We start from the raw sequence: 72,089 nt of genomic DNA, 5'->3' as shown, positions 1-72,089 counted from the left end.
TATTATTATTATTATTATTATTATTATTATTATTATTATTAGAAGTATGGGATTTTATAATATTTTCCAAAATATCTAAACAATTCATTATTTTGGAATATGTATATATCAATTGGTATCTCTGATTGCCACACTAATTTAATTAGGTGACTAGATTGGCTATGATTCCTGTGAACAAAGGATAGATGGATAGCCATTTGACACGTGCATGGTTGATAGGAAGTTGACCAACGTTTTAATCTGCATAAAGGAAAGAAACTTTTTAACCAAAGGAAAAAAAAATTTAAACAACTGAAAATTAAATCTAACATTTGAGTATTTGACAAATTCAAATGATCATGAGATCCTACGCTCTGTAAACCCTCAAAATGGCAAGTAGGGTAATGTTAGTCTCGGAAGGCCCTCCTTATCGTTATCCTACGGCTCGTAGAGACTGGACTTGTAGGAGTAGGTGGTCTTGGCAGAGTTGTGGTCAATAATGAAAATTTCAACAATGCTGGAACCAATTCTATATAAATCAAGAATCAGGCAACTGATAAACCAGATATATCAGTGACTGATAAACCAGATATATCGGTGACTTTAACCGGATATTGTTACTGATAGTCACACAAATGTTTCTTTTTTTTTGTAAATTGGATGGTTTTGGATATGATTTCTATGTTTCATGTGTTATGCATTAATAAAACATAATTAATTATATGGAACCAACTAATGAATGATCAAAGCATCTGTTCCGTGATTCTCTTCTATCACTAGCGTATCTTCCCTCATGTTTTGAACGTGATCAACAATAATTTAAAAAATAAATTAAATTATAAATTAATAAAACTAATTATAATTAATTATGTTGTTCCATTCTTGGCTGATTATTAGTTGGTTCCATATACTTTTCCTAAAAATTGACGTGCAGTTAACTTTATCTAAAGTTGATAAATGAGAGTCGTTATAAATAATTTGACTAATTTGACTAAATTTTCATCTAACGATTTTTAATTATTAATTTTATAAAAAGTTAACTGCACTTTAGATTTTACTTTTGTTTTTCAATACAGAGTTGATATTTGCTATGATATATATAGGGAAGATCCTACGCAGGTCAATGGTATCTATCTAGTTGGGATAATATTTTCGATTGCTGATGTATGGTTGATTGTTAAAGCTCGAATCTTGATTTGTTTCGATTCCTTGTAAATTTGGCTCAGAGAAGTGGAATGCGAATGGGGCAATAGACCAAGTGACCAACTGATGGAGTAGTGATTCCAGGGATGAGAAGGATACAACCGGGTCGGATATCTAATACAAATGAAGAGCATATTAAGCTTTTAAGAAATAATAGAGTTAACAAATTAAAATTTATTATTTTTAGTTTATAATTAATCAACGATATTTAAAAATATAGATTAAAAATATATGTATTATGGGTTCTAAAAATATATGTTAAATATATTATAAAAAATATCTTAATGTTATTTATTATTTTTATGCATTAAAAATGTAAAAAACATTATTTTTACAATAAATAATATTAAAATATTTTTTATGTTGTATTTAACCTAAATTTTAGAATACATAATAACAAAATTCAAAATATATTATTAAAAATAAAACTTTTTACCATTACACATAAGAAATTAGAAAATTGTAATTGCACCCTTTATCATAAATTTTTACATAATTCTACACAATAAAAAAATAAGTGTTTGTTTCGGTAGGCTAATAAATTTATATGTATCAATATTATAAAAATATGGATAAATAAAAATAGAACATGTAAATTATATTATTCATGTTAATATTTATTTTTTTAAATAAATATATTATATCATTATTTTTATTAAAATATCTTTATAATTTATTAATAAATAACAAAAACATCCTTTTATTTATTTTTATAAAATAATTTAAACATTCTTATTTTTATCACTCACAACATAACATTTTAAATTTAATAAACAATAAAATTCAATTCATTTTCATATTTGAATTTCAAATTTCAAATAATTTAAAAAAATAGAAACCAAATTTAACAAAAAAAAAAGTGAATTCTATCTAATTCTTTCTAAATTAAAGGGTAAATTATTCTTTGTGACATATTTTTTTTACTATTAAATGAAATGAATTGAAGTGACTTATTATGGTTAACTTTAACTTTTAATCTAATTTAAGTTTTATTAATAGAATTAATTAACATGATATAACTTTTTTGCAAATTACAAAAATGATTAAAAAGGTTAATTTTTTTTCAAATTATGATTTATTAATCGATTTCAATCACAAAATAAAAATATCTCAAAAGACAAATAAATAAATGAAAATATTCAAAAGCCACCAAAAATTAAAATTTTCAAATTTTCTCTCTTGCTTTTTTTTTGAAAAAAATATAAAAAAAATATAAAATAAAAATTCTCTAGTGATTTTTATAATTTATAAAAAAAAGTTATAACCTAATTAGTTGATTAAGTTAATAAAATTTAAGTTAGATTAAGAGTTTAACTATAATAAATTAATGTATTCCATCCAATAATAATAAAACATATAATAAAAAAATAATTTATCCTTTATTCTAAAAAAGATTGGATAGAATTTATAAAAATAAAATAAAATAAAAAATTGTTCTTCAATCTTCATCTTCTTCCCCTTTTCAATCTTTATGCACTGAGACTTCAGTCTTCAGCATCTCGATCACGAACACATACGGCTGAGGATACTCCTTCACGTCAGCCGGAGTAGCCGCCATCGCTTTTGCGTGACAGACGTAGGTTGTTGTAAAAGCGTTAAAGTTCTTGGTGTCGGTAGTGTTGTTACTGAGGTCCATCATATGGTGAATGATGCTTAACAATGGAGAATTGAGTCATATCAACTTAAAATACATCGCGATTTTTTTTGTTTGTTCTTTAAAGATTTTTTGTTTATTTTTATTTGGTGATTGTTTCTCTCTCTTATATATATATATATATATATATCAATCAGAGAAACAATGCAGTGTTGCTTACCTAAAGAAAGGGAAGAAGATGAACAGTTTTCTTCTCTCTCATATCTGATTTTTCTATTTTTTAATTATTTAAAATTTAGAATTTCTTTTTTAAAGATATATAATTGTATTGCTTTGTAAAAAAAAAAATACACTATCTATTTTAGGGACAAAGACAAAAAACAAAGGGTCTTCCACTTTGGTAAACATTAAATACTAGCAAAAGAAAAACTAATAGAAGAGTTGGAAATTCACAAAGAACGGTGCTCTATAATTTGAGTCATTTCTTGCTAGAGCTTCCTTGCAGTTTTCATAATTACTGTTACTATAAGCTTCTCACCTTCAAAGACCTCCAAATTTTTCGCCTTTCACAACGCCCAACACAGAGATACAAGAAGGACCATAGAAGATTGTTCTCTTTCAATACCTCTACTTGCTGTTTGCCACCACTGCAAACTCCATGGTATTATTTTGCACTATAGCATTCACAAAAGAAGAGGACGACCAAATCTCAGGAGCGAAACTGCATTGCACCAAGGCATGAAGGATTGTTTCGTTGCGATTTCTACATCTTGGGCATATTGCTGAAGTATATGAGAATCTCTAGTTGATCAAATTGAGTACAGGTAGTTTTTCATGGGCTGCTTTCCACAAAAAAATGTTTACTTGGATGATAATTCTAACCCCCAAATTAATTTCCAGAGCATTAAATTTGTCATTACCGTTGGAAGGTGCTCAACTGGCGCATAAAAAAATTCATAAGCCACCCAGTATCCTAAGGCCACATCGTACTGCTTCCTCTTGTTCCAGGCCCATTCAAGCTTGTCCTCACCATCGTTATTCAGTAGCAGAGAGAGAATTCACGAACTGAGCTCAGAAAAAAACTGCTTCAACTAGCTCTTTATTCCATCTTTCATCCACTGTAAGTAAATCATGTACCCAATTGATGTTTGTTATTGGATTGTTATTATTACTGAGTCTAAAAAGGAAGGGTGGGGGTAACCATGGATCCTCCCAGATATGAACGTTTGTACCAGATCCTATACTCTATCTCAAACCCTTTTCTACCACTTTTCTTCCCTCCAGTAGACTTTGCCAACTCCAAGAAGGTTGGTTTTCTATATCTTCTAATAGGGAGTTAGTGTATCTATAGTATTTTTCTTTGAGCATACGCACAAGTAACGGATTAGGCTTAGTAGTAATTTGCTAAAACTGTTTACCCATCAAGGCTAGGTTATGGGATCTGAGATCTTTGAATATCAATCCACCTTTTTTTGGGTCTGGTCATACAATCCCAACTAACTCAAGCCATCTTTCTCTTCATTACCTTCTAACCCCACCAAAATTGTCTTAGAATCCTGTGTCTGTCTTCCATTAGAGAATTTGAAAGCTTGAAACATAAAAGCATATATATTGGAATAACTTTTTTGACAGTTCTGATTAAAACATGTCTGTCACCTTCTGATAACAGATTCCTCTTCCAAGCCTGAACTCTTTTCTGAATTTTAACCTTTATTACCGAATGTAACCCTTTTAGATCTCTGAATAATGGATAGAAGGCCTGGATATTTATCTTGGGTTTTCACATACTCTATGTTAAGTAACTCTGCTAGTTATTGCCTTCTGGCGAGTGGGGTGTTTTGACTGAAAAAAATTGTTGATTTGTGGAGGTTAAATTTCTGCCCGCTAAGCATCTCATACTCATTTAGTAGAGATATGATATTGTTATATGATTCCTCATTAGCCTTTTCAAATAAGATAGAGTCGTCAGCAAAGAGAAGATGATTGACTATTGGAGACCTTCTGTGAATCTGAATCCCCTAAATAGACATGTTTTGCTTTACCTTGTGTAACAGATGGGATAATCCTTCCGCACAGAAAAGAAATAGATAAGGTGACAAGGAATCTCCTTACCAGATACCCCTTGTTGGCTTAAAAAAGCTATAAGGTTGACCTTCCACAAAAAAAAGAATAAGAAACAGTAGTGACTAGTTCTCTAATCCAAGAAATCCATCTGGTTCCAAAACCTATTTTCTCCATGATGAACCATAAAAAATTCCACTCAACTCTATCATATGCTTTAGTCATATCCAATTTAATAGTCATTTCACATTTCAATTCGCACCTCTTAGTTTGGAGGTAGTGCATACATTCATGAGCTATTAGAATATTGTCAGAATTAATCTACCCTTGAAAAATACACTCTGGTTTGGACTTATTAAATCATTCATAAACTCCTGATGTCTATGTACTAAAATTTTGAAAATAATCTTATAAAAGACAAGGATAAGCTAATAGGTCTGACTTGTGGTACGTCTCTAGCATCTGGGACTTTAGGGATCAAGCAAATTTGTGTACGGTTAAACGCCTTGAGAATTTTATCTCCACCAAAGAAGCTACGAATGACCTTAAAAACATCACCACCCATAATATCCCAATAAAACTAGAAAAATCGTGCTGTGAAGTCATCCTCACTTGGAGCACTTTGAGGACAAACATTAAAAGTGGATCTCTTGGTTTTCTCCATAGAGATTAGTTTCATTAACTTCCGGTTCATGAAAGCTATAACCGGAGTTTTGAAATCGCTGAATATGTCACCAGGTTCTAATGGGTTAGCGGATGAAAATATTTTCTGAAATAATTTTCAACCACCAAAGCAATATTTTGTGGATCTAAAGGCATCTCACCATTGTTTTGAACTAGTCCCCAAATTTAATTTTTCCAGTTTCTAACTTGAAACTTCTGATGAAAAAACTTTGTGTTGCTATCCTCGTTTTTTAGCCACTTGCATCTTGATTTTTCTTTCCAAAAACTTTCTTCTTTTGATAGCTCCTCTTCTAATTTTTTCTCCAACTCTAACACCTCTGACCCACCAAAATAACTCGCTATCCTCAACTGTTCTAACCTAAGATTTAGTTCTTCAATTACATTCTTAGAGTTGGATTTGTTATACTGCTGCCACTACACTAGACGATACTTACAACACTTTAATTTATGTGCCAAAATATACATAGGAGAGCAATTAACTTTCATACTCCAAACTTCCGCTATCAGTGTCCTTATATTCTCTATCTCACACCACTGCTCCTGAAATTTAAATTTTTTTTCAGTAGACCATCTTGGAAGAACCGAACCAAGTAAGAGAGGAGCGTGATCCAAACCATTCTCCAATAATCTTCTTACCACTGCATCTACATAAGTCTTCTTCCAAGCCATTCTAGTCATAAAATGATCAAGTCTCTCTCTAATTAACACCTCTCCAGTCCTCCTATTTGACCATGTGAACCGCTGTCTTATCATTATTCCAAGATCAAACAATTGATTATCGTCAATGAAATTATTAAAATTTTCAATGGAGGCATCAAACATCATATTTTCTCCCTCCTTTTCTCCATAATTTGTAATTGCATTGAAGTCACCCAAAGCAACTTACCTTCAAATAGCTGAAGTCAAGAAGAGAGTTCTTTAAATTGATTGATTCGAGTCAACTCATTAGTATTCAAATAAACTACAACCAACTCCCAATTCACATTCTTATTCTTATCTTTAGCTGAAGCAATTTTAGAAAAAAAAAAATTGAAATAGAATGTGTACCTCCACATGATCTTTCCATGCTAGAGCCACTCCTTTGATCCTGATGTTTCATTGGGTCCACTAATATGAAACTTTGATATTTGCATGATCTGACTATACGTTTTATCATTCGAGACTGATTTTTACTTTCATAGAGAAAAATTACCTCAGGAGAATGAAACTAATACATCCCTTTAGGATTGTGGATCTGTTAGTGTCTCCTCAAACTCCGACAATTTTACGTTAGGACTCTTATATATAGTGTAATAACTCTGAGTTAGGAATAAAATTGTGGTATATGTAGCAAAACATTAACTTTGACGGAACAAAAACTCTATTAAATTAAAAAATTCTAGCAGAACAATTTAAAAGAATACGTATTTTTTGTATTCCACAAATTTAAAATTTGAAATTTAAACATATTATTGAATTTTAATGTTTGTTAAATCTAAAAGGGTAAAAACAAAAATAAAGATATTTTAATCGTTTTGTAAAAGTAAATAGAATGATATTTTTATTGTTTACTAATTGATTAGAAAATTATTTTAATAAAAACAATGATATCATATATTTAAAAAGTAAATAAATGATAACGTGAATTTTTATTATACCAATACATATAAATTTATCTACGTATCAAACAAACACTTCAAAAATAGGCATCGTTTTCGGACTAATTTCTAACTTAACAACATTTTCAGCCATGACATATGTTAACTCTTTATTGTATGGTCAATCCTTGACCACCATAGACAACCAAATTTGAACTAAACAACGGTATGCATTAAAATGAAAAATACTGCTCCATGTTGGAAAAGGTTGCGATGCTTATTAAGCCATCATATGCGTCTAGCCTAGGGAAATTTATAGTGTGGTTAAAACATAAGCAAGTACAGATTGATCGAAACAAAGAGTGTGTTTGGCAACCACGTTCAAAGAGAAGAAGTATGTTTAGATATTTTGAAAGTTATAATTTTTGGTTTGGCAAATTTTTTATTCATGAATACAGAAATGATTTTGCATTCAAAACCACATTTTCAAGAAGCAACAATTTTAAGTTTCTGCGTTTCACAACCGGCTTTTAGCTATCAATACTCAATCTTTATTTATCTTTTACCAATTTTATCCTCTATGCATACTATTGTATTATTTATATTATTTTTGTTTATATGAACTATCTTTTTCTATTATTTACTATTTTTTATTAATTATTTATTTGATATTATACACTTTTATAATTATAATTTTTTTGTATTATTTTTATTTTTTAATATAATATATTGATCCTATTAAGAAAGTAAATTAAACAAAAAATTAATTGTAAATAATAATAATAAAAAATTATAACATACTAAAGAAGAGTACTAAGAGTACTAAAAATATACTATATAAAAAATATCATAATTTTTTTTGATTTTTTTCAATTACTACTAAAATAAATATTTAATTTTTTTATTATTTTTAGTACTCTCTAAAATTTATATTTTGTTAGTTTTAATTAAAAGTATATTTTGCTAATTTTTATATATTATTTTTATTTTAGTGTATAAATATTAATTTTATTATAGAATTAATTAATAAGATCTATTCAAATATCTAAATTAAAATAATATATAAAAATTATTTAAGTTGATGTCTATTTTAATAATTTTGTATCTAAAAATAATTTTAAATAGTGTAATCTAAACAACATTTATTTTACTATAATCCATTTCGTTTCTCCAGAATAATGAACTGTTTTGATATATTTTCACGTTTCACTTGAAGCTAAGCTTAGCAAGCATTTGTGAGAGATGGATTGAGATAGAAAAGAAAGGCAGAAAGCACATGGAAATGAGACTGTTCAGCGTGCATCTCGGAGCACATGATGATGACCTTTGATGTTGGATCCAATTAACAGCAAGGATTCTTCTGCTAATATACAATATTAATACTCACATCGATCCCTTAGCTAGCTAGCTTATTTCTTTAATTAATATATTATATCAATATATATCTCTGACCTCGTTTCAAAATTAATAAGCCAATCATATCTTCGCATATGACCTCTCAACTATTTTTAATTTTCGCGTTTTGTGTATTCAGATCTTAATTAAACATTTTTTATTGCTTCTGCAACAGTCACTCTGCTGCCAATCTATTTTGTGGAATCTGTAATATGAATACCATAAACTACTTCCATTAGAATGACTCTTAATTATTCGAGTTAATGTTTATTTTGGTTCTTAAAAAATTATGTATAGATCAACTTGTCTCTTAACAATTTAACAATTTAATTTTGTTCCCAAAACATAACAGTTTGAGTTATGTTAATTTTTCTGTTAATTTGTTATTGGTAAATTAATAATACTGGTTATGTTCCTGTTAAAAGTTATAACCATTTATATATTTGTTTTATGAGTTTAAGTGTGAGAAAAATATTTTTGTAAAATAGTTTTAAAATTTTTAAATTATAAAATAATTTAAAAACAATAAAAAAGTAAAACTCATGAAAAAAATTTATCCATATCTAAAAAAACTTTAATTTTTATGTAAAGAGATATATTAAAGATATAATTATTTATGTGTCTTTTCATATTAGTTTAAACTTTCATGATAATTGCAAACCACTTAATAACAACGTATTAACATAAACTTATTATTAAGAGACTAGTCAAATTTATATCTTTTAATGATTAAATTAAACATAACAATATTATTGTTAGTCAAAATTTAAACAAATTTAAAAAATTGAGTTTGAGACTCGTTTGGTACCTTCGAAGATTGTGAAGCTCATCGAAAAAGATTTATCGATAAGAAAGATGGATTCGATCGGATTAACTCATCAAAGAAAAATGAAGTAATCGAAATGGCAAAGAGGCTAACAAGTGAAGATAACCGGTAGTAGTTACAGTATCATCCAAAAATACGAGAACCGTTTTCAAAGAATTTTCATACATGAAAAATATGTTGAAGTTTGATTGGTCAAAAACTCTTGTAAATAGTTGAAGAATGGAAGGGATAGAGGTTGGAATTCGTTTTTAGAAAATACTCTCGCATACTCACATATCCAACAATTTTCTGAGTCTGCAAAGAGCACTCTTTTCTATAGGGTTCTTTCCATGTCTTTTAAATTTGTTTAAGTTTCTTGTAATCTTTTCTTTTCTGTAAATTTACTTTTTCTTGCAAAGTCTTTGTTTTCTTCTTTAATATTTCTGCATTGTCTTTCGATTTTCAAAGTCCTTTGACCTTTTGTTGAAAGTATTTTATTGCTTTATCTTAACTTCAAGTCATTTACATTGCTTTCTGTAATTTTGATTTCAAGTTATTTAAATTCTTTTTACATTTGAAATTATTTCTTTTCTTCCCTATTCATTCAAAATTGGGATCTTTTGGTGCACAATTCAAAAATTGGTACTCATAAGACGAGTAGGTTTCACTACCAGATTATTAGATATCGAACCAACCCAGATTTGTTAAAAATCTGCATAACAAATTGGCATGCCCGGTGGAATAGTTTTGAAAAAGTGTGTCAAGAGATTTTTGTAATGATTTAGTTTATGCAACTTAGAAATGGAAGAATTATACATATAGCGGATGAAATTTCTATTACCAATGGTGGATTATCTATAAATGATAATGTTCCTATAGTTGCACAAACTTCTGCAATATTAACATCACATATAGAAGGTAGTATGTTGGAGAAAATGCGATCATTAGTATTCCCTCTGCTGGAAATAGTGGGCGTAATCCACGCCTGCGAATTGCTCCAACATAAACGCAACCAATAGTAATTGCAGGTTGGCCTCCTTTCGGCCTCCCTCCAGGTTATATTCCACCCATGAGTGGTTACAGGCCTCCAATTCAATTTGGAAGTATATCAAGAGCAGTTAATAATCAACTACCTTTACAACATCATGAGTTTGCCCGTGATTATCAGGTAGGTTCAACATCGAATAGCATGGGTTTGATGGCGGCATTTCAGCAGCATGTCGACGAAAGTCATCATGATTTGGTCAATTTATTGACTCAACAGATGACTACTATCTTTAATCCTATGATAGCTGATCACAAGACAAAGTTTGAACGTCTTGCTAGACAAGTCAAGCGGATTACTCGAATTATTGACTATGATGAAGGGGATCGACGAAATGTTGAAGTAAATCCAGGGGATTTGGAGAACATGCCTAGAAATAGGGATGATGATATATATTTGGGTGAAGAGATCCCTTGAGTAGTTCGACGCGATCAAAATCCAGATGAAGTATTGGCTCGAATGTGAGTTAATCAACGTGTTTGACTTTATCAAGTTACAAGAATTGTTGAGACATTCTTAACAAGGTCGGATTCAATATGGGTTTTATGAATCGACCATACTTTGTTTCTGCATTTCCTGCCGTCGCACAAACGGCAGAAGTACCATGGGTATGAATGTAAACCCCGTGAAACTGATGAATAATTAGGTAATAAATTAAATATTATTTAAAAAATTAGAAAATTAAATTTTTATAATCTAGAGAAGTAGAAATATTAAAAATATGAATTTTGACACTAATTTTAAAAATTCTTGCTCAAAACCGGGACAACGGACCGATCCGGGTGGACCGAATCTAAACCGGACCCAAGACTCACTATATAACGCCATGAACCAGCCTTCTCTCCCCAAATTATAAGGGATTCACACTGGAAATTAGGGAAGGAGGAACCAAAGCACAAACTCTAACCCCAAAATCTTCTCTTGATCACATTTCTCAATCCACAATTCCGATTGATGAGCTGTCAGCGGCCACGCGTTCGTCTTAAAATTCTCTTCAAAACCATCTAAACAATGAGGTAAGAAAATTGTATTTTCTCACCCAGCCTTCTCCTCTTCAGTTTCAAAAATGTTAAGTTTTGGTATTAAAGAATTGAATAATTTTGATGCTTTAGGTAAACTCTAGTAGCGGATAATCATTGGATTTTATTGACCCATGGATAAGGTAAAAAACTGTTGAACCCTTGAAAATTGTTAAAATTGGGAACCCTATGTTGATTATTGTGATATTGTGTGAATTAGATTGTGTTTCTTGTTGATTTGGAGTCCAAATGGTGGTTTAGAACAAAATTTTAGCCGTTAAACTTGCGAAATTGACAATTGGAGATTTAGAATTTGTGAAGGAGAGGTATTTTGAGGTGTTTTTGGCATAGGGAGGAATTAGCAAGATATGGTTTTGGTTTCTCATTGTTAATATTTAATGTCACGTGAAAACTTAGGCTAAAAGACCTTAAGATAGGAATGAACTGAATGAGTTGTTGATTTAAATTGTGTATGTGGTATATAAAATGTGAATGAAGATTGAGTGAGTTGTATCTGTTATAGTATGATTTGGTGATTTCAAAATGATGGTAATTGTTGATGTGATGAGGTTTAATGAAGTTTGTAAATAATGGATTGCAAAATTGAACTAAACAATAAGATGTGAATAATTAAGAAAATGATGTAGGGCAATTGGCATGTTGAGGTATGAATAAGTAGTGTAAGAACATGATTAGGAGCATTTGGTATTGTGTTCATTGTGAAATTGTTGGTTTGGAATTGAGAATTTAGAAAACTCGAGGTTTTTTATAAACTTTAGTAAAAATTGATTTTTGAGCAATTTCAGTAAGCTATAATTTAGCTTCTAGACCCTCAAATTTTGTAAAACTTATTTTAAATAAAAATTGAGTCCATGAAGTTTACAACATTTGAAAAATGGATTAAAAATAATTTTTAACGAAAAAGTTATTTGCGTTCAAAGTTAGGGTGTGAAAAACTAATTTTTCTGACTTAACAGCTTTTTATGAAAAACCTAAGGCATGTGTATTCGAGAATACTCTCAGTTCAACACACTTGCGTACGCATGAGGTGGATGCGTACCCGAATATGTCAAATTTCCAATTATGCATACAGGGAACACGCATGCATACGGGAAAATGCTTTATTTACACTCACGCGTATGCAATTGAGGGCCTGCGTACGCGGGGACCCCCTTTGTTTCATGAGCTCGCGTACGTGGATGGTGCTCGCGTAAGCAATTTTGGCATTTCAACACTCATGCGTACGCGAGAATGGTCATGCATACCTGTTTTTCTAAAAAGTGTATTTTTTATTTTAAACTATTCCTCTAGTTTTCCGAACCTCTTTAATACCTATTTAAGGTCCGTTAGCAAGTTTTTTTAAGCTTTAGAACAAGGGCGAATGTGTTGAATAAATTAGGTAGAAAATTGAGAAAGAGATTGGGAAGTGAAGAGTTGAATTGTTAAGGCAATGAAGTGATGAATGATACATGATATGTAATTGATAATAATGATGATTTAGAGATGGAATGAGACATGAATTGATGATGATAATGACAATGATAAATGATGAATTAAAAGTCTAATTTGACTTGTATGATTTGAGACAAATTGTTGACCCTCTATTGTAAGATGTGACTAGGCACTTTAACTCTCTGGGTTCTCCCATGGGCATGCACATAATATAAATTTGAGCTTGGGGTGTCTCCCCCATGTATAAAGTTGAGTTTGGGATTTTGTCTCCCTCATGGATGAGCTTGGGATTATTCCCATGGATATTGTTGAGTTTGGAGATGCACGTACAGAGGGATTATCCACAGTTAGCTACCAGGATATGTCGAGTTGGCTATATAACCATAAGATAGGCATACATCATATGTATTTGTATACTTTGCTTGAGGGTACATTGTTTTGGTTTGCTTAACTGCTTAACTCTGCTTATCTGCTACTTGTTCTACTTGCTGTAATTGTACCTCTATATATGTTTTCTTTGTTTGATTTGTATGTGTATGGTTCTGAGAGACTCTCTCGTGGCAGAAGAGTAATAAGTGTTGTTCCACCAGTGTTTAGGAGGTTGAAGGAGGTAAAGGTGAAGAGATAGGTTAAAGCTAGGAATCCCGTAGTTAGAGTACCAATCCTTCTAGTTTAGAATTAATTTTAAGTTTAATTTCTGAGTGTTGGAGTTCTAAGAATACCTCTGGCTTTTTCGGGACCATTTATATTAATTATGCGGACACCGTTACCATGCTGAGAACTCCCAGTTCTCATTCTATACATATTCCTGCTATTTTTCAGATGCAGGTTGAGAGGCATCTCATTGAGAATTTTGGTGGCCTTTTTGGAAGCGAAGAACTAAACTTTTGGTGTTTTGTATTTTGATTATGTATATATATGTATATAGATTCTCTGCCTTGTATATTTTACATTTTGTCCCTCTTAAAGGTTGATATGGAGAAGCTTAGTCAATTTATGTGAAACATAGTTTTAGAGTTAGAACATACAAATTTGTGAGTTTTTGAACTTTTGATGTATGGTTGTATCATTTCAACCACTATTTTCATTCTTGTGTGCGTTATTCTCTTTCTATAATTGTAATCTTTGACTTGTTTAATTCTTTAGGTCCATTATCTGTGTATGAATGCATTTATATGATTGGGGCCTTATTTGTTTTATTTAGGTCATTTACCCATATAGCCTTACCTTTTTATCTACATTTATTAATCAATTTTGAGCCATTTAATTCTATTTTATTCTTAATTCCAGCACATTACCAGCTTTAAGTAAAAAATAATAAATATCCCTTATTTTGATCTTTGATTAGGTTAGGCTAGAGAGGGTGTGTATAATTTAAGTGTGAAAATTTTAGGAACATTGGTTGAGATAAAAATGTGTTTTGGATTTTCATTAAAAATTTTAGAAATTGGATACATACTCATGCATTGAATAATTGGTACTATATGCATTGATACTTTTATATGTATATATAAATAAAAAAAAGAGAAAAAGAGAAAAAAAGAAAAGAAAATAAAAAGGGGACAAGTAATGTGAAGTTTAATAATATTAATGCATATGAGGTAAGTATTAAAAGAAATGCATGAGTGTGTGGAAAAATGAAATAATGGGTAGTTAGGTTTTGTATTAGAATTGTATAGATTGTTATATGTTAGGTGAGACTTTAAGTTGATCAAAGATTCAAATTCTAGCTCACTTAATCATATGCATTCTCACCCTTACCCTAGCCCCATTACAACTTTTGGAAAAGTCCTCATGATACTTGTATGCATACATTGAATAATTGTTTATTGTTAGATGAAAAACAAGTCTTAGAAAGCAAGATTAAAAGAAAATTGAGTGAATCAACCTTATACACTTGAATTACTAGAGCATATACATGCTTTCTTGAAAAATGAATTATTTTGACCAAGTAGATAGAAGTAAATAAAGTAGACAGAGGTAGGTAGTATTAGGTGGGTTCATTACATGCATTTAGATAAATTGCATTTAGATATCTTGCATTGAATAAATATTGATACCCCTTTCTTGTATCTTTCTTTATGTTTATCATGAGGACATGCTATGTTTAAGTGTAGGGAGGTTGATAAACCACAATTTTATAGTTTATCTTGTATTGAAAAGAGTGAAATTTATCAACTTATCTTGAATTTATTCATGAAAAATGCATGCTTTTGTGAATTTCTCTTAATTGTGCTTGATTATGAAAAATATGCTTTTTATGCCTTTAAATTGTCAAATTTAATCCATCTTTATTCTATTCGATACTTTGATGTGTTTGTTTAAGTGATTTAAGTTTTAGAAGGCAAGAATAGCTTGGAAAGATGAAGGAAAAGCATGCGAAACTGGAGAATTCATAAAGAAGTGAAGGATTTATAGAGTTGCCAATCTTGATCTCTTCGTAGTAAAGTGATCATAACTTGAGCTATAGAGTTTCGAATGAGGCAGTTCTAGTGGCATTAGAAAGCTAACATCCATCGCTTCAAAAATGATATACATATGTCTATAGTGAACGTTGAGTTAAGCCGTCCACATACGTAGCCATATCTCGCGTGCATGGGACACCAAAAACGTGCCTCATTAAAGAAGCACGTGACTCCCAATTTAGAGCCCATTTTAGGCCTAATCCAACTCATTTATGATGCTATTAAACCAAGGATTTAAGGAGGAATGAAAGAAAGTAGTGTTAGTTTAGTTTTACATTATGCTTTAGGATAATTCTAGAGAGAGAAGCTCTAACTTCTCTCTATGAATTGGGGTTCTTAGCTTTCTCTTTAATTTTAGATTTTGATATTGTTTTAGTGTAGTTTTCTTTATATTTTCTTACTCTAGTGTCTTAATTTCCGTACTCTTGTTAATTTATCATTTTTGTCACTTTTAGTTTATAAACTCTCTTCTTAATTTTAATTTCGTTTAATACAATTTGATGTTTTATGTTTTCTTGATGCTTAATTGAGTTGTTGTTATTAATTTCTTGCATTTAGTAGCTATAGATTTTACTAATTCTTGCAATTTATGATACTTTATGTTTATGCACTCTAGGTGTTGATAAAATACTTGAATTAGTTTTAGAGTAGATTTTTGCATTCTTGGCTTGTGATTGAGGAATTAGGTGATCTTGAGTCATTAGTGACCAATTTGGATTGATAATCTAGAGTTGTTAGTTGATCTTGTATTCACTAACGTTAACCTCTTATTAAGCTCAATTAGTAAAGTGGTTATGATTTGTAAATTGAAATCAATTATGCCTACTTGACCTTCTCCTGATGTTGGAGATAACGTAGTAGGATTACTCTTGATAATTGTTGTGTTTAGATTAATGGCAAGGATAGAATTTTTTTATTCTCAATCCTAGCCAAGAAGCATTTTTAACATTTGTTAGTTTTTCTTTTTTGTAATTTAATTTCTTGTTTGTTATCATCCAAAACTCTAAAAACATCTCATGACCGATAACACGCGCACCTCACTGCAATTCCTTTGAGAGATGACCCAGAACATAAAACATCCAGTTATTTTGATTTGAATTGTGGTAACCATTTTCTAAACTTTGATACGTGTCAATTGTTGGTTTAGATCTATACTATCAACGAAGATTCTTTATTTAGAAAAAATTCTGAGCTCACGATTGACACGCGTCAAAAGACAAAAAAAGAGAGCACAATGAGAAATTCAAATCCTACAACAATAGAGAGCACAATACAAAGGCAAAAAAAGCAAGCCATAAAACAAGTTTGGGAAAAAACTAATCCATAGTAGGTACATACAAATACTCAAACATGCTAGATTTTGAATTGAAGTATAAAATATACATTTATAATGGATAAGTTAAAAAAAAAGCTTTCGTTACAAAGCATACATCTGTCAACAGATAACATAAAAGGCTCCCACAAATAGATTATTTTTACTCTACACAAACTTATTACTTATTATTATTAATACTAGTTTCACATTGTGTCTACCTTTAGTGGTATATGATTCCATTTTATGATATTAATTATTCGTTTAATTGCAGGCCATGTATATAAAGAAGCTTTCATATAAGATGATTCCACAAATGAACTACTTAATAACAAGGCTAGCATAAGTTCTTATAAATTGACCAACAAAACGATTGATTAGCCACTGTAATAGGGTATATCAGCTTGCTAAAAGTCTAAAATACAAACCTGAAATTTGCTGAGTAGGATGATCTTTTGATGAGCTAAAACCAGATATATTTGATGATCCTAATTCTTCTTTGACAATATTATTCTACAGTAAAAATAAAATAAATAAAGAATAGTACAGTGTTTCTAGCTATCTAAGCTATGAATGAAAGAGAGTCAACCACGCTAGGGGACAAGGAAATAAACATTTTGATTTTATCAACTAGGCAAACATCAATCTTAATTTCACCTATTTAATGTTAATTGATGAGCTTGTTAAAGACAATCAATCAAGAATCTTCCTAATAATAGTATCAAAAATTTAAGATAGAGCCTTTCAGTGTCAATAAATCAACACAGTCAAGAATAATCGAATTTGATAACTACAATAAACATCAATATTTTATCATCAATCCACAAATCCAGAATCATAATACAATCTGAAGAAACCAAGCAACTAATTAGCATGACAAAAAAGGGGCAAAGAAGTGAAGGGTTAGGATTTAGTAAATACTAATAATGTCGCACAAAAAAAAGAAGAAAGGGAAGAAGACATAGCTGGATGAAGGAGGAAGGGTAGCATCGCAGTTAACGGAGGCAAACAGCGGTGGCGGCAAACAACAGAGGCAGCAACTCGCAAGGAGAAACAAGCTCCTCCATGGCAGAAACAAGCTCCACGTGGATGCTCCTCAACGGTGACGACGGATGGAGTCATGGAAAGCGGTCAACGATGGCGAAACGGCAGCGAATGGTGGCGATGGGGCTGACAGCGAGAGAGAAAGAGAAAGGAGAGAGAAGTGAGGTTAATGATATTGCGGAAATGGAAGGGAAGAGTCCACAAATTTAAGTATAGGGTCAATTTTATCGGCGAATTTACCATCGGAAAAATCTGCTGATAACGCACAGTCTGTGACCAAAATGGATAAATTTGCCGGTAATGATCGCGCCAATTTTTTTCTCTAATTATTACCGATGAATTTACTGTCAGAAATCTGAATTTGACAGTAACTTTTTTACCCGGCAAATTTATTGCCAAATTTGTCGATAAATCCACCAGTAAAACCCGCCTGCAATCTCCAACACTATATCCAACAGTATCTAGTATTTTTCTTGTAGTGTGGAAAAAATTGTAATTAGTGATATATGTTGTTTCTAATTTTTGTTTCAATTTTTCACAACATTTATAGTAGTGCCAAAATGATGACAATACGTTAGCTACAGAACTCAAGAATATTTTGATTAATAGATGACACTAATCTATGTAAAACTTTTAATTTATGATTGAACTTGTAATTTTGATGTTATTTTGCTTTAAAACAATCTTAGTTAAATGAAAGATGTTTGAACTATATATGTTATTATATAGTATATAAATATTGACTTGTTCAGTAAATTAGCTAATATATTAATTAATTAAAAAAATAATTTAATTTGATAAATTATGTGTGTAATTTGTATTAAAAAGATATTACAAAATAAATGTGTTTTTGTAACTAAAGGAATAAAAATGTTACAAAATTAAGTTATATTTTGTAAAAAAATTTTATGATAGAAAAAAATTATATTATTACAAAAAATATTTCAAATGCCAACAATTGTTTTCACTTTTGTAACAAATTTTAGTTTTTATATTAAAAAAATTGTTACAAAATATTACTTTGTATTGTAACAATTTTATTTTTTGTTATAAAATTTTTTGTAACATATAGCAACAATCCTGTAACAACTTTTTTTTAAAAAATTTCTTTCGTTTCAAAATTTAGATTCTTTGTAACAATTTTTTTTGTTATAAATACTGTTGTTTTTATAGTGTATCACTTGAATGATCTTCGGCACTTCTTTTAAAATGGTGGATACTTTGACCTTGATTAGAATGGTTTTCCTATCTAAACCATCCACATCGTCTCATAGGACATGCTAATATTTTCTACATAGATTGACAACATTTTTTGAGATTTGTAATAGAACTCTCAAATTACAATTACAAAAACGTTCACCCATTACATTAGAGTTGCCGTTATCATAGGAGTTATTTGTAGATCTTCTGATTCTAAATGTCATTGTTAAATAAACCAAGGTACCTGTCAGAGTTAAAAAAAATGCAAAAGAACATTTAGAGATGAAAAAAGAAAGAAAGACAATGAATAAATATAATACAACTAAATTGTGTGGGAAGAATGAAATGAAATAAAATCGCATTAAAGGAACATAGATACCAAAGGAGTGTTGTGGGGATAGTGAATGGAACTGAAAAGAGAATTTTCCTATGGCCATCAATGATAAGAGATCTTTCATTATATGTCACCTCTTCATCTTCTTCATTACCTCTTATGACTCCTATTATTACCATTAATAATGTCAAACACACATGAACCTAATAGCTTCCCATCTATATATACAATCACTTTATCTAATCTTTCCCTAACTATTTCTCTTTGAAATTTTCAGTGCACATGTACATATATATGACATGAATAGCAAGTATAGCAAACTAATGGTAGTACACGAGAATTTCTTATTTAAATTTGTTCTGTATACTAGCATTTCATTCTTAAATTGGTTCTAATTTAAATCTATTCTTAAATTGGTTCCATTCAAACCAAACATATGAACTTTAAAAATATTACTTGAATTATCACATTCTACTGGCTTTGAAGTCATTCTCTCTATGAAAGATAAATAGAAACAGAAAAAATACACTTGATTAATTATATTCAGGACTTTTATATCTTTTAATTTATTAAAAATTTAAAACATGAGAAAATGAATTAACACACACTTGTGACACTTGTTCCTCAAAAAAGCAAGACAAATACTTAGACACCACAATGACTCATTAAATCTCTAAAATAAAAGTACTCACTGTGTAAAATATAGGGACAGATACTATTCGCAAGATTCTACCTCTACTTAAACTAATATTCAACAACAACATCATATATAAAACAAATTAAAAGCCCATATGGTGGAAAATAAAGAGGACAGATACTATTTCTAAGATTCTACCTCTACTCAATTTCAATATTCAACAAAAGCATCAACAGATTCTCTTGTAAACTCTGGAACTAACAAAAGAAACAAACCAAAACAGGGACCATGTAAAACCCGCGAAATTAATAAATAATTAACCAATAAATTAATTATTATTTAAAGAAATATAAAATTAAATTTTATAGTTTACTAAAGTAGAAATAATTAAAATATGAGTTTTGACACTAATTTTAAAGATTTTGGTCTAAAGACTAGCCAATAGACCGAACCAGACCCAAACCGAACCTAAGACCCACTTATATAAACAACTCTAAACCCTTTCTTCCCCATTTTCTCGTGGAAGCACGCAGAAGTGAGGGATTCAACACCAAAAAAAAACCAAACCCTTGTCAAAAAATTTCAATTCCACGTAACTTTCAATTCAGAACTCTGATTGATGAGCTGTCAGTAGCCACATGTTCATCTCGGAATTCTCTTCAATTCTATATGAAAAAGTGGTAAGAAATTAGCATTTCTCTCCCAATTCTACCTCTCATCAATTTCGTAATTTTAGGATTTGAGTATTGAGGAATTGAATGATTTTGATGGTTTAGGTGAACTCTAGTAGCAGAAAATCACTGGATTTTGTCCAATAGATTTGTGGGTAAGGTAAAGAAAATGTTAAACCCTTGTGAATCATTAAATTAATGAACTCTATGATGATTATAGTGATATTGTATGAAATAGATTGTGTTCAATTGGGCGGTTTGGGACGAAATTCGGGTAATTAGACTTGAGAAATTGATGTTTGGAGGCTTAGAACTTGTGAAAGGAGAGATTTTTGAGGAGTTCTAAGCTTAGGGAGGAATTAGCCACGGTATGATTTTGGTTTTTCGTAGTTAATATTTAATGTCACGTGAAAACTTAGGCTAGAAGACCTTAAGATTGGAACGAATTGGATAAATTATTGATGGATTGTGTATATGGTATATGATGTGTATATAAAGGATGAATAAATTTGTATGTGCTGGATTATGATATTGATGAGTATAAAATAATGATGATTGTTGATGTGTTGAGGGTTGATGGAGGGTTTGTGAAATTGAATTGAACGGATTAGTTGAGAAATGTATGGTTTGATTTTGAAATAATTTGATATTGAAAATGATTTGAATCACCGAAAGGTGTTTAATTTCGTGGTTGGGACCCTTGAGGGATGGCAAAAGTCCAGGTTTTAGAGGAGATGTTGCCAAAATTTTTATGAAAATAGGAGGTTTCATTTGAAGTGGTTATTTAGAAAGATTTGGATTTTTAAGGATTTTATAATTTGATTTTAAATTATTAAGAAAAGGATGAATTGTGTTTTAAGTATGAGTTGTTGATGAACGAAATAGAAGGTGTGATAATAAGGTTTGAAGTAATGAATTGTGGTTGACGAAGTACGGAAATGGTTTGTAAATGATGAGATATGTGACCTCGGGTAAGAGGTAGTGGCGCTGTCCACTTGCTCTGGGAAGAGATGAGGAAGAAAAATGATGAAAACTGAGTTTGAATATGAAATTGAATGAATATGATAAATGAGACATAGTTGAGGTTGATTGATGGCAAGTATGTCTGTGTTTTCTCTCTGGTTTTAAAGGTGACATGGCACCTATTCCCTCTAATAGTGACAGAGCACATAATCTCTCTAATGGTGACAGGGCACATAATCCCTCTAATGGTGACATGGCACATATTCCCTCTTATGGTATTAATGCGCAACAGAGAGACAATGTTTGGGTTAGCTACCAGACATATCGGGTTTGGCTATATAACCGACAAATGAGCTCATTAGCCATAGGACAAGCATACATCATGTGCATTTGTATGTTTTGCTTGAGTGTGTATTATTTTGGTTTGCTTAATTAATTTCTTAACTCTGCTTATCTGCTACTTGTTCTACTTACTGTAATTGCTCCTCTACCTGTGATTTCCTTACTTGAATTGCATGTGTATGTTTTTTGAGAAATCCCTCTTTGCGGAGCTGTGGGGGGGGGGGGAGAGTTGTTCCACCGGTGATTTGGAGAATTGGAGGAGACAGAAAGTGAAGTGTTAAGTTAAAGTTATATTTAGAACTTGAATACCTTAGATAACTTACTTAATTTCTGGTTTAGTTGGATCTTTAAGCTGAAATCTGAGTGTCGGAGTTCTAGGAATGCCGCTGACTTTTTCAAGACCTTTTATATTAACTATGCGGGCACCTTTACCATGTTGAGAACTTCTGGTTCTCATTCCATACATATTGTTGCTTTTCATATGCAGGTCAGGAGGTACCTCACTGAGCGTTTTGGAGACTCTGTGGAAGCAAAAATCTCTGGGGACTTAGGGTTGTATTTTATTTATGCTTATATATGTATATAGATTCTCCATCTTATATTTTATGCTTGTCCCTCTTAGAGGTTGACTTGAAGAAACAGGTGTTTATTCTATAGTTTGAGTCTAGAGCTTGATATCTGTGTTTTGGAACTCTAATCTGTATATTATATTTTTTTTCCTTCTTTTGATCTAACCTATCCATTTTACGATTATCCATGCAAGTGTGACACGATTTTCTGTTTTTGCTTTTGCTTAACTTCTTCTTCAAGGCTCCTAGATATGATTTCTTTCAACTATATTTATGTACGTATTTTACTTTTAGAGGCCGTAATACCTCGCCACCTCTGCTTTACGACTTAAGCGTAAGGCTCTATGTGGTAGGGTGTTACAGACCATATGAAAATAGGACAAATAAAAAGGAAAAAGAGGAGGTATGAAAAAGACATCAATGACAATGACAATAGTGCGTGTGTGTGTGTGAGAGAGAGAGAGAGAGAGAACCGTATTTGAAGTAATGGAGAAATAATGGACTTCTTCATCGGAGGCAAACTCGACGCCAAGGAGGGGAGTGGTACCGACGAAATGGGGAGATCCGATGGGAGAGCACTGAAATTGAGAAATAAGAAAGGAGAAAGTGATGGCAGTAATGTTGGGTTAGAGTTCCTTATTTTTTCCTTTTTTTTATTTTAAATAATAAAGGTAATTTAGTCATTTCATGTATTTCAGTTTATACTTTTGTTTGAACTAATTAAAATACTGAGGCATAACCCAGTTCTATATACTTTACACTAAATACAATACAGAAATTTAATTAAGCCCTTATCTAGATCTTTCAATCTCTATCTCTCAGTCTTGATTTCTCTTCTAAATGCTACTCTGTAGACTATAATCAAGCAAAAATGTATTGAAAAGTTTAGAAATCGAATATAATAATAAGAAACTACTACAACAAATTCAGGCTGAGGCAACCCTTTAAAAACGTTGCCTATAATAAGGAAAAGTGTTGTTTTTGATCAAAGACAACACTTTCCGACAAAACGCAACGCTTTTTGGGGGGTTGGCTATACGACCGTTAGCTTTGATCTAAGGCAACACTTTTGTGTATCAAAAAGAACCCCTTTTTATGGCAACCTTTAAAAAGCATTGCTTTTTCTACAAAAAAGCAACTCCTCATAAGGGTTGCCTTAGAGGACCCAAGCACAACGCTTTAGATAAAACTTTATGGCAACACTTTTTACGAGTTGTATTTTCTATTACATAAAGCAACACTTGTCCATATTTTGTGTTTGTGAGTTGTTGCAGTGGCTATGTTAGGGCTTGTGGAGAGCACCGCGTCGTCGCTTGTCGAGGATAGCACTGCGCTGTTGCCGTACGTGGAGGAGTTCACCGGCAATTGAACGCTGCTGACCTGCTGTCGCCGTTAAAAAGGGGAAAAAGGGTACGTGGATACGTTGTTGCAGGGGAGAAAAGCTTAGGGCTCGTGTGTGTGCGTGAAATGGAACCTCTGAAGCACATTTGTATTTTTGTGTTTAAGTTATTTTTTTATTGAAAAAATAATTGGTGGGAATATGATTAAAAGTTTTCCTTTAAAATTTTTAACTATAAACAATTTTAGGCAATTTTTTATAAATGTTATTTGTTCAATTTTTTTGACAACTTTTATAAAATGTTGTATTTTTATTTAAAAATGTTGTCTTAAAGTTTTTATTTTGTAACATTTTGTAAATGTTGCTTTAGATATTAAAGACAACTCTTTTTATGGATAGTTAAAAATTTTATTATCTTTACCTTACTCAAAGGCAATTCGTCAAAAATGTTATCTTTACCTATTTAAGACAATTTTTGTTAAATATTGCTTGAAATAAATATTACTTTAGGCAAAAAATATTGTAGTAAACAAAGAATACTGTGTAAGCAAGACTTAATTCAATATTTGATTTCTTAACCATTTTTAGACTATATCTAAAAGCTTATAAATATTACTAGACTATAGGATTTTAAAGATTAAAAATTTTAATTTATTCTTTTAATTATTTTTTAATTTGTAAATAAATAAATTTAATATGTATATTATTTTTTTAAAACATCAAGAGAAAAAAATTTGAAATTTTAAAATAATTAAGAAAATGATGAAATATAAAACTGATCTTTTTTCTTAGTCGAGATACCCGGCATAAGCGCAAATCACAAGCCCAAGTGGGTGGATTGAGTCAAGCCTAGAAACTCGTCAAAGACAAAACTGTGGACTAAGTTTTTGTTTGTTTCTATGGAGCCTTATTAGTTTTGTTTTGATAAGAACAGGAGGAGTCACCGATGATTCATGATTGATACAATAGTAACTTTTTAGATAATCTTAATTAAAAGGGTTTTGATTTCAATCTTTGTTTTTATTGTTTGTTCCTATCAGCGAATTCTGCTCCCTCGATGCATGGAGGCTCAAGATAAAGACTTACAGGCTCCTCTTCTTCTATGCCCCATCACGTGCATCTTCAAGTAAAGTAACTACTCCGAATCATGCACTCGCGCCGTTAAATTGAGCCTTAAAGCGATCCACTTATACTTCGGTTGAACACTTGAACACGCGAGATGGACGTCAATATAATACTTAGATATCTAAATATGTTCAGCATCAGTGATGTTTAGTATATTTATTTGGTTCTTTAAATAATTTTAAAATTAATAATCATAATAGAGATATGTATTTAGTGCTTATAAAAAATTGATTATAATATTATGAAAAAATTAATTATTTAACTATGATAATATTAATTATTCTATTATATCAATTTAATTATTTGATTGCTAATTACTTTATTTAAAAATATATACACACTCAAATTACCGCTTTTTTGTGTTATGGTTTAATTATATTTATTTTTTTAGATGTCACGAAGTTAAAATAAAAAATCATTATTTTTATTAATATATTATTATATAATTAAATATATGTATAAAAATATTCTATATTAATAATACATTAAAATTAAATTTTTACTAAAATACTTGTTAATGAATTTTTTTATGTTTGTTATAATGTCTAAAAGAGATTGTCTAATTGTTAAATAAGTTAAATAATAAATTTTAAATTTAAAAGTATAAAAATTAAAAAATTTTAAATATTTTAAAATTATTATAAAATATAATTTAGACAAAAATTAGATATTAAACAAAAAAAATACCATAAAATTGACAAACTCTTTTTGCTAACAGCTATATTTCTTAGCATTGTTATCATGAGCTTTTCTTTTAAGACAACATGGACCCTATAATAGTATCCTAACGAGTAATTTTAGCAGGTTAAAGACATCACGGTGCATGGTGCATGGTGCATGTTTCGCTCTAATTAATTAAATGGAATCCTAGAACCCTAAGCTACATACGTTGTCGGATCTTTTTGCTTTCTTAACTATTATCCTTACTCGATGATCATGGGGAAGATTGGAGATAGATAGATTTAAAAACTTTCGATACTTGTGTATGTTGGGTTAATAATATCTACATCATTTGACATCGTGAATTTTATGATAACAGAGATGAGAGGCGGTGTTCTTGTCGTTTGATTACTCATGACATTGAGATCTGCTGTAGCAGTATTATAAACTTAATCATCATATATAATTAAATAATATAGCTAGCTAGGTAGGTCCGCATTTCTAAATCACACGTACCTAAGTGTAAAAATTATAATGAAATGAAATGACGCATAATAAGGATTAAGACTACGTGCTAGTCAATTGGATCTTTAAAGAAGAGAAATATTTGAATTGAAATAAAAATTATGATTTTTAATTAATAATTAATTAATAATATTTAAAAATATAAATTAAAAATATATTATTAAATTATTATCAGATTAAAAAAATTAAATTAATCATTAAAAATACTAACGAAAAATAATAGATAATGCTTATTTTTAAATTTTTTTCTTAAAAGTATTTTAAAATTTTATTATAAGAAAATAAATATTTTAATTTTAATTTTAAAAATATTATATTTTTTTACAAATTTATGCTCACATCAATACAAGAAAAAAGGTCTATGGTTACATTGTTTTTGCTACGATTTAAAAGTGTGGCCAAAAGTAGTTAATGGCCACACTTTTATGAGGGTAGCGACTGAATAGAGATTTGGCCACGTTTTTTCTTTATACGCTTTAAAAGCGTGGCAAAAAAGGTCAATGGTCACGTTTTTATGAGGGTAGCAATTGATTTGAGATTTGGCCACGCTTTTTTTTTGCTACGTTCGAAAAACGTAACCATAAAAAAAACAGGCGTGCTTTTAAAACGTGGTGACAAAATTTTGTTATAGTCATTTTAAAAGCGTAGCCGTTTTCTCCAACTCTTTTGGCACGCTTTTGAAGCGTGCCCAAAAGGTTCCCCAAAGAAAAAAAAATTGAGAGAGCTCCCTTCGAAATGTCTAAGTTTCAATTGCAATACACCATCTACTCTTCCAAACTTTAGCTTTCCCCTTCTTTGAATTGCCCTAGCTCATTCAGATCAGAGAACCCTAAGCCCTCCACGCACGAAGAGACGATTGCTCCTAACCCTAACCTTGTCTTCATTGTGCCTCACCCCAACCCACTCTTCATTGTGCCTCACGAAGAACCCCCTAATCGCGATGAAGAATATCATATCGAAGAACCCTAACCTCTCTTCATTCTGCACTCCGCGAAGAACGTCGCCGGCGCGCATGATGCTTCCGTTGGCAATCCCTCTTCTGGCACCCGTAACCCTCCTTTGAGCTTCGCGTGATGGCCCCCTGAACAACCACCCCAGCTTTGTCTCTATCACCTCCAATCACCGCTACGGTGCCACTGCACCTTCACCTCCGTCGCCGCGCCTCTCGCCGGATCCACCAGCTCTCCTCCGCTCGCGTCTCACGTCTCCGCCTCCGGCCGCCTGTGTCTTGCTCGCATCTCTGTCTCTGCTTCGCTCACGATTCTATCACGAGCTTGCCTCCACTGTTCAAGCGCTTACTCCCTCTCATCGCACAAGGCTTCGACGTCTCAAACTTTTTCCCTCAAGTTTCACATCCATCTCTTTCTTTGTTGACCTTTATTTAGGAGCGGAAATTTAGAATTAAGATACAGGGGTTTTAGAAGATGAAATCTGTTCCTTTCTTTGTTTAATTGTGTTCCATTTTTTCTTGTTTTTTAGTTGTATTTTGGTTCAGTATTGTTATGCTTGCCATTTGTTTGATGAATTTCCTGAGAGAGATGGAAAAAAGTGGAACTTGATCTCTGTGTTTCCTATTTCTAATTCACAAGATTTACGTAATTTTCCTCTTGGATTGCTTATGAAATTGGGTGTAAGCAGTTAGTTTTCTCAGATTGTTAATGCTGTACAATTTCTAAACTCTACCATTTTTCACAGTGGAGGAAAAAAAACATATGGACGAGGTGGTTATAATCCTATCCTAGGCTTTGAAAATGATGTCTACTTCATTGCCAGCATACCATATACTTCATTGCGAAGTCATCTTCCGGTAGGTTAGTATTTTCAATCCAGTCTTTCCACCTGTCTAAAGGAGAACTTGGGGGAACACATTCCCTTAATGCTTTGAGATCACTCAATGTATATCTTATTTCGGCAAACTGTTGCTCAACTTTAGTTTTTCAAATTGCAATTCACCAACTTTGAGCTACTTTGCATGCTTATTGTGATCATTAATTATTATAGACTACAGAGAGGGTAATATTTGCATTGTAGAGTTTATACTTTATACCATGTTTACTGTGCTAAGATCTTATTCAGAGTGAGGTTAGTATTTGTTATGCTGTTCAAACATTTTCGATTATGCCAAGCTTATTCCTTGTTGTGCATATTAATTACCTTGACTTTTATTCCATTGCTTTACTTTCAGTTTTCTCCTTCTAATATATACCATATTTCCTCCTATTTTTGTATGAACGGCATGCATATACTATGTAGTGTACTGTTCTCATAATAAATTATATTTAGGTTGATTGTAGATAATTCAGGTTATAATTAGTTGGATAGTTGTTCTTTGTCTCGGACAATATTATTGAATTAAATTACTCTCTTTTTTCTTTTGGTGTCCAATTAAGTTAATCTAATTCAATATTGAGCATTTAAATTTGCTTTTTTGGTCATCGAAAAAAATTGTCTACATTTCTAAAAATTAGCATAGTATTCTATTATGGAACATGTGGCCCAATTTAACACTACAAGCCCGATTATGTTTGTGGACCATAAGTTTTTTTTCTTATAATCACAAAATTTTTTTTGCTTTTATGTTAGAAGAATTTCATAGTGTGTTTTAGTAGAAAGTTTTTTAAAATTCCTAAAAATTATTCTAAAAAATATTACATTTAATTAAATCCTCTTCCCCCCAATTTCAAACTCGTGTGAAAGGTGGGTTTGCCCATTATTTTTCTATGGGCTTATAGGAATGTTTTTAATAAAATATTATGGGAATGTTTTCAGTAAAATAAAATTATTTTACTATTTTATTTTTCAAAGTTGCTATAATTGTAAACACACCGCATCACATTTACTGTGAATAATTATCCCTAACTACCGCTGCGCCATTAGAGGCGGATACGTCCGAAGAGGACACTCAAGATAGAGACAACACGAATAAAAAGAGACAAAAAGCGGAGTAGTAGATAATAAAGAAAAGTCAGATTTGGTGGAAAAGAAAGAATTTACAGTTTTGCCTACATCGACTTCAAGGATTCTTCTAGCATGAAGAAAGCTCTAGAACTTAAATGAAACTGAACTTGCTGGTGGTTATTACCTCTCAGTTGAAGACAATGTTTATTATTAATTTTGATAGTGTTTATTATTAATTTGACAGAGTTTGGCGTTGGCTTTGATATGATAATTAACTAAGTTTGATTTCTTTATCCATTTATTTATTATTAATTTTTATTATTTATAGCTTGAGAATGAGGACATGCTCTATCTACTTTCTATTGATGATGATGAAGTGTAGTGCATTCAAATACCATGTTGATTTTTGGTTATCACTGCTAGTATTTAACGGGTTATGGTGGTTGATGCTGAGGCATACACCTATGATGATGAGGTCATCAAGAAAGCTGAAGCAATGGAGAAGCCCGAAAATCCTGAAGAAGAAGCTACTGTGGAAACTACTAGTGCCATAAAACATCATCAAGAAAGCTGAAACAATGGGGAAGCCCGAAAATCCTGAAGAAGCTACTGTGGAAACTACCAAAGCCATAAAAGCTTCTCAGTTGTTGCTAAATGCCATTGAAATCCTGAAGAATCTGGATGCTGTACGTCTGATGATTAGTTTGGTGAATTGGGTGCACATATGTGAGGAGGTTGATCAAAATTATTGTTAGATAGGATGGCAAAGTTATTGGAATTGTAACTCATGTATTAGGAATACATTGCTTAGTTGTTATCACTTTGGTTTTTGATATTTTGTTATACTGTCATGTGATTAAACATTTGTTTTGGTGACGAGTTTATGTATGTAGGATTAGTGGATTTAAAATTATTGGTCATTGTCTAAATTTTAAAATCATCTATTAATTTTGTAAGGTTGTATTACAAAGATTAAAAAAGATCAAAAAAACTATAGGCTACTGAACAAATTTTTTGCCACGCTTTAAAAGCGTAACCATATTGTACAACAGTCATTAATTGCCACGCTTTAAAAGCGTTGCTGTATGTCTTGTGGCGCGCTTAAAAAACGTAGCTATATCTCTTTCTATTGGCACGCTTTAAAAGCGTAGCCATATGTCTCTATTGGTACGCTTTAAAAGCGTTGCTATATCTGGCACATATGACCACGCTTTTAAAGCATGGCGATCTTTAAAAGCATAGCAAAAAATAAAGCGTCGCGATAGGTCACCAAAAGCGTGGCGATAGAGCAACCGGCACCCTTGCAGTTGTGACCCTTTCAAAAGCGTACCGGTAGCTCAAAAAGCGTGACAAAAAACTATCACTACGTTTTTTTAACTTTCGCCATGCTTTAAAAGCGTAGCAAAAGGCATGTTTTCTTGTAGTGCATAAATGCATAATATAAAAAATATGTGTAAAATAATATCATAAAAAATAATAATAACAATTGTTATACAGAGTTTTAGCAAATCTAGGTTGGTTTAATATCTAATAATGTAGGAGCAAAATCTATTCCCGTTATGAATACTAATTTTTCAATTATGCACCAAAAGATTCTAATTTTCAACAAATAGGAAAGAAAGAAAAAATTTAAAATGCAAATAGAATTTAAATGACTTGAAATCAAAATTACAAAAAAGCAATGTAAATAACTTAAAGTTATTAAGATAAAGCAATAAAATGCCTTTAACAGAAGGTCAAAAGACTTTGAAATCGAAAGACAATGCAGAAATGTTAAAGAAGAAAACAAAGACTTTGCAAGAAAAAGTAAATTTGCAGAAAAAGACAAGATTACAAGAAACTTAAAGAAATTTAAAAGATATGGAAGGAAACTTACAGAAAATAAAACTATTTGCAGACTCAGAAAAAATCATTGGGGATGTGAGTGTACGAAAGTGTTTACTTAAAACGAATTCCAACATCTATTCCTTTCATTCGTCAACTATTTATAAGAGTCATTGACCAATCAAACTTCAACATATTTTTCATGTGTGAAAATTCTTTGATAATTGTTCTCACGTTTCGGAATGATCCTATAATTGATATCAGTTATCTTCACTTATTAGCCTCCTTGCCATTTTGATTATTTCACTTTTCTTTGATGAGTTAATCCGATCGAATCCATCTTTCTTGTCGATAAACCCTTCTCGATGAGTTTCACAATCTTCGAAGGTACCAAATGAGTCTCAAACTCGATTTTTAAAACTTGTTTGAATTTTGACTAACAAATTGTCCCCTTAGGATTGATGCGTTCATCGCAATCAAACTGGAAATAAAACGCTCAATCCTATCTGAACAAGACTCTTTAAATGCCATAATCAATGAATTAATTTAAACAAAGTCCATAAATTATCCACATCTCCATAAACCCAATAATTACACCTACTACAACACATTTTCTCATTAATTACCGTTTCTCTCTCCTTTAGTTTTATCTTCCCAAGGAAGGCTTTTGTTTATTTTAAATTTGAAAAAACAAACCACAAAAATTCTTCACTTCCAACCAAGAAAAATTCCATTTTCTCTCACAAGTTCTTTGGCAACATCTTCTCAACAACGACAACAGTGACTTCCTCAACTTTCTGGTTATTTCACCTACTTTTCTCCTCATTCTATCCAGTGATCGTTCCATCTCCAACTTTATCTTTCTTTTTCCTTGATTTTATTAGCTTTTCTGTAACAATGGCTTCATCCAAAGTTTCAGAAACTTCATCGTCAAAAAAGCAAAGGAAAACAAATTGCCACTGACACTTTCGAATAACCTGATTTAAAAATCCTTTCCTGAATTACGGATATTGTTGTTGAGGATCCAACCAATACAACAAATGACAACAAAATTCTTTTTTCCTTCTCTATTCAAGACGACGTGCACTGTTTCATCAGTTGATGAATGAGCTTTTGTGTGGTCTAGAATTTCACAATTGAAATCGCGTTGCTAGTATAGTTTCTAAACCAACAAAGAATCCATTCATACAAAAATTTGGTTGTCACAAGTAATAAACCCCTAAAAATAATAACTGAAGTATTCAAACCTCGGGTCGTTTCTCAAAGGAATTGCAGGGAAGTGTTCTTATAATTGGTTATGTAAAGGTATATTTTGGGGTTTTTGAAATAAGAAACAAGAAATGTAAATGGTAATGAAAATCAAATGATAAAGAGGTCTTGGCAAGGTTTGGTGGTCAAGAATCTCTATCCTTGTCATTAACCACAACATGATAATTGCAAGGAACAATCCCATTAAATCATCCTCTAACTTAGTAAAGGAAAGTCAAATGAGCTATATCAATCCAAGTCCATAAGTCCTAGCTCTCCACTGATTCAATTAGTGAGAACTATAGTTAATGGCTCCAATCATCAATTACTTGGACATTAGTAACTCAAGAGTTCCAAAGTTACCATCTCAAGCCAAGAACATAAAAGTCTAAATTAAAATCCTCCCGAGCATTTCATCAAACACTTGGAAGGAACAAAATAAAAACATAGAAAATTAATAAGATAATATTAAATTCTAAACAACCAATAACAAGGATTAAATAACACAAATTAAAGAAAGCAACAATAACCATGGAAAACATGAATTGCATTAATATGAAAATTGAATCTAACATGAAGAGTTCATAAACCAAATTATCAAAATAAGAAAATCACAAACGGAAATAGATGACTAAAGTATAGAACCAATAAGAGTAGAAGAAACCTAAATTGAAACAAAGTATAAATCTGAAATTGAGAAAAACTAAACCTAAAAACCTAGAACCTAGAGAGAGGAGAGAGCATTTCTCTATAGAAAACTACATCTAAAACCTCAAATTATGTGAATAATTGTGTGATTGAATGAATCCCCCCTTTTCTCAATCCTTGGTCTCTTTTAGCCTTTTCCTTCTCAAGATTGGCTTCAAAACTGGGCCCGAAGCCCCTCTGAAATTGCCAAGTTCGATTTCATTAAAAGTGCCAGCGTGGGCATCGACGCGTATGCATACAGCACGCGTACGCGTCCCTGGAGTATTGCACGATCCATGCGCATGCGTCATATGCGCGCGCGCGTCCATGGGCGCATTCCAAATCCTTGGCTTTTCATGATTTCTCCACTTTGCATGCTTTCTGTTTACTCCTTTGATCTGCTCCTAGCCCTTTTCAACCTGAAATCACTAACAAACACATCAAGGCATCTAGTGGAATCAAAGGTGGATTAAAATTATCAAATTAAGGGTCTAAAAGTATGTTTTCACACTTAAGCACAAATTAGGAGATAATCACAAAACTATGTTATTTCATTGAGTAAATGTGAGAAAAGGTTGACAAAATACTCTAGATTCAATACAAGATAAACGCTACGAATGGGGTTTATCAACCTCCCCACACTTAAACCTTAGCATGTCCTCATGCTAAACCAAGAAGGAAACAATGGGTATGACATTTATCCAATGCAACTAGACTATATGCAAATTGTCTAAAAGCAATTACTTTTCATGAATGTAAATGCTTAGGCCAAAACAAATCAACCCTTCAAGAGAACATATATAAGCACAAGGGCTAAAGCAATAGGAATTAAATCCAACCCAAAATTGTATTAAATTTTCAAAAGGTTTTACAAACTTGCAAGAATATAGAAGATAGTGATGAATACATGTGATTGAACAATCGAACCCTCGCTGGATGTGTATCCGCTCTAGTCTTCTCTAGTCATGCTTTCTGAGGCTTTGCTCTTCATCTAACTAATCAACCAATAGCTAGTGTACAAATGCAAATATCATGAGGTCTTTTCAATGTTGTAATGGGGCTAAGGTAAGGGTGAGGATATATGTATGGCCAAGTGAGCTATAATTGAATCTTTGACTAACCTAAGTTCTCACCTAACACACACACACACTCTAGACAATTCTAAATTCATGCCTAGCTACCCATAATCTCACTTTTGCATTTTTAATATACGCATGCATCTAGATGTTCTTCCATTTCCTCTCATATGCATTGATCTTGTTATTGAACTTAATATTGGGGTGATTTTATTCCTGTATATATATGTTTTTTTTAGGCATAGTAAACTAATGCACTTGATTCTAAAAGGATCAACTCCTGTTAAAGGTGACAATAAGGCTAATGTTAAGAGTATTTATTAGGAGTAATTTGATCGTTTGAAAGTTAAAGGTGAATAGAAGGTGAAATGCAAATTTTGCAAGAATGTGTTTAATGAAAATCCGAAGAATGGTACAAATTCATCAAAGAACCATATGGATCAATATTGTAAGAGAATAAAAGTGGCCAACTCAAGGCAATCATCAATTGTTTAAGAGGGGTATTGGAGGTCGGGACGCACCTAGGACCGAGGGAACCACCTAGGACCGTGCTCCTAGGTGGTTTCCACATATGTCAGTATGTAAGTCCTCCAAGACTTCCTTTGTGCTGGAGATCGGGATGCATTTTGAGAAGGGTGTTGAGATCCCTCTTTTGTATAGGATATTGTGGACTAGTGTGTTGTTTTGTGCCTCTTTTACTAGCATTTTGGCCTCCTTTTCATTCTTGGGGAGTATGTCAAATTTGAGGTAGTTGACTGTAGGGTCATCCACCCTAAATGTTGATTGTGTATAGTCAGTACTTCCACTTCCTTTGGTATGGATGGCGTTTGCAGAGTCTCTTGAATGAGACTTCTATTGTTGCCTCATGGCTTGGTGCTGGCTAACTTTGATAGAGCATCAGCTTGGGCATTGGACTCCCTAGTTATATGTTGGACCTCACTTTCTGAAAAGTGTGTCAATTGTTCTCATGTCTCATCCAAGTACTTCTTCATAGTGGGGTCTTTAGCTTGGTAGGTGCCATTAATTTGAGAAGTTATTACTTGCGAATCACTGAACACCACCACCTTTTCTACCTCCACTTCTTTAGCCAGCTTCAATCCAGCAAGTAGGGCCTCATATTCTGCCTGATTATTAGAAGTAGGGAACTCGAACCTTAAGGATAGTTCTATCCGAGTCCCTTGATCGCTTTCTAGAATAACACCAGCTCCACTTCCAGATTTGTTTGATAACCCGACTACGTACAGACTCCATGTGGTAGGGCTTCCGGGACTTTCAGTGATGAAGTCGGCGAGGTATTGTGATTTAATGGCTGTCTGAGTTTAATATCTTAAATTAAACTCGGACAGCTCTACTGCCCATTGTAGAATCCTCCCAGCCAAGTCCGTTTTTTGTAGAATATTTTTCATTAGTTGATTAGTGCAAACTTTAATGGTATAGGCCTGAAAGTAAGGTCGGAGCCTTCGGGATGTAAGAACAAGGACATAAGCAAACTTTTCTATCTTTTGATAATTCAGCTTTGCCCCTTGTAAGGCTTTGCTGATGAAGTAGATAGGTTGCTGCCCTTTTTCGTCTTCTCAGACTAGGGCCGAGGCTATGGTCCGACTTCCAACTGATAGGTATAGCACGAGTTCTTTCCCTTTTTCAAGTCAGGTAAGTATGGGTGGTTATCGCAAGAATGTCTTGAAATCTTGGAAGGTCTATTCGCATTCTGGGGTCCATTCAAATTGCTTTCCTTTCCTTAAAATTGAGTAGAGGGGAAGTGATTTCAAAGCCGACCCTGCTAAAAATCTAGATAGAGCGGCCAACCTTCTATTTAGTTATTTAACCTCTTTAACACAAGTCGGGCTCTTTATATTGAGTATAGCCTGGCATTTGTCAGGGTTTGTTTCTATGCCTCTTTGAGAAGAATTTGTGAGCTTCTACTGCAAAGGTGCATTTTGAGGGATTTAATCTCATTTCATGCTTTCTTATAGTGGAGAATACATCCGAGAGGTCGGACAAAAGTGTTCCATCCTCTTTGGTCTTAACGAGCATGTCATCCACATATACTTCCATGAGTTTTCCTATGTGAGAGGAAAACACCTTATTCATCAATCGTTGGTAGGTAACTCCTACAATCTTTAATCCAAAAGGCATTACTATGTAGCATTAGTTTGCTTTTAGAGTTATGAATGAGGTCTTTTCTTGATCTGGTTTGTACATTGGAGTTTGATTGTATCCTGAGTAGGCATCCATAAAAGACAAGTATCTGTAGCCTGAGGCGGAGTCGACCTGAGCATTAATGCTGAGGAGTGGATAAGGATCTTTACGGCAGGCTTTGTTGAGGTCGGTGTAATCAATGCACATTCTCCATTTTCCGTTTTGCTTTTTCACCAATACAACATTGGCTAGCCAAAGTGGATATTTCACCTCCATTATAAATCCTGTTTCTAGCAGGGCCTGCACTTGCTTTTCTACGACCTGTGTTCGTTCTGGTCTGCGCTTTCTGCGCTTCTGCTGAACAGGTTGGGAACCTCGGTACACAGCAAGCCTATGGCACATCAAGTCGGGATCAATACCGGGCATGTCAGAGGCTTTTCAGGAAAAGAGATCAGAGTTTTTCCTCAGCAATTCAACGAGTTATTTCTTTAGGCTTTCCTCCAGGTTTGCCTCTATGCTCGTTTTCTTGTCGGGGTGGTCTCTGATTTGTATCTCTTCCGTTTTTTCTTCTGGTTGAAGTCATAGTTCTTCTCGAACTTGGACTCCACCTAACTCGAATGTATTGACTTCTTTGCCTTCCGAGTTCTCTTTCAAACTAAGGCTCTCGTTATAGCATTTTCTTGATAACTTTTGATCTTCTTTGATGGTGGCAATCCCTTTAGCTGTCAAAAATTTTATGCAAGGATGTGGGGTAGAGATGATAGCTGCTAGTCGATTTAAAGTTGTTTGACCTATTAGGGCATTGTAGGCTGAACTTACATTGACTACAATGTAGTCAACACTTAGTGTCCTTGACTTGGCACATTTTTCGAAGGTGGTGTACAATGAGATGTAACCCAGAGGTCAGATTGGGGTGTCTCCAAGTTCAAAAAGGCTATCTGGGTATGCCCTTAGATCCATTTTCTCTAACCCGAGCTTGTCAAAGGAGTTTTGAACAGAATATCCGCCGAGATGCCTTGATCTACCAAAGTTCGATGGAGGTTAGCATTTACTAGGATTATAGTTATCACCACTGGGTCGTCATGCCATGGTACTACTCCTTGAGCATCCTTTTTAGTGAAGGAGATAGTGGGTAAGTTGGACGATTAACTGTCCTCCCCGACTTGATATACTTGCTTGAGGTGCCTTTTTCGTGAGGATTTTGATATTCCTCCTCTTGCAAATCTACCATTAATCATTTGTATATATCACTCGGGGGGGGGGTGAAGAGGGCGTTCTGGTCATCTTACTTCTTCATCCTTTCTTCTCTTCCTCAGGTCGTCTAACCTGTCTACTAGGTATCTATAAGGCCAACTTTTCGATGACATTTTATAGGTTGTAGCATTTATTAGTGGAATACCCGTACAGCTTATGGTACTCACAATATTCAGTCCGACTTCCAGCTTTCTTATGCTTAATCAGACGAGGAGGCGGGAGTTTCTCTGTATGGCATATTTAGCGATAAACATCGACCAGGAAAACCTTTAGAGGGGTGTAATTGTGATACTTTCGAGGCTTTTCTACATTTTTCTCCTCTTTCTTCTTAGGTTCCCTTTCTTTGTCCCGAGTTTGATAGTAGGGCAAGTTAGATCGTGAAGGAGGTTTTTTGAGTCGGGAATTTTCCTCCATGTTGATGTATTTTTCTGCCCTTTGTTGAATTTCGTTCAGAGAAGTTGGGTATCTCTTGGATATTGACTGAGAAAATGGCCCCTCTCTAAGGTCATTGACCAGACCCATAATTATAGCTTCAGTTGGTAGAATCTGAATTCCCAAGTAAGTTTTGTTGAACCTTTCCATATAGTCACGAAGGGTTTTCCCGACCTCTTGCTTTACTCCCAGCAGGCTCGGAATGTGCTTCATTTTGTCTATCTGGATAAAGAATCTGGTCAAATTTTTTTTGGCCAGGTCGTCAAAGCTAGTGACTGACCTAGGGGACAGACTATCAAACCATTTCATTGTAGCCTTAGTTAAAGTAGTCGGGAAGGCTTTGCAACGAGTGGCGTCAAAGGCGTCGGACAAGTACATTCTACTTCTGAAGTTATTGAGATGATGGCTCAGATCGGACGTTCCGTCATAGAGATCCATGTCATGCAATTTAAAGTTCCTAGGAACTTTAGCCTTCATCATATCTTCTTAGAACGGATCTTGCCCTCTCGAGGGACTTTTCACACGCTCAACCCAATTATTCCTCCTTTGTATATCAGCTTTCAGTTTTCGTAACTTGTCTTCTAACTCCTTTCGTTGCCTTACTTCGTTTTGCAACTCCTGTTCTGGTTCCCGTTGTCGTTCAGCCTTGTGTTCAAGCTGTTATAGTCGATCCCCTTGGCCATGAATGAGATCCACGATCTCGGTCCGTGAGGTTAATCTTCAGCCTTGAGATAGTGGACCTCGGACTAGATCCTCCTTGTTTGAGGATTTCCTTAGGTTCCTTTCCCGTGGGGGCAATGGTGTAGTAGTCGAGGCAGGAGCAAGAAGGCTTGGTCTTCTGGTTGATCTACTGGCTCAGAATCAGATGCTGTGTAGACATTTCTATGCTCGTGGTCTGCCATTTGTCAGAGGATGGATCCCAGGTCCCCAGCAATGGCGCCAATATTCTGAGGGTTACTTGAAACATTGATTTAAGCCAGAACGGTAGGGGACACGGCATCAGAGAGGAGAATGGATACAATGATAGAATTGTGGAAAGGAACGCCACGAATATAGAGAACGAGGTGGGTGATGGAACGGTGAAGGGTGACAATGCAGTGAGACGGGATAGTGGCGAGGGGGTGGCTGCAGAGAGGTTGGATGGAGTATGGATGACGTTAGAGATCTATGAACTAAAGAAGGGTTATGCAAATAAGGATTAGGAATAAACTATTAAGGACAATTAATTAAATTTAGAATAAACTATTAGGGTTATATGGCATGTGAAATAACTAAAAAACATATATGAGAAATAAACTATTAAGGACAATTAAGCAACTTTAGAATTTCGGGGATTAGCGGGGATGGGGCGGGGATCCCTGCTCGGTCCCCACTCCTACCTCGGGGGAATTTCGTCCCCCATCCCCATCCCCGCGGGGAAAATTCTCCACAGTCGGATCTCCATTCGGGGTAGTCCCTGCAGGGATCCCCGCATCTCGGGGAGTTTTGCCATCCCTACTTTGTATGGTGGCGTCCAACTTGTTGATGCCGAGGTGCCACCTGTCTGAGCCTCGTGAGGAGGTTAGGTGTGGTACCTGCAATAGACTTTGATGCTTAAGTTAACAAGGGCTTTTAACAGGTTTTTAGTATAGTAGAACGTGAATTATACCTGGGGGTGCCAGTGTATTTATAGTAGAGTAGATAACCACCTTTGTTGGAGTAGTTTTATCTTTTCTGATAGATAAACGTTTCCCTTATCTTGAGAGTTTGTTGGGATCTACTTTCTAGATGAGATAGAGATAGTAGGAGAGACTTAAGGAGGCAGTTACTTGTTAGGTCAAGTAGCGCTAGACCTCTATGTCATTGTCCGACCTCTTTAAAGAAGTCGAGCTTATCGGGAGGTCCACCTTTATTGGTGGGCCTAGCCTTTATCTGTTGGGTCAGAATATAAACAATTTCTTTCTATTTTAATTCTCATTAATTGCAATCAAACTTCCAATTTTTCCAAAGCCAATGATCATACACTGCATTGTGATTCAAATATAGAACGACCAGGGATTAAACTCCCAGTTATTATTTTGAATTGTAACATCTTTTAAACTAAACTTTGATAGTATTAAATTCTCGTTTAGAACTATCTACAACAAACTTAATCTTTTTATTCTGAATATTTCTAAACCGGTTCTTAATACTCATCAATGAGTTAGTGTGGTCAAGTCAAAAGAATTGGAGAAAATAGAAATGTTGAACGACTTTTCTTTTATTAATGAAGCCAATTGCAAAGTACATACTAGAAGAAAAAATCCTTATCGTTCTTTTTGTTTCTGCTCTTTATCTCTAGAATGATGAAAATGCTCTCTTGAATACATATCAAAACATCAACGTAGATAAATAATAATTTATTTATTTTGGAAAAGGTTTATCTCCATTATTGCATTTTTCATACCATAACAACATAAGTTTTGCTTAGTTTGAAATAAAATAATAAAAAATTAGTAGCCATAGAAGAAGTTCAGGAAAAAAAGCGCAAAATTTAAATTAGGTTAAATAGAGCAGAAAAAGGATGCAAGTTGAGAAAAGCTAAATGAAAACACAAAAAGGAAAGAAGAAAGAACCTTTGTTGAGCATCAGCTTCCTAAATGCGAACTTAATAGTCATACAAGACGGTTACCTGCGTTGCCAACTCCTCTTAACTACAAAAAGAAAAGAACAAATAGGTCAAAAAAAGAACAATCCAGAAGTAAAAGAGCGGAGTAAAGCAGAAGAATTGAAGCACGAGTAGCGAGAAGATCTGGGGGAGAAGCGTCATTTAGAATGCGTAAGGGACGCTTCTCCTCTTCTAAAAATATGAAAAACAATCCAAAATAAAAACGAAATTCAAAATAAATAAATAAAAGAAAGGAGAAGACCTTGCGATGGGTGGTCGTAGAGTCGATGGAGGTTGGAGGCAATGCTAGCAGGATGGTTGTGCACAACATAGAGAAAATGGCAAGTAGATTTGGCAAAGCAGAGGAAGCATAGGAACATGGCGTAAAGAAAACGACGTTGAGAGGTCTTGGAGGCACAACAGAGATGATGATGGGAGTTGGAGAGAGAACTTCTTTCTTAAAGAGAGTAAAAACAAAGTCAAATTGGGATTTGAAGGAGGGAGAGGGAGGTGAAGCTATGCGAAAACTAAAACATATTGCAGCTTTTTCGAAAGTTGTTGCGTGAACCACCACTAAACTGGCAGCTAGTGGTTAATCAACCGCATCTAAAAGGGTGTCGCCATTTGTTGATGTTTTTGTAGTAATAGGAATAGTACCTTCTAGGTCGGGCATAACTATCTCTTTCTTTCTTTTTTTGATCTTTGTCTTTATCTTTGGACTGGTAATTGCTATCCCGTCCTAGATAGTTTTTCTTATTTATATGGTTGATGAGCGGATATTTTATATGCTTTTTGGCATCATTTTCATATAGTTTTTGTTATATTTTCTGTAAGTTTTATTATATTTTCATAGGTTTTAGTGAAAAATTCATATTTTTGGATTCTACTTTGAGTTGTTGTGTTTTATGATGATTTTAGGTGTTTTCTGGCTGAAATTGAGGAGTTTTGGCAAAGTCTGATTCAGAGACAGAGAAAGGACTGCAGATGCTGTTAGATTCTGACCTCCATGCACTCGAAGGAGCATTTCTAGAGTTACAGAATTCCAAATGGTGCGCTCTTAACGGATATGGAAAGCAAACATCTAGGGCTTTCCAGAAATATATAATAGTTCATACTTTACTTTGGAAATAAAGACCCAAAACTGGCGTTCAATGCCAGCCACCAACCCCATTCCTAGCGTCCAATGCCCAGAAGGGAGCAGCTGGCGTCCAACGCCCATTCAGAAGTCCCAAGCAGGTGTTTAATGCCCTAGAGAGAGTACCAACTCATGGCTTCACTCAAGCTCAACCCAAACACTCATCAAGTGGGCCCAAAAAGTGAATTTTTGCACTACAAGACTAGTTTATTTTATTTTCTGTAATCCTTAGTTGCTAGATTAGTATATATAGACAAGAGTTCACCCTTGTTAGGAGCTCTTGCCCACTCTACACATTTTACATTACTTTTCTGTAAGCAATGAGTCACTAACCTCCTAGGTTAAGGTTAGGAGCTCTGCTGATTCTTATGGATTAATAATATTAATATTCTATTTCAATCTATACTTGATTTCATTGTAAGATGTATCTTCATTCTTCATCCTAATGAATTGGGAGTGTAACTTAACCGTCATCCCTATTTCACATGGGTTCTTGCGAGTCCTTGACGGAATAGTAATGAACCACAAGCTTAATTATACATCTCTTAGACGGCTAATCCACGACTTCTTTGGGTACTTGGAGACATCAGTGTAGCCGAGGTACGGGGCGATTAGGGCCTTTGTGGTATAGGCTAGAACCAAGACGCCTTATTCTCTGATCTGGAAGATTCGACCTTGTCTGTGGCGCTTTGAGTAGGATCACCAAGGGAACGGACTGCAGGAGCTTCACCCCGTTCAAATTAGATGACTACTGACCCGGCGTTTGATCTGAAGCAGAGGATATTAATGACCGCTGACCCGGCGTTAATCATTTACAGTTTGCCATAGAATGAATCAATCAAAAGTTGGAGTAGATAATGAAAAAATTGATCCAGAAGGAAGAAGCATCTCCGAAGCCTCAACCGTTCTCTCATCAATGATTACATATCTATATAGTAACGTTTTATTTATTTATCATGTTTTATGCATTTTTTGTGACAAACTATCCTCTTTTCTAATCACCTGACTAAGATCTACAAGATAGTCATTGCTTGTTCAAACCAACAATCCTCGTGGGATCGACCCTCACTCACCTGAGGTATTACTTGGACGACCCGGTGCACTTGTCAGTCTATCTGTGCGTCTCCTCCATACTGACATTTTTTCCCTATCCTATACCTCGTATAAAGAGGTTGTATGTCCCTTTGATATTGACTGTGAGAAAGGTCCATCTCTGAAGCCATTGACAAGTCCTATTATAGCTGCTTTTGTTGGTAAGTTTTGGATTTCTAGACACGCTTTATTGAATCTTTTCATATAAACTCTCAAGAATTTTTTGACTTCCTGTTTTACTCCTAACAGGCTTGGTGTGTGTTTTGTCTTATCTTTCTGTATGGAAAAATGAGTTAAAATTTTTTTGGCAAGGTCATTAAAGCATGTTACCGACATACGTAGAAGACTATTGAACCATTTCATTGTAGTTTTGCATCGAAGATGTATCTGCCAAGTACATGTGGCTCTTGAAATTGCTGAGGTGATGTCACGAATCTGTGGTACCATTATAAAGATTCGTATCCGGACTTTTAAATTTTTTAAAAATTTTGACCCGCATAATTTTCTTATAGAAAAGATCATCATTTTCCGAGAAGATCGGGTCTCTTTTTCCAACCTCCTTTTCCATTCAAGTCGGCTTCTAATTTTCATATGTGAGGCCCAACTTTTCAATTACTTGGCCACTTTATGTCAAAAATACTAAAAATAAAATTTTTTACCCAATAAAACACACATATATGTACATTTTATACTTTTAATTTACAATAATAATATATAATTTTATACACATATATAATTATAAGAGAAAATGATAAATAGATCTCTGACTTTTTAATTCGAAGACAAATTCATCCCTCAGGATTGAAAAATATAAAATCATCCTTCACCTTACAAAATGCATGACATTTAGATCTTTTCGTACAATTTCCTAATCAAAATGTAACGGAGTGAGCTGATGTGTTGTCCATATGTCCGTTACGATGCTTACGTGTTCCATTGTAAAAAAGTTTGAGGATGGATAAGTCCTTAGACTTCAAAATAATGTCATTTTGTGATGAGTCCTTAGCTTCTTCATTTTTCCTCCTATCTGAAGCATTCTCTTTACCACTAATGTTTTGTTCTTATATGAGCTAAGAAGTTAAAAGCACAACGGCGCCGCCTCCATTTCGAGAAGCCCTAAATTAGAATCTCTATTCATTTTTTAGCATGTTGTCCTGCTTCTCCTCTTCAGGTTCAACTGGCCTTCTAACTTATTCATTCTCATATATCTTCCTCTTCTTGACTTAGCTGGTGCAGGAGAATCTATTAGAAGAGATTTTACAATTATCAATTTGTTGAAAAAAATCTTCAAGGCTTGTTCCTGCTCTCAATTGATTAAGATCGGATGAAAGTGTTCAACAATTTGAAGTTTTCATGTTGTCTCAAGTTGACCTTGCAAGGGAAGCTGCTCCTTTGAGCCATTTTATCTACAACTTCAGTAAATGGAAGGATGTCTCTTTTCCTAAGCCTGTCTATCCACTTGTGCATCCTACAGTCTTGGTGAAAACTTATGAAAATGGAAAAAGTGTGTCATATTATGTTGATGAACTTCAAAGACATGAGAGGATTAAAAGTGCTCTTACTCATATTGGGACTCACAGTCACATGAACGTGCTCTATTGTATCTGGTGATTTTGGTGGTGGGTAGGTTCTATTTGATTTAATTTGATTCTTAAGCCTTTTTTTTGGAAATTTACCTTTTTTTATGGGAATTGAAATATGGAGAAAAGATCCCATTAATTCAAGTTGTTCCTCAATGGAGAATTTGAGATATAGAAATTTATCCTTTTCTTCATTTATGAACAAAACTTCAACGGCAAGGGAGCTTCAGAAATGCTTTAGATAGGGAAAAAAATGAAGTCAAGCAAGGAAGACTCATCACAAAACGACATTGTTTTGAAGTCTGAGGACTTATCCATCCTGAAACCTTTTTACAACAGATCACGTAAGTATCATAATGGGCATATGGACGACACATCAGCTCACTCCGTTACATTTTGATTAGGCAATGACACAGAAGGATCTAAATGTCACGCATTTTGTAAGGTGATGGATGATTTTGTATTTTTCCAATCTTGAAGGACAAAAGTAGCGCTCGAACTTTTAGTGCGATCATGAGGTGCTAAAAGTTAGGGTGTTACATTATAGTATCAGAGCGCTTCATCCTGATTGGAGCCTTGGGAATGGACTGACTATGCTTCATTGCATACTCTAAGTGTCTGTCATGTAGTAGGTCTTGTTCGAATAACAAGAATTAGAACTTTAAGCACATGACTGTCTATTGATTAATGCTATTAGCTTACTGTTGCATATTTGTTAATATTAAGTTTGGCCAACTTAATATTGATGGTTTATGTATACGAAAAAGTTAACGGGTTATCATAGGCAAAATAGAAGTAATAGGTAACACGAAATGTGAGTTTTAGAAACGTTAGAAGTTAATTTCTTGATATTACTCGGTTATGTATCTGTTCTTTCATGGTTTGCCTTGATGTTCTTGTTCGAGATTTCTTTCTTGAAGAGTTAACTGATTATTCTCCAATCCTATTCCTTGTTCATATGCTCATTTGATCCTAACTGCATATGCCTTCTTAAATTTCTTGGGTATCCACCTTGTGTTGTTTAAACTCCTCTTTTTGATTCTTATATTCTTTGATGTAATTTTGGACTTGTTTAATGCATCAAAGTGAATTGTTGAAATCTTTGTGAACCTTGTCCGAGTTACTTGTCCTTTCTCTGAGGTCTTGTATCTTTTTGAGTGACTTGAGATTTGTTTTGGTGTCTTGTGTAACCGTTACACATAGCAAGTGGTGTTAGTTCTTTAGGATGCATTCGTGAATACGAAAGGTAGAGCTTGTAAGCGTGCGATGTCACAGAATGTTTTGGGGTTTTAAGTCCCGTGAAAAAGTTTGCGAAAATTAAATTTTTTACCAGTATGGGATGCGAAGTATTTGATGATGTTGAGAAATTCACGAATAATCTGTTTGTTAAAATACGTTTTGGAATTGTGAATATACCTCAGGCTGAAATTTAGGAATTGAAGTCCTGAAGTTAGTGTGAGATTAGATTAGTGTATAGACATTAAGCACGTCATTTTAACCCCATGCATGTTTTATAATATTTCATTGTCTTGCTTTAGCATCGCATGCATGTCATATTTTACATTTTTTTTTATAGAAGCAAACTTTCAATTAAGAAAATAGCCAAACGGCACTTACATATTGCAGAAAACATATCAGATCTGAAACTAAACAAGAAAATAGATAAGTTCTATGTTGAACTATTGTCTGAGAGGAGGTGCAAAGTTCGATTACAAAGAATCTTATACAAATGAAACAGAGACACATTACGATCTCTTTTGTTTCTAAATCTTCAAAGTAAGTGCTGCACCATGGAAACCTATCTTCTCTTCTTTCCAGAATCGATCCAAAAGCTTTCTGAAACTGTAAACATTTCCATAAATGAAAGACCTTCGTTGTATCTTCATCCCGAGCCTGTAAACTCATCAGTAACACACCCATAGAGGGACCAGAAACACTACAAAAGGGGAGAGGAACACCACAAAGGGGTTATTTAATCTAGATCTGGATCTCAGATCTAGATCTCTTGAGACAGAAACCACACAAACCAACAGAAAGTAACAATCTAGATCTGGATCTCAGATCTAGATCTCTTGAAACAAAAATCACACAAACAAACAGAAAGTAACAACAAAGGAGAAGGGATGCAAAGAAAAGGAGAGAAGGTAGGTGATAAAAAGAGAAAGATAGAGAAAGGATTATAACCGGCAAACAGAGAGAGAAAGTGGTTGGTGAGGGTGAGACACTGGGAGGAAGAGAAAGGAAAGAAAGAAAGAGGAGTAATAGGGGAAAAGGGGGGAGGTGGAGGGGGAGGGAGGAGGGCCACCGCAGTCCAGGCTGAGGCGGCGACGGCGACCCTCAGCTGACTTTACCTGTTTCTTTTTGCGCGAGAGAGAAAGAGAGAAAGAGAGAAAGAGAGGCCTTTAGATGGTGCGTGTCTAATGTGTTTCATGTCATATTTTACATTAAGCTTACCTTGTAGCCTTGGTTTCGCATCACCTTTTTACTCTTGTATCTTTATGCCATATGAAAATTCAAGTATTGGAAACCATATATATATACATACATATGAGATGAGACTTCTTGATTTTTTCATCAGGTGTTCTAAAAGAAAAGTGTTAAAATTATGTAATATTTTGTGTATTTTGTTAATTTTCGACGACGACGACGACTATTATTATTAAGGAAAATGAAAAAAAGGCAACGTTGCTTGCATGTATTTATATATTTACATATATACATGACACCTATCTTCCTATTCATTAATCACCGTTACCATCTTTACTTCATTTAGTTTCTTTGATCACCGAAATAAAAATCAAGGAATAAGGGAAAGAGAGAGTAACCGAGGGTGAGAGAGAGAAACCGTGGAATTTTCAAATTTTCGACTCCGATTTAAATTTGTAATTCTAATAAAAAATATAATCTGATAAAAGTGTTCGTATCTTCTTCTTTTATGTGTTGGCGTTATTTTTATTTGGTAGAAGTTGATGATAATATAGTTCATTCCTCTTGAGTTTGATCAATTGGAGTTCTAGGAGATACAGACAATTTCTGACGTTTTTTTTTTCAACAGTTCGATCGAAAAATTTTTTCGGAATTTCGAGTATTTTGATTTCGTACGGAGGTAAGATTTTGGTAATTATAATATGAATTAAATATATTTTTGATGTGTGATTGTTAGTCTGATGATTATTGCTTGAATTTGAGTGATTTTGTCTTTGAAATTTTGTTAAATGTCGTTGAATTTGATGCTTTAAAGTTTGGCCATTAAGATCCGATAAGGACTGAACTGTTTTTGATGTGTTTGAGGATTGTTGTTAAGCTTGAATATTGAGAAAATTGATGAGATTTGATGGTTGAAAGATTAAAATTAAAAGTTGTGAAAAATTCATAACAAAAAAAAATTTAAAACCAAGTATATATTTTGAAAGATCACAAGAGGAGGTTGTATTTTTAAAAAGAATAGTTGTCACCAACACAAATATTATTTTTGAATATGAAATGTAATTTGATAAAAGATCGGGGTTAAATTTATAATTATATAAGTTTTTAGGTATTTGAGTATCTTAAAATAAGTCTATGTAAATAATGCTATGTGAATATATATCTTTGTGATTAAAGTAAAAACTTTTCGTTTTCTTAACTAAATTTCAATTCGTATTCACGAAATTTCAATATTAAATAAGCATAGTATATAATTAAAGGAATAGAGGTAAGTAGCGTTCGAACTTTTAGTGCGATCATGAGGTACTAAAAATTAGGGTGTTACATAAATCGAATTGACCTAATTCGATTTATAAGGAAATTGAGTAGATGTTAGTAAATCGAATTGACCTAATTTAATTTACTACTGAACAGCCCATATATAGTAAATCGAATCAGTTTAATTCGATTTAGTACTGATACATATTATTTATTCTATATTAACTTTAAAATATAAATGTTAATAAAAAATATTTTCCATTTGAATTCAAATAAAATATAAAAAAATAAAATGAATAAAAAATGAAATCTAGTTTTTGAGTTTTTGTTCACATATCAGAAAATCTACGACATTTTTATAAACTTATGAATTTAAAAACGGAATATTAAACGATTTCTAAAAATTCATTAAAAATGATCATTTGATTCATTAGCATCTAAAGAATCATTACCGAGACTTTTGATATTAAAAAAGTTAATATAAAGTATAGCCCTCTAAGGTCGCATAGGAGTTAAAACATATTTTTTCAGAGTTAGAAGTAACAGATAGTTATACATTATACAATAATCAACTATATTTATACAGTATGTAATTTGAGAAATAATTAAAATAATAAAGTATAACGAGACTTTTGATGTTAAAAAGTTCGTATAAATATAGTTAATTATTTTATAATGTATAACTATCTGTTACTTCTAACTCTGAAAAATTCAAGTTTTAACTCATATGCTACTTTGGAGGGCTATAATTTATATTAACCTTTTCAATATAAAAAATTTCAGGAATGATTCTTTAGATAGTAATGAGTTAAAGGATAATTTTTAATAAATTTTTAGAAATCGTTTAATTTTCCATTTTAAATTTATAAGTTTAATAAAAATGTAGATTTTCTAAATTTTAAACTAAAACACAAAAATTAAATTTCTATTCTTATTCGTTTTTTTTATATTTTATTTGAATTCAAATGGAGGGTATTTTCTTATTGACATTTATGTTTTAAAGTTCATATAGAATAAATAAATAATTAACTTGAAGATAGTAAATGTCAATAATTTGCACCAATACTAAATCGAATTAAGATTATTCGATTTACTATATATGGGCTGTTCAATAGTAAATCGAACTAAGTCAATTCGATTTACTAGCATATACTCAGTTCCCTTATAAATCAAACTAGGTCAATTCAATTTACTATTAAAAAGGCTAATTTTAATTAGGTTAATTCGATTTATATAGATATATGTATGAAATTTTGACGTAACGATTTTTATTTTGGGAGATTCATGTAATTTGAAAATGTTTTTAGTTTAGTTATGCCTTTTACCCTATTAATTATGTTTATGTTATTGGAGTCAACTTATATATTTTTGTTGTACTAAATTTAAATTTTATAAATAGATTCCATAGTAAAAGAATTGAGTCATGAGTCAAATTCAATTTTTATGAGCCAAACTTAAACTTAACTTCATTTAATTTAACTCTGATCACTTCTAATTCTTTAATATTGAGAATTTTTTATTTTATTGAATTTTTAAAAAAAATTTATTATTTGTCTGAATATGATAATTTTTAGATGTTAAATAGTCTTATAATAAAATTTATTAAAAATTATAATAAGATATTATAAAATTTATTAAAAGTGATAATAAAATTAATTTATCCAAAAAATATTATTTTAAAATTTTAAAATAATAAAAATTAATTAAAAAATATTTAATTTAAAATTTATTAATAATCAATTTCGATATTTACTTAAAACAAAATAATAATAAATATTAGGGACAGAATTAAATTACGTTTTAGGTAAGAGTCAAAGTTTAATTTTATAATAAAAAAAAACTAAAGTGAAAATTTTAAAAGCAACTAAATTAAAATTTTATAAAAAAGAAGATAAAATTTTGGGGCCATCGTCCCCTTCCTCGTTATAAGACTCCATCATTGTTAAGTGTCCATTTCTAATAAAAGAATATATTTTAAAAAAAATTATTATAAAAAATAATTTATTTACATTTTTATGCATTAAAAATATTCAAAAATTTTTACTGTTATATTTTTTAAATATATAGTACCTTTAAAATATATATTAGTTAAATTCTTAAGATAATATATTTTTTAAAAAAATAAAAATAAAAAAAGGTATTGCGCATTTAATTTATTGGGCATCTCCTTCCTGCTGTCTGCCTAGTGTATGTTGGTGTGGTGCCAATCAGAATTTCCCCATACTGCACGTAACTTGAATCCATAATCCTTTGCTTTTAAAATATCGGTGATGGTTATGATACCTTAAACACTTTGTCTAATTTATTTTAAAAATAAATAATTAATATTTAATGAATGTGTATAATTTTTTATTTTAAAAAATAAATTTAATAATTTATACACCAAAATAAAACACTATAAAATTGGCTTAAAATATTTCACTTCTTTAATGACATCCTAAAATTAAACCCAAGAACGAAAAACTGTGGGCCATAATAATGGAATTGGTTTATTTCTTCAACTGCCCCTTCCCAATTGGTAATTATCTTTGCAACAATCTTTAAATAAATAAAAAAAAAGACAAATCAATCATTGAATTTTTAGTTGGTGAACATTTAAGTTTTTAATATTTTTTTTAAATTTAGATATATCAATTTTTGAGATTAATTTGTCTAATTTTAAAAATTTTTAGGTATGTATCCGTATCAACTAAATCACTAGGTCAGCACAACAGAAATTACATTTGATTTTTTTGTTAATTCTAACGGATCCAAGTAAACATAAAAAATTAATATGTTTAAATTTTAAAAATGTCAAAAACTTAAATATATTTTAAATTTTCGAAAACTTAAATATCTATAAATAAAAAAGTCACTATTTGTCCTTTTCTTTAAAAAAAATTAAGAAGATAGATAATAAATGCCTAACTATAATCAATATTGACTATTGAGTATTGATTTTCAGTCTCACTAATCCTTTTTTTTTCGTTTTTGTTAGGAGTGAACGTGGATCGGATTGGATATGGCTAAAATTTCAATTCGATCCACACTAAAATCATCGGATCGAATTGGATCAAATATCCACAGTTTTTAAGATTGGATCCGATTCAATCCGATCTGCATGATCGGATCGGATATCGGATATATCCGCAAAACACAAAAATATTTTTAAAAGCTTATTTTTATTAAAAAATATCAATAAAATTCATTTTTTCTATTTTTTAAACATGTTTACTTTTAAAATAATATTAAACATACTTTTTAAATAATAAATTAAAATAATACAACATATATAATAATTATTAGTTGAAATAAAACATAAAAATAATATTTACTTACTTATTTTTTTATTTTTACGGATAGCCGATATGCGGATACCATCACAAAATCCACAATCTGATCTGATTAGTGTGCAGATCGGATCTATATCCGCAATTTTCGGATCGGATTCGAATAAATACCGCAGATATGCGGATCGGATCCGATCCATGAACACCCCTAATTTTTGTTACGGAATTATTATTTCTTAAAAAAATATAAACGAATTGTTAGTAAAAGAAAATAATTTTCAATATATTTTTTATTATAGCTATAAAATGAACCTCTAAAACAAATTTGTCCATTTTATTAAATAGATTTTTCGTTTTACTTTATTTGAGAAATTGCCGTTCACATATTTATTACAATTTACAAATAATGTAGAATCTAAATATTTAGTGAATATTTCGTCATCTTTCTTCATTTGCATTAAAAAATAGTAGCATGCTATATTATATAGGGGCAAATACTTCTCCTTCTGTTGTGCCTTCGAACATAAACTCGATGTTAAGGATTTGGTGAATTCAAATGAGCTAATTAGTCGTTGACTTATATTAACAAAATAATTAAGGGATACTGACTTAATGTTAGTTATTCAAAAAAAAAGTTGTTTATATAATTATATATATCAAATTATCAATTATCAATTATCAATATACTTTAAAAAGCGGAAAAAGTGGAATATTTAACAATTAAAAAAAATAGTTTCCCACCACCGAATTTTGGGAAGCGTTACGCGTCACGTACTGAAAACAGGTGAAGGAAGCGGGGAGAGAGAGTTTCCGCAAATGCCACTCTCACTCTCATTCTAAATTCAATTCCTTCTTTCCGTTGCGTTTCGTTTCGGCATTTTCCCCTTTCGAAACCCTTGTTCTTCGAACCCACCTCACATTTCGGTTCTCTCTCACGCATTCTTCATCTTAGGATTGGTGCTGGTGGAAATGGCTTCCAATATTGGAATGATGGACAGCGCCTACTTTGTCGGCAGGAATGAGATTCTCACTTGGATCAACTCCACTCTCCATCTCAATCTCTCTCGCATCGAGGAGGTCTCTCTCTTTCTCTCTGCACTAATTTTTGCACGTTTTTGCTAAATTAACATTACAACTTTGGGGTTCCTTTCGTAATTCTACGTTGAAATTTCAATACTCTAATCTAACTTGCATTTGTCACTACTTCTTGCTGTTCTGGAGTTGCTTACGTTGACATTTGACAATGCATGTGTTTTTTTTGTTTTTATTTAAATAAATAGTTATTATATGATCGAAGGTTTAACATTTAAATTGCAGTTTTTTAAGATTTCGGTTGTACTTGTGCACATTGTGTTTAGACAACTAGTCAAACTGGAAGAATGTTGATAATTATATTGACTGAGTGTTGATGCTGCCTTCAAGTGTGTTCATGTTGCTAATATATTCTTTTTACATGAGACACTCATTTTTAGTGGGACTGATTTTCATTTCTCTAACGAATAATTTATATTCCATTAGTTAAGAAGGCTAAAACTAGTAACTGTAGAGCCAATTAGTTGATGCTAGAGTACTTCCAGGTATATAGGTGTGTTATCTACGGTGAAAATCTTGTTATTGGCAGGGTTCTGATCCTGTTTATGCTGTTGTTGGTTAGGCTGCATCTGGTGCTGTTCAATGCCAGATGATGGACATGACATATCCAGGTGTTGTTCCAATGCACAAGGTGGGAACATTACTTTGTTTTGACCTTCTTTTAAGCTTGTCTGGTGTTATATCTCTGTGAAGGGTAATTTTTGGCAATCTGGGTTTGTTCTAGGTGAACTTTGATGCAAAGACAGAGTATGATATGATCCAGAATTACAAAATTCTGCAGGATGTGTTCAACAAGCTGAAAATTGACAAGGTATCTGTTTCTTATGACTCTGTCAATTGGAATACTTGAAGGAGATCTATTTTTCCTTAAATAAAGAGAAAGAATGAAATAATACTATGGCTAGCTTATTATAACCTTCAAGTTTATAACTTAATAAACACTTTCCTGTTTAGCATTACTACAAAGTGGTTCATCGCCAACAAACTTTTACCACATATAGCAAAATAGTGCGTCTATCAGGGACTGAAAGTTGTTTTGATGACATGGTGGAGTTTCATTCTAGTTGCAGATCACCTATTCTTTATTTATGTTTCTTTCTGCCTGCTCCCCAGCAATAATTTGTATCTTCAAGCTTGCATAACCAAAATGGTCTGAATAATAGATGTTCAATCCTAGTGCAAGAGTTTCCGTTTGTTATTTAATATTAAATGTAGTCTAGACAACAAATTTACTTGTGAAAGAAAGTATATTGGTGCAATATATATTTTGTGTTTGCAGTTAATGAATTTAACATGACTACTCTATGGCAGCATATCGAAGTTAACAGGCTTGTTAAAGGCCGACCTTTGGATAACTTGGAGTTCCTGCAATGGTTGAAACGTTACTGTGATTCAGTGAATGGTGGCATTATGAATGAGTATGCTACTTTCTTTGAGTATCTTCACTGTCATTTAAAAGGTTTTGGTATTCGGTGTATGTATATTATAGTACTAATTGCATGATACATGTTCACACACATATTTTCAAATAAATAGCAATGCAGCATGGTGCATGCATTTGTATATCATATTGCACTTTATAATATGTCATTACTTGTTTGTTTTCTAGGAACTATAATCCTGTGGAGCGAAGGTGTAAGGGTGGAAAGGACCGAAATCTAAGGTGTTCTATAAAGGGCTCAAAATCATTGCAGACAAACATTGTGAATCATTCTGGTTCAGGCACCACACTCAATTCTAATCCAACATCTGGTTGGTTTCTTTATGTCTTTGATCCTAAGTTGTTCTACATTATGCCATATTGCTTTTACCAGTTTACCTTTTCCTTTTGTTATCCTTGTTTGCCTTGTTTGACTAATTTCTTTTGTGTAAAGGGGCCAAGCAAATCAGGCCAAGTGGAGTAGAAAATGAAGCTAATTCGTCACCAGAGATTGAGGCTTTGGCCCAACAGGTATTCACTTTAGGATCAACAATTATAGTAATGTGATAAGAGATTTGAAAAGTAGTTGTTGACTAATGGAATAATGCAATCTCTGGTCCCATTTTACTACGTTTTTGTATAATTAGGTATTTTTTATTTTTCCTGATGGTATTTAATATGCCGATGCTCTCGCATACTCAGTTGCCTGACATATTACATATTAGTTATTATCTGGATAATGCTGTTGAAAGTTTTCCACTTGGTTATTTTAATGAAGTGCCTTACGGTTTGTTTGTAGTTCACTTCTTCACTCTGATGTTTCCTATTTGATAGGTTGCTGATCTCAAAATTGCTATGGGTCACCTGGAAAAAGAAAGAGACTTTTACTTTGCAAAACTACGGGATATAGAAATCCTTTGTCAGGCTTCAGAAGTGGATAATAATCCTGTAAGAATTCTTTGTATTGAAGTTCTGTTTTATTTATTCACAAACATGTTCCGGTCTTTTATCTTTGCAACATGCCTGTGGTTGTGTTCCACTTTTGTGGCACTTCCTTGTCCATATCATCTATTCTCATTATTTAGCCCCCAAAAGCAAAAGACTGTATATCAGTTTTCTAATACTTATTATTGAGTAGAAACGGAGGCAATAAACTTCAAAAAAGTTTTGTTTAGAAAAAGTATGATTTTGGCATTGACATATATAATTTTCTAAGTTGTTTATACATTTGGTGGCTCTGATTAAGTTGATTGGCATTGACCTTGAGTACTGAACACTGAATACTGTATTTCTTCGCAATACTATATAACCATCTATTCTTTGTAGGTTTTGTAGCTTTAAAAGTAACTTATTTCCTTCCTCTATCTGGGTCAACTTTTTATTTTTATAATTTTTCTCATCATTTGAATTATCACAAGGGTTATCCCTTGCTGCATTTGTCAACCTGACTCTGTTTGCATCGGTATGATAAAGATGGATTACATTGTTATGTATTGGCTTATGAAACTGCTTATCATTGTATTTACAAATAATGAACTCCTAGACCTGGGTTAGATACCAAAAGGCCTCCAGATTGTGGTCATTCCTATAGTATTTGAACATTGGTGGTTCATAGAAACTCAACGATTTCTTTTTTAACTTAAAAAATAATGAATGAACTCTTAAATGTTCTTAATGCAGATGACTGTAGCAACTAAGAAGATTTTGTATGCTGATGATGCAAAGGAATCGGCACTAGATGAAGCTCTAGGTTACCTTAACCAAACTTTGAATGCTGTCCAAGATGAAGCAGAAACTGAAGCCTGATAACTCCCAAAAGCTAGCTTCTGGCTAGTACAGTAAGACATTTGCCAGCCAAACTCTGTTAACAAAATGCCATCTTTGACTACTAGACAATTGAACCTTTTTCCGTGTTGCGACCGTTGGTTAAAATGTGCCATTTAATCAAAAGAGATATTGCATGTCATTGGAACAAACCGAAAATGAGCCCCAAGAGTGAGCATTCAAGTATTTCTTGCTCGATAATTTGGTTATCTAGTGACTGACCTTTTCAAAAAATATTCTCCATATTTTTATTTTTTGTTCCAACTTTTAAGAAATGGGTATGCAATTTGGGTGGGCAATGGGATGGTCAACAAAGTTCTCATTCAGTGGTAAGCTAACTGGCTAAGTACCTATATTTGGTAATGGAGGCAAAAGTTACTCTTAATATCATCAAACTCTAGGACATATCTTCCAAGATGCAGTTTAGCATTAGCCTTATCATTGTTAGTTCATGGCAGAGTGCCTCAGGGAATCACTTTTCCAATAAAGTAGAAATGGAAAAGCAAGAATAAGATGTATGCATTAGACCATGCTAGGGAAAACAAAACACCATGTACAATGAGAAAAACACAAGATACTACAATGATGATAAAATGTAATATACTTCACCCTTTTTAAATTTTTCGTAGACATGGATCATATATAAATATATAATTCTTGCTTTTATTTATATTGGTTAGATAGTTCTAAAACAGGCTGTACACATGTAGCACAATAACTTACCAGCTCCAATAGTCCATTAGAGGCGTTAGAGAAAATCATGTACTTTGTGCCCCATTTATCACTTAGTCACCACAAACATTAATTAATTTATCTGTGCTCTCTCTCTCACAAAAAAAAAAAAAAGGATGTCTTCCTTTCACAACATTGACAATGGACACCAAGAAGGAGAATAATAATATCAATATATCAATATTGGTTGATTTTTCTCGTCATCTATCAGATATCAAATCTATCTTAAATTTTGTTATTTTGTCGCCCTCCCTCTTTCCTTCCAAAACAATGAATCGCACATGTGACACCCTATTTTTAAGGCAAATCTATAAAATATCAAATGGATGGTTTTTGTTGCCTGTGTACCTGTGGTTACTAGATACAATTTGCAAGCTGCATGCCATATGCCACCTTAATTTGCTTCCAAAAGTTGGATTTTAAGTAGTCGTCAATTAAGCTCTCGCCTTTGCTTGTCAATATGATAACTAATTTACTGATAAATCTGATTTATAGATATAAACTCATTTTATAGCATTTAGATAGCAAACGATATGTGGCGAAAGTTTGCGGGGTTTATACACTAAAAGGGTTCAAAATTCAAATAGCAGATCCTTTTGAGCAGTATATAGTCAAAATTCACTTAGCATATTAATGTGGTTATCATTGATTAATTATAATTAGGTGGCGAATTAGCTTAGAAACATTTTAGTAGGATTAATATACAGCACAAGTTATTGATCGTTTAGATCTCTCAGGCGTGATACCTTTTCTTTTTTCAATAGAATGAAAACCACAAACACGAGACTCGAAAAGAAGAAATGAGATTTTTCATTTTATTCATATTTATGTTGCACTGAACTCCAATGAATGTGAGAGTAAACTTTCTATTACACATACATTGCTGAACTCTATATATGATAGCTCTGACAAAATAGTATGGATCAAGATCTTCTAAAATGAAGTTGGTAAAGTGGTAAAGTGAGAAGTTAATCATTTTTAAATTAAAATAGTAGAGCAAACATTTCATAGAAGTGATAAAATCAATGATGATCAATCCTTCACTTTACTGTTTTACTATGTTCTTCACTTTAGAGGATTCAAATTCAAATAATATGTACACAATACATCGTGTGAGAGGAAAAGTTAAGAATCACAAAACATCTCATAATTTATGACCGAAAACAGATTTATTTAATTCAACTTATTTTCTGGGTTAGCATTATGCTTTCAAGAAACACTTCAAGACTGCAAACTTAAGAAGTAATCACGACAATATGTGCTATATTATATATTTGCAAGATGAGAACCACCACAAATGTGGTTTACTTTATTGAATAATTTTCTTTAATAAAAATCACAAACCTCGTATATAATTACTATAAATATCCCCTTTTCTTTTACATTTGGAGACTCGTGTGATGAGACTTAGGCGTAACCACAGAGTCCGTAGACACAGTATTGGCCCTTTTCACACCGGTTGTTACAACCGCCGCAATGCCTCTTGTCGAAGTTGGTATTGACGCATTCCCCTCTGCAGCACGAATCAGTATACTTTTTGCATTTCTGCTTACACGCGCCGCAGTTTTGCTTGTCGTACCCCAAGTCCATACACTTGTTGTTGCAGCACGCTGTCGTGTTCCTATCGTAACCCATCAAGTAGCAAAGCTCGTTATCCCTTTTGCAATGATCAGCCGGTTTTTGATTCCTTGGATTCTTGTCATCCGGATATTCAGCAAGGAAGCGATTCAGCCGCTTAGAAGGAAGAACTATTTCGTTTTCGCCATCATGGATCAATGGCTGTTGCTGCTGCTGATCCAGCGACGATTTCACTTCCTCTAACTGGTTAATACCGTTCATCGTGATGAGCGCGATCGACAAAGCCATGGTTATTGCTATGGTGAATATGGCCTTTAGGAATCCCATGGCTTTGCCAATTACAAGAGATAGCTTCAATTTAAGCTCTCAGAATCAGAGTGGAGGAGAATTGCTTTCTTCTATATTCTATGTTTGTTTGTTTTGTGTGTTTGGGAATGTGGAGGGTGGTGATGGAGAAATGAAGATGGAAGGGTTTATAAAGGAGAATATTTGAGAGAAGAGTTGACGCGGCAAAAGTGGTAAAAGTTGAGAAGGTTGCATGCATGGGGCATGCGGAAGAGTACTATAGTGGCTTTCTCGTTACATTATTATTTAGTCCTTATTATGAAACCTTCAGCTACCTATATAACTTGAACATACTCCAATAATATCACTGCTCTCATACTTTACTTCTCTGTGCAAGGTCTATTATATCCTTTTCGTCTTAATTTCATGACTTATACTTCTCTATGATTTGCTTTAATTGGTATTATATTATTTTTTTATGGTATAGTACACTATTTTTTTTTGGAATATTCGTTTCTTCTTTGATATAAAATGAATTATGAAATATTCTAAAATTATTTATTTTAAAAAATAATAATTAGTAAAAATTTAATAACAATTTTATTTAATATAATAACTTATACAAAATTTTAAACGGTAAGAATCTAACTGAAAATTTAATAAAATTATAAAAACTAATATAATAATTAAACCTAATTTATATTTAGATACAGATACACTATCGAAAGATATACTTTTCCGTGTCAAAATGTTTGTCACAACTAAAATCACATATATTACAAAAACTTATGAATGGTTTAATTATCAAAGGGTACTTCCGTACAGTAAAACAATCATTGATATTACTTTGATAATAAAGAAGTAACAATAACCGATAAAAAAATATATATATTACTTGAGTGATCACATATGCTAAGCTTGTAGAAGTCAAAGGGTATTGATGACATTTCAGAAAGGCGTGGACGGCCTGAGAAAATTTAGGCATACTGCTAGGATAAGCAAAGGGCTTTGCCATAAATGCAGAGAACTTTAAACAAAAACTATTATAACTCACAAATCCAGCTCCTACTCTTCGTGTTTAACATGTTCTAATACAACAAATTAAAACTTGGATTCAAAGATTCTTCCCCATTCTCCAAGAGACTAATCTGGCCATTTTTGTTGAACAGTTAAGGGATTGCTCCATGCAAGTTAACTCTTATGCCTCTACACGTGGTGGGTTTAAAGTGTAAACCACACACAAATTGGCCTAAACAATTAAGAATAATAATAGAGAACAAATAAGGGATTCAATACATGATAGGTTGACCTAGAATTATAACAATTCTCATGAAATGTTTTTTTAATGTTTGGACAATTAGGGTTTAGGTCTGCGCGATTTTGTTATTGAAGTTGTGTGGTTTGTATTATTTGTTGGAGAAAAAACATTAGTTAGCTAGGAACATCGGAAGCTATGAGGACCACTTATATGGAATTTCCAGCTACATATATATATATATATATAGATCCCTTGTTTGATATCTAAAGTATGACTTAAAGCAATGTTTGTTCGTTTATGCTAGTCAAGTTCTGAGAGAAAATAAATTAGGACTCCTTCGCACACTTTGCTCAATGAGATGTGTTATTTTTAGCATTTTTATATTGAACTATATATGTTATTAAACTATAATTCATTAATAAAAAGTTTTATAGGCTCCTTTAATTATATAAAATAAGAAGGATTCAAAATTAATAGAATCCTTAAATCAGTTTTTATGTGAATATTTTTTTTTATTATTATATAAATCGTCCCAAAATTTTGTGGTTTAGATTCATTAGTAAAATATTGCAGTTGGTACGATTTATATTTGAATTTGGTAATCTAAAAGCATGTAATTTGTTCTAGAGTATTGTGTTTTTGTAAATGATTATAAAACATCTCAAGATGAAAAAAATAACGTAGAAAAATTGGATACATAAGACAATTTATGCTTTGCTCTAACGCTCAGGATTTTTTGTTTTCAACTTTTATCCATTACTCTTTCTATCTTGAATGATTTATAGTCATCTAAAAAATCACACTACTCTTTGACTATTTACATATTTTTAGATTACCAAGTTTAAGCATAAATTCCCCCAATTTATGATATTTTACTAATTAACCTAAACCACAAAACCTTGAGACGATTTATATAATAATAAAAAAATATTCACCTAACAAAAATTGATTTAAGAAATTTTGGTAATTTTAAATACTCCTTATTTTATATAAATAAAAAAACGTAGTTTTATATCCTATTCTTGACACAGTTCATTGTAAATATTTGAACATTTATATTTTAAAACTCAAAATAAACTATATAATAATGGTACTAAAAAAGTTACAATTGAATCATAATTATTATTTACATTATTATAACAAAATTCTGAATGTTCAAACTTGAACTTTATCATTTTTAATTGAATTCAATATAAGTAAAATTTTGAAAGTTATTATACAAAAAATATAATATAAAAAATAAAAGTCAACGGGATATATATTGATTTAACCATGGGACAAATTATTCTAAATTATTTATTTTGACCAATTTAGGAGTTGACAAGTAAGATTATGAGTAATAATTATCGACTAATTATTAAATAACGGTTCCATATATGACTGACTATTACGTACACACAGAACTTTTGTAATTAAATTTGACTAGCGTCACTTTCAAATCAATAAGCATATTCGAATTAGTACTTTAATAACAAATTATTAAAAATTAAACACAAAAAATTATATTTGAGATATTCAGATTTTCTTTTGGTTTCCAATAAATATATACATGGTGAATACTACAGTATAGTGTATAGATGGAAATGTGAAAAGATTTACAAAAATTTTTTCATTTATAATTCTGTATTGACACGTGTTTCATAAGTCTTATTGAAGGGAAGAGTTTGATAGTACGTCTGTTCTTGCTGAACCTTGTAATTTTTAGTCACAGGCATGTTACATATCTATGTAATTATGTAACTATTTGGCCCAAGTTTAAATAGAGTCACGCATATTAATGATGAGTGAAAATACGCGCGCGAAAACTTTTCGTTACTTCACGCTTATTATGAAAAAGCGTTGCTTCTTCCTCAACACGAAACCGCTATACGAAACCATTCATTCTCTTCAAATCTGTCTCAAAATCACTCAAACTTCAGTCACGTTCTTTGTGAAAGTCACTACTGCAGAAGAATTGCGAGAAGATTTGGCAAGGAACAACCAGAAACGAACGAAAACAGTAACAGAGACTACCAAAGGTATAAAAAAAACTACTGTTCATTTGATATCTTGCAATGTCGCGTTTCTCCTAGTTGTATTTTAGGTTTACTGGATTGATTTGCTTCGTTTAGTAGATCGAACTATTGTGAATTTGTGATTGCATTTTTACATTATAACTAGAGTTTGGAATGAAATTTGTTGTAATTTTTATTCAGTTCAATGGATAGTGTAACTAGGGCTTTGTACTTGGTTGTTACTCTGTTCAGTACTTTTTTTGCATGGAGAAATACTATTCTTATTGACTGAAAGTTGATTACCATTTATTCACCACGTAAACAATGTTCGGTTCGGTGCCCTTCTTTTACTTTGTTCAGGGTTTAGGGTTACTGTGATTGCATTCTTAAAATATAACTAGGGTTTTGAATGAAATTTGTTGTTATTTTCATTCAGTTCAGTGGATAGTTTAACTAGGGCTTTGAAATTGGTTATTGTTACGCTATTCAGTACTTCTTTTGCATGGAGAAATACTATTCTTATTTATTGAAAGTTGATCACCATTTATTCACCACATGAACATTGTTCGATTCGGTGGCCTTTGTGATTTTGATTTACTTGATATTTAATGTGTTTAGGGTTTAGGATTATTGTGATTGCATCTTTACAGTATTACTAGGGCTTGGAATGAAATTTGTTATTATTTTTATTCAATTCAGTGGATAGTGTAACTAGGGCTTTGTATTTGGTTGTTACTCTGTTCAGTATTTCTTTTGCATGGAGAAATACTATTCTTATTGACTGAAAGTTGATCACCATTTATTCACCGCATAAATAATGTTCGGTTCGGTGACCTTCTTTTACTTTGTTCAGGGTTTAGGGTTACTGTGATTGCATTCTTACAGTATAACTAGGGCTTTAAATGAAATTTGTTGTTATTTTCATTCAATTTAGTGGATAGTTTAACAAGGGTTCTGAAATTGGTTGTTACTCTGTTCAGTACTTCTTTTACATGGAGAAATACTATTCTTGTTGATTGAAAGTTGATCACCACTTATTCACCACATGAACATTGTTCGGTTCGGTGACCTTTGTGATTTTGATTTACTTAATATTTAATGTGTTCAGGGTTTATGGTTATTGTGATTGCATTTTTATAGTATAACTAGGGCTTGGAATGAAATTTGTTGTTATTTTCATTCGGTTCAGTGGATAGTGTAACTAGGGCTTTGTACTTGGTTGTTACTCTATTCAGTACTTCTTTTGCATAGAGAAATACTATTCTTGTTGACTGAAAGTTGATCTCCATTTATTCACCACATAAACAATGTTCGATTCGGTGGCCTTCTTTTACTTTGTTCAGGGTTTAGGATTACTGTGATTGCATTCTTATAGTATAACTAAGACTTTGAATGGAATTTGTTGTTATTTTCATTCAGTTCAGTGGATAGTTTAACTAAGGCTTTGAAATTGGTTATTACTCTGTTCAGTACTTCTTTTGCATGGAGAAATACTATTCTTGTTGATTGAAAGTTGATCACTATTTATTCACCACATGAACATTGTTTGATTCGGTGGCCTTTGTGATTTTGATTTACTTGATATTTAATGTGTTTAGGGTTTAGGATTATTGTGATTGAATTTTTACAGTATTACTAGGGCTTGGAATGAAATTTGTTGTTATTTTCATTCAGTTCAGTGGATAGTGTAACTAGGGCTTTATACTTGATTGTTACTCTATTTAGTACTTCTTTTTCATGGAGAAATACTATTCTTGATGATTGAAAGTTGATCACCATTTATTCACCACATAAACAATGTTCGGTTCGGTGGCCTTCTTTTACTTTGTTCAGGGTTTAGGGTTACTGTGATTGCATGCAGCAATCATTTCCTTTCTGTGCATGAATGAGTTTTGGTTCAGTAGCCTGTGACATTTTAATTGACTTGATTAAGATATACATGCTTGTACTTATCGGTGTCTTGAGTGAAGTATTTACCAAATTTTTTCATTACAGCAAAACAGGACAAGACATTGGTGACAAAGAAGGAGAAGCCGCACTATAACGTAAGCACATTAAATATATTTATCCGTTTTCATTCGAATAATATCTATTTGTATTATAAATATATCCTCACATTCTGTTTTAAAACTTGCAGAAAACTCATGATTGCAGATGGCAAACAAAGGCAATAGCAACAGTCTTCAGGGATATGAGTCAGGAAAAGAAAGATATAGTGAAAAAAATGGGATTTGGTGTCCTCGCACATGTCCCAGAAATGAATGTCTCTCACGCCCTCCTGAGAGAATTGATTGATTGCTATGATGACACTAAGGGATGCTTGAAAACTCTCCAGGAAAAAATATACATAACTCCTCGGAAAGTAGCAGCTGCGTTGGGCATAAACAACGGCGGTATTCCACTTCCTGTTTATTTTCAGTTCATTGGTGTACAGAAAATTAAACTGAGCTTTTTTGGCTGATTTTTGCTATTAAAATATTGTAGAAAATTGTTTTGATGAAAATGTTGATTACACCAAACTGAATCTAGAAGACAAGGCAATATTTGACAGCGTTAAAAATATTTCGCTGGCAACTTTGACAAGGAATGTGCTGGATATGAGCATTGAAGGGGAGGAGAACTGGCAAAAATTCAAGAGGACTTTTGTTGTCTTCATACAAAAACGCTTCTTGCTGCCGACAACGATAAGTGTGGCCTCCTCGATCCATAAGCTGTCGATCTTTCATGTGGATAACATTTGGGAGTGGGATTGGACAAAACATGTGCTCAACTTCTTGATAAAAGGAATTGAAAACAAGAGAAAAGGAACGAAACAGTTCGTTGATGACTATGTTTTTGTGTTGATGCTAATATACTTCCCTTGTTGAACTTTATAATTTCTCACCACTAGCCATGTCGAAGTATGTTTTAACAGGAGATAGATATGAAGGTGGGCTCTATTCATACTTTAAGGCCAGTTGGACAAGTCACTTAGTATAACCGATATTTTTTTGTTGTAGTTAACTTTTACACACACATAATTTAGGTCCTAACTAATGTATGTACTCGTACGATTCACGAGAAATATTTAATATTTTATTTATATTTAAAGTATTTTTAATTAAAAATATTTTTTAATATATTTAATTTTAAATTAATTTCAATTGATTTTTTTATTCATGCGAATATTAAATAATAGTACATAAGAAAAAAACTCATAAAATAACTGGTTTATTAATTAAAGAAAAATGTATAATATGCAATAAATTAATATTTTAAATTCTATGAAAAAATATACTTATACATTTTTTTCTAATATTGATCGTTGTATATCTATAAATTGTATCTCTGTTCTTGTATTAAATAAAAAATAATTATTATTTATATAAAAAATTTTATCCAACTAAAAAATATGAAAAAACACAATTAACAACAAAGAGATACCAATTGATTAAATAATATCCGATTATCTTAATTTATTAAAGACTTCTCCATACGCAACATTAATCGTGTAATTCTCAGAGATGCCTCATGATTCTAAATTAAAATCTTTATCCCTTTCTTGCTCTTAACTTTTGAAAGTGCCACACAAAATAATCCATGCATAAAAAACCAGTCTTGGTAAAAATAGACCTACAATTTTCAACGTCTATCATTGAGCTCTACCGGATATTTCATGTAGAATATTCATCTACAGTTAGAGGTATCTTGAATTTTGAGTGGACAGTCCTACCATTTGGTAGGAAAAACGAAGCTATTCCACTATAAAAATCACAATAAGCACCATTTTACCCTATTTGACCTAATTTATGCTGATATCAAGTTGTAAAGGAACCGTTTACCTTAACTACCATGGCCATAGAGAATAAAAAAATCCTCCCTCAGATTCATTTACAGCCGTCATAACTCTGTCATAAGCTTCCTTCTATTCCATAGGTAGTCGATGTGTATAACATTAATGATGTTAAGGTTTCTGATTAATGTCTATCATACTTGAGTTCTTCTATTATTAGTCGTTCATCCTGCAATGAGTAGTTACTACCAGAAGAGATTGGCATTAGAAGATATTCTTGCAAGCAAGCTCCTTCCACAAGAATGCATGATATCTTTTATGTCTAACAATACAAAATTCTTGATATCCTCATTAGACAACATTAAGTCTATCACAGTTTAAAAAAAACTAGGTCAACAAACTATATGTAGTCATAAAATATTATTGAAGATATAAAATATACAAATAAGATAATAATATTATACTATTCATATTCAAATGCCTTCGATGTCTATGCAGAAAATCATCTAAAAGTTACAGCCAACAATTCTTTCACATAACGTTAGGTCTCAAAAGACAAATAATCAAATAGAAAAGCTTTTTCTAAATTCTTATACTTTCCAAAAATCTCCATTAATAAAAAGTGTGGATCCATAATTAGTATTTAAAACTCCCATTATTCCTAAAAAAATCACAAAATAATATATTATTTAAAATTTATAGTTGTGTATGTATGGCTAAAGATATTATAGAAAAGAAATAGATATTTACGGCCAAAACTCTTAAGCTTTCTAAATCGCAGTATAATGATATACTATCCATTTGAGTGATTTTTCATGTACTTAATAAATTGTTTTGCGAAATTTTTTCACAATGTGCATCTCAATTGAGGTCCACCCCTATACCACATAAAGACAAAATAGTTAAAAATATAAAAACGGTTAGAAATTTAGAAAACGAAATTAATAAAACTATCACAATTTTTTTAACTTATCACATCTCATCAAGTTCTAGCACAAAAAAAAAAAAAACAGAACTTCCAAACTTATTAGAGATCTTTAAATTTTCTTTTCCAGTTAGAAGGCCTATTACATTTAGAATTTTAAAAATACAAAGAGTTATTACCTTAACAAATTATCAAAATAAATTGATACCAACAATTTTAATATGAATTATACATCTCTTACCTATAAAGTGCGAGTCTTCTCTTTTGCGAGTCTTCTCTTTTTTTAGTATTTCTTTTTATGGTTTGATGGTTATCAGTGGCTAAGAAAAGGGGGAGGGGGTTGAATCTTAGCATCTTTTTCTGCCGAATAGTACTTTTGCTTTTTTCAAAGAAACTTAGTAGATATTTTTTACTTTTGTCTCGTGACGAGTTGAGAGACATTTTCATTTTCATTTTGTCTCCTGAGTAACAGAAACAAAAGTGAAGTAGAGAAGAAGGAATAACACCTAAATGTATCCTGGTTTAGCTACTTAGTGCAGTGTAGCCTACATCCAGTCTCCATTACAATTATGATGGAATTTCACTAACTTTTCAACACATTACATACACCAATATTTTTTCTAGGATCTACCTAATCCTATCTGGGAAAAATCGAGATTCTAACCCAATCTGAATTTGATTAGACCTCAATCTAGCTTTCAACAGCCAAGTGCTAACCCAACTTGCAAGGAAATTCCCACAGGATCATGAAACAAACCAGAAAGATGTACAAAGCAAACCTGAGACATCTTATGGCTTTTTCTCCTAGTTTAACTCACTGTCTTTTTCTCTCATTGGCTTTTTCTTACAAACCTCACCATGTTTGCCTTTTTAATGAGATTCAAACAAATTAAACTGAAAAAAAAGAAAATACTAAAAAACCAACATGAAGGAGAAAAACTTAATCAACTTGGGTAGCTATGAGAATTGAACTCTGTGCTATTCACTTACTCTCCTTGCTTTCAACCCTTGGCCATTCACCCTTAATATAGAAGAGTGAAGCTTCCAAGGTTGAAACAAGTTCAATCCCTTACGCTATCTTCTTCTCCATCATCAGAGTTTGCAACGGCTTCATCAGAGAGGAGAGAGGAAAATAGAATTTGTTGCATATAACTTACCCATTCTCCCTCATCCTTCTTCTTCAAACTTCTTTGATCTTGACCGTAGAGCTTTGCTTTGGCTCGAAGTTTTTATTTTGAGCGTTGATGAGCTTCTAACCATGGTTGACCTCACCTTTTCTATGGTTGCTTTTTCTATACTTGAGACTTTGTGATTTTCTTCTTGGTTTCTTGGTGTAGCACAAATGAGGGAAGATGCTTGTTGGTGAGCTCCGACCGAATGCTACTTGCTACTTAGTTGTAGCCCTTTTTTCTTGCTTGGTTTTGGCAACAAGCTTTTTGTCCTTCAATACTCCATAGCTTCTGCACTTTCCTTTTCTTTCTTTCTTTCTTGCTAATTGACGTGACCGAAGTGAAAAGAGAGAGGAGAGAGAAGAGAAAAATTTTGGCTTTCACTGGAAGTTTCAAGGAAATTAATTGGAATAAATTTAGGGTTCAAGTATCTAAAAGTGAGAGTGAAAACCATATGAGGCTTGTGGTATTTTTGGACTCATTTTCTTGTTTTCTCATATTTGGTTCATGGATAAGTGATAAGGCTTGGCTTGGTTCTCATGGACCAAAGATTGTGGGCTTGATGATTTCCATTTTGGGGCTAAGTGTTTTATTTATCTGCTTGCACACTAAACCAAATACATTAAACAAAAAATTGGTAATAATAATGTTTGTTCATCACTTGGGTTAGTTTTCCAAACTCAACTTGGTTCAAAGCAAAACAAATTTTTCGGGATCAAAGAGTCTTCAACCAAATGCAAAAATGATATCCTTTCTAAAGTAAATTCTATATTCATACTTGGTTGGCTTGAACCTAATATTATTATGACCTACACCAAGGTTGGTCATAATATAAATACTTCATTCAGATATCTTTCTTCCACATAGGGATGCTTCTAGATTTTTTTATTGTGCATTGTATATGAGAATCCTTATAAAATAATATCACAATAAAAAAATTTAAAATAATAAAAAATAGTAAATTAATTTAAAAATGATATTGTTCATAGAAAATATTTGATTTCGAAAAACACCATAGTCGAAGTACAATGAAGTTCTTTTTCGAGGAATGGAGTTTGTATCAAGAAAGGTTTGTCGGTGAATGAAAGACAGAAGCTAGTCGATGTACTTAGTAAAGGAATAAAGATTATTTGAAGTTGATTTTTGGCAGTTACTCATGTTGTACAAAAGAGCAGGAACGGTTGCTTGAAAGTTAGCACAAGCGGAAGTTACTTTTGAATCTGATTGGTCAAGGATTTTAATAAATAGATGAAAGATCGATGAAGAAGAGGTTGGAACTTTGCTTCAGAAAAACACTCAAGCACACTCATATACCCTGCGACTTACTGAGTTTGTGTTTGAGTCATTTTTTTTGTAGGGTTCCTTCCATGTCTTTACTTTTCATTTACATTTCCTGTAATTTTTATTTTCTTTGCAAATTTATCTTTCAATCACATTTACCTTTCTTGTTTTCCTTCAAAAGTTCCACACTTTATTTTTTCGATTTCAAAGTCCTTCGATACTGTTGAAAGCAGTTTATAGCTTTTATTTAAATTGAATGCAATTCATTTAAAATTCAGTTAATTTATTTTCAAAGTTTACTTTGTTTATCTTTCAGATTTTCTTTTATTTTGCTCGATAGAAGGATCCTTTGATGCACTTTAGTAAAACTGGTACTCATAAAGAGGAGTAGGTTTCGCTCCTAAACTACTAGATACCGAACCACTTTCGATTTGCTAAAAATTGATAAAACAAATTGGCACGCTCAGTGGGGTAGTTTCAAAGTTTATGTGTGTCAAATGATTGTGTGTTGCCATAGTGTATGTAATTAAGAAGTGGAAGAATTGTCGTATGGCAGTCGAAGTTTTGAATATTAATGGGGGTTCATCTGCAAGTGATAGTGTGCTTGTAGTTGCACAATCTTTGGTGGATGTAACTTCATGTCGGGAAGAAAATATGTTGAATGAAAGTGCAGTGGTTACTAATTTCCAAACAGGGAATAATGGGCGTAATACGTGCCCAGGTGGTAACCCACCACAATCTCTGCTTCCAGTAACAGTAGGTTGGCCACCTTATGGCCTTCCTCCAGGTTACACTCCACCAATAGGTGGTTTTGTTTCTCTAATACGATTTGGAAGCACAGTTGGAGAAAATAATTTCAATCATTACAACAACATCCCAAGTATTCTCGAGATTATTATGTGGGTTCAACATCAAGTAGTCTTGGCTCGATAGCAGCTTTTTGACAATATGTTGATGAAAGTCATCATGATTCGGTCAATTTATTGACCCAACAAATAACTACACTTTTGAACCTTATGATGGCGGATCATGAGACAAAGTTTGAACATCTCGCAAGGCAAGTAGAGCGAATCGCTCGAATTGTCGATTATGATGAGGGCGGTAGGCAAAATTTGGAGGGAAACTATGAGGGTTTTAAAAATTTTCTTAAAAATGAAAATGAAGATGCACGTTTGGGTAGGAAAAATCCTCGAGTAGTTTGTCGTGGCCAAAACGCTGATGATATGTTGGCTCGATTGCGAGCCAATCAAGGTGGTAAACGTTATCATATCACGAGATTTATGGAAGATGTGCTTAATAGGGTTGGATTTAATGTGGATTTTATGAATTAACCCTATTTTGTTTCTGTCTTTCCTGCTGTTGTTCAAATGGCAGAAGTGCCTCGAAGGGTAAAAAATCCTAAAATAATTACAAAGTTTGCTGGAGAAGTTGGTGAATCGATTACTGAGCATATTACTCGATATTTGGTCGAGATAGACAATCTGGCCAATGATGAGAATTTGAAAATGAAGTTCTTTCGTTCTTTGTTAACAGAGAATGCATTTACTTGGTTTTCAAATCTCAAGCCTAATTCAACGATGACTTGGGCACAGTTGGAAAGTGGTTTTCACTCTCAATATATAGAGGGGAATTAAATGTAACAGTTACTGACTTAGTGGCTTTGAAACGTGATGGTGGAGAAACGATTGATGATTACATGATTCGTTTCAAAAATACTCGAGTCATTGTTATGTATCTCTCCCAGAGAATGAGGTAGTAAAGATAGCAACTATGGGGTTAGGTTTTTATATGCGTCAAAAATTGCTTAACATTCATATACTTGATTTGGCCCATTTGGCTAAAAGGGTGCGCTAGGTAGAAATTCTCCGAAAAAAAAAGAAAAGTATAAAAATGAAAGAAAGTTGAAGAGTAAATATTTTCCTCGAAAGGAGAAGGTGTCCTATGTTGCAATGGAGTTCTCAAGTGAGAAATCTGATTTTGAAACAAAAGTCGATTTGATTGAATTAAAGAAAAGGCCACCTTATGTTTGTTCTTTGTTTAAGAAAGTCTCGAATGTTGATAAATGGAGTGATTTAAAACATAAGAATAGAAAAAAGTATAGTTTTGATATTTTAAAGTCTAATCAAATATTTGATGTGCTGCTTAAAGATAAACAGTTGGTCTTGCCAGAGGGCAAGATGTTGCTTTCGATAAAAGATTTAAAAGAGAAACCATATTGTAAGTTTCATCAAACAACCAGCCATTAGACTAACAATTATGTCCGTTTCAGAGACTTAATTCAAGAAGCAATTATGGAAGGAAGGTTGAAATTTGATGATGGTAAGAAGGAAATGAAGGTTGATTCCAATCCCTTTGATGTTGGAGCTAATTTTGCCGAACCATGTTTTGGTGTTAACATGGTTGGTTTCTCCTATGACTTTGAAACTGCTAACTTTGACCTTGTGCCCTCGATGTAATGCTGTCTTCGATGTTGAAGCTGCAGCTATCTTTGAGAAAGAAAGAATGAAGAATGGTAAGGCATGCCACCTTCCGGAGGAAATTGAGCACAGAGCCTATTGGGCAGTAAAGCGGTGCAACATGGATTTGACCCAAGTCGGAGTAGCCAGAAAATTACAGCTAGAGGAGCTCGAGTGTTTGAGGAACGAAGCGTATGAGAATGCCCGGATTTACAAGGAAAAGACAAAGGCATTCTATGACCATCACATCCGGAAGAAGGACTTCCAAGAAGGTGATGAGGTTCTCCTCTGCAATTCGAGACTTCATTTCATGCCTGGCGAGCTCCGCTCTAGATGGGAAGGACTTTTCAAGGTGAAGGAGATAAAGCCCTATGGAGTGGTGGAGTTGTTTGATCCTAAAAGTGAAGCAACCTTCAAGGTGAATAGACATAGAGTGAAAAAGTACCATGGCTACAAGCTCCCAAAAGAGCTAGAGGTGTTCCTATTGGCAAATGCACCTAGAAAAGGAGAAGTTTGAGCGACCGACCGTCCAAGTTAAGCACGTTAAAGAAAAGTGCTTGGTAGGAGGCACCCCACCGTGGTAAGATCTTCCTTGTGTATACCATCTTGCTTTTAGTTTAGATTCTTGTGAATTTTGTGATTTCTTGATGTTGTTGATTGCTTAGGAATTCTAGTTGTTGATCTTGTTAGATAACTAGGATGCTTAGATAGATTTCATTATTTTGGTGTGGAAGAATTGTTGAAGTGGAGAGAATGCTATGTTTTGAATAGTGCATGAATTTGTGAAGTGTTCCCTTGCCTACTAGCTTAAACACCTACCAAGAATGTGTTAGAATAGCTCTTGTTATGCCTTAAAAAAAAGGAAAAAGGGGCATCCACGCGCGAGCGCACTATGCGCGCGCGCTCCGGTGGTGCATTCTTACTCCTGGGCCAAAAATCCGAGAATTATGCCCACCTTGTGCCCATTTTATGTCCACTTCATGCTGGCCCCCACGCGCCAGCCTACATGCCGCCAGTGCGCCCCACTTGCAACTTGGCCATCGACGCGTAAGCGCACTGTGCGCGCACGCACTGATGGTGCACTCTGCACTTCCTAGAACAAAAAAACCGAGAGTTGTGCCATGCTTGTGCTATTCTTGTGCCTAGCCTATGTCCGCACCGACGCGTTTGCGCCGGTAGCCAACCCCATCAGGCACGCGTCAGCACAATGTGCGCGTTCGCGCGCCTGTGCTGCATACCAACTCTGGTTTAAAAAAACCGAAACTTATGCCAACTTTGTGCCAGTTCTGTGCCAGGGGCACAGCTATACTCGCGCGGGCGTGCCAATGTCGCACTTGCGTCCCTCGCTCAACTCTCACC

The 72,089-nt window shown here is 32.8% G+C and overlaps 3 protein-coding genes and 1 long non-coding RNA gene across 4 annotated transcripts; 2 read left to right on the top strand and 2 right to left on the bottom strand.

Annotated features, from left to right (window-relative positions):
• Positions 1–26,667: 26,667 nt before the first annotated feature.
• Positions 26,668–29,811, top strand: LOC140175343 (uncharacterized). Its single transcript, XR_011865933.1, has 2 exons — positions 26,668–27,811; positions 29,227–29,811. It is a non-coding gene; the product is annotated as an uncharacterized lncRNA (long non-coding RNA).
• A 7,555-nt stretch (positions 29,812–37,366) lies between these two features.
• Positions 37,367–38,035, bottom strand: LOC112774873 (uncharacterized). The gene has a single exon (XM_025818481.3). The coding sequence runs from the start codon at positions 38,033–38,035 to the stop codon at positions 37,367–37,369; it is 669 nt and encodes a 222-aa protein (XP_025674266.3).
• Positions 38,036–51,670: 13,635 nt separating this feature from the next.
• On the top strand, positions 51,671–55,439 carry LOC112710396 (microtubule-associated protein RP/EB family member 1A). The gene is made up of 8 exons (XM_025762598.3): positions 51,671–52,021; positions 52,599–52,667; positions 52,761–52,847; positions 53,348–53,454; positions 53,646–53,788; positions 53,911–53,987; positions 54,291–54,404; positions 55,137–55,439. The coding sequence occupies exons 1-8, from the start codon at positions 51,914–51,916 to the stop codon at positions 55,260–55,262; spliced, it is 831 nt and encodes a 276-aa protein (XP_025618383.1). The 5' UTR covers positions 51,671–51,913; the 3' UTR covers positions 55,263–55,439.
• Positions 55,440–57,255: 1,816 nt separating this feature from the next.
• On the bottom strand, positions 57,256–58,138 carry LOC112710388 (stigma-specific STIG1-like protein 3). Its single transcript, XM_025762587.3, has one exon. The coding sequence runs from the start codon at positions 57,915–57,917 to the stop codon at positions 57,420–57,422; it is 498 nt and encodes a 165-aa protein (XP_025618372.1). The 5' UTR covers positions 57,918–58,138; the 3' UTR covers positions 57,256–57,419.
• Between the last annotated feature and the right edge of the window lie 13,951 nt (positions 58,139–72,089).

This window comes from Arachis hypogaea, chromosome 1, assembly GCF_003086295.3.
Source record: "Arachis hypogaea cultivar Tifrunner chromosome 1, arahy.Tifrunner.gnm2.J5K5, whole genome shotgun sequence".
NCBI classification, from domain to species: domain Eukaryota; kingdom Viridiplantae; phylum Streptophyta; class Magnoliopsida; order Fabales; family Fabaceae; genus Arachis; species Arachis hypogaea.
The sequence above is the reverse complement of the archived record's forward strand: the minus strand, read 5'-3'. Positions and strand labels throughout refer to the sequence as shown.

Bases quoted from the DNA above. Each gene is read 5' to 3' on its own strand.
- LOC112774873 (XM_025818481.3), bottom strand. From the start codon at position 38,035: ATGAAGGCTAAAGTTCCTAGGAACTTTAAATTGCATGACATGGATCTC.
- LOC112710396 (XM_025762598.3), top strand. From the start codon at position 51,914: ATGGCTTCCAATATTGGAATGATGGACAGCGCCTACTTTGTCGGCAGG. The intron at 53,988-54,290 runs GTATTCACTTTA...CCTATTTGATAG, and splicing joins TTGAGGCTTTGGCCCAACAG to GTTGCTGATCTCAAAATTGC. The intron at 54,405-55,136 runs GTAAGAATTCTT...TTCTTAATGCAG, and splicing joins CAGAAGTGGATAATAATCCT to ATGACTGTAGCAACTAAGAA.
- LOC112710388 (XM_025762587.3), bottom strand. From the start codon at position 57,917: ATGGGATTCCTAAAGGCCATATTCACCATAGCAATAACCATGGCTTTG.